General features: G+C 36.0%; 1 protein-coding gene and 4 pseudogenes across 1 annotated transcript; all 5 read right to left on the reverse strand.

Moving 5' to 3' along the window:
* Nucleotides 1-26,477: 26,477 nt before the first annotated feature.
* On the reverse strand, nt 26,478-31,074 carry LOC125869799 (DNA (cytosine-5)-methyltransferase CMT3-like; annotated as a pseudogene).
* A 581-nt stretch (nt 31,075-31,655) lies between these two features.
* LOC125869800 (putative DNA (cytosine-5)-methyltransferase CMT1) lies at nt 31,656-34,824 on the reverse strand (annotated as a pseudogene).
* A 749-nt stretch (nt 34,825-35,573) lies between these two features.
* LOC125869801 (DNA (cytosine-5)-methyltransferase CMT3-like) lies at nt 35,574-41,351 on the reverse strand (annotated as a pseudogene).
* Nucleotides 41,352-41,780: 429 nt separating this feature from the next.
* On the reverse strand, nt 41,781-45,895 carry LOC125869802 (DNA (cytosine-5)-methyltransferase CMT3-like; annotated as a pseudogene).
* A 1,588-nt stretch (nt 45,896-47,483) lies between these two features.
* On the reverse strand, nt 47,484-48,053 carry LOC125869803 (uncharacterized). Its single transcript, XM_049550233.1, has one exon. The coding sequence runs from the start codon at nt 48,051-48,053 to the stop codon at nt 47,484-47,486; it is 570 nt and encodes a 189-aa protein (XP_049406190.1).
* Nucleotides 48,054-72,089: the final 24,036 nt, after the last annotated feature.

Below are 72,089 nucleotides of genomic sequence, written 5' to 3' on the forward strand. Positions count from 1 at the left end.
TTCACCAAATCCTTGAGCAAGATAAGTGTCATTTAGAAGTCTACAAAAGTTCAGCACTATATAAGGAGATAGTTAAATGGTGGCATGATACAAAGATACTACGTCCCTATGAGTTTGTGGTGGGTGAGTTAGTCCTATTATTCAATTCACGGTTAAAAATCTTCCTAGGAAAACTCAAGTACAAATGTATTGGTCTTCACACTATCTCAAATGTTTATGGAAATTGAGCGATTGAAATTGATTATGCTAAAGGGGTGTGACTCACATTTAATGATCAGAGATTAAAAGCATAGTTTGGAGAAAGTCAGGATGTGCGGGTTGTTGAAGTAGTGTATTTGGATGATGTTTAAAGAAGACGTCCATGATGTGTTGCGACATTTATTTAGGCGCTTCTTGGGAGGCAACCCAAGTGTTAGTTGTTTTCAATAACATTGGTGTTCACATGTTCAAAATATTAGGCAATAGGGGATGAAATAAGCAACTCGGTGATTCGCCAAACACCATAGGTGAAGTTCTAATGAGCCCACCTTCTTGGAGGCTTAACTGTAGGTGCTTACAATCTAATTTGGTGATACTCATCATCTTTTCAGTGATATGCCGACATCATTGGGTGAACCTGCTGTAGTCCACCTAATCACGCATGAAAAAATGGACATAAAATTGGTACTTCTGGTGGTGCTCATACACGAATGGTGGTCCATTTGGCCGATCGTTCTGTAGCCTGCTGAAGTGAGTGAAATATTGGCCTCACTTACAGCCATACTATGTGATTTAGGTTTACTTGGCGACTTGCCGATCCCAATTGGCAACCATTACCAATGTTTACTCAGGGAGTATTTCTACCTATATCCCTTTATTTCAATTGTCATGCATTGAAGACACTGCATACTCTTTTTGAAGGGGTGAGGGCCTTCTTGTTATTATTCACATTTTGCTTGTATTCATTATTTATGTTAGAATGTTCTTTTAGGAATAGTGTTTCTTTACTTCTATAGAGTTTTCCATTGACGTTGCAATGTTGTAACCCCTATGAGTTCATATTGTGAAATGCTTGACATTTTCATTAACAACAATTTGGGAATTGATTTTGTTCAATATCAGTGTATTGGGTAGTACTCATGATGACCATAATGCATAGTGTTGGTGGTGCGAGAAAGATATCAATGTAGTTACACCTTTAAACGATCTCTTTGATTTTTTTTTGTTTACTAGCTATATTTTGAAGTGAGTCTTGCAATGAACATCGCACGTACAATTTTGATCTTTTCGGGATGTGCTAAATGAGTTTATATTGAAGTGCCACGTGTGGGGAGGTTTTTTTTGAAAGCATGCATGTGGATTCCTATAATTTTGTTTTTTAGTTCAATTGTGTGAATCTTGGTGAATATGGGACATTCTCTTGAGTGAAATTCAATGAGAGAACCAAATCGTACATAAAGCCTTTTGTGACTGCCTTCTGAGGGTGTGAACCCATTTGGTACCAACTGAGCCCAAATTATTTGATGACAACCAAAAGAAGCCTCTTGAGAAAAATTATCCCTACCTTATTACAAAAAATCCTTTTCGAAACATTATGATGTTTGAATAGCCAAATTAGTCCAAAAGCCTAAGTTGGGGGTGTGGAAAGGAAGGATAAATGAAAATAGTGAAGGGTAAAAGGGAAAAAAAAAATAAGACTCAAATCTGAAAGTTTTGCAAAAAGAAGGAACCCCTCCTTAAAATTAAAAAATATATGTGTTGTATCATCATTGTGATGGAGATATCTTGGAGAACATAAAATGAAAAAGAGAAATAAAGGAAATAAAAGGGGAGTTCCAAATAAATTGAGTGACAAGTCAAGATTTGAGTTGTCAAAAAAAAGAAGAAAAAGAACGTCAGAAGAGGTGATGATGATTACAACAATGCTTTGAAAAGGGTTATGTCACTAAACCAAATTGACCATTCCCTAGCTCTCAACCCCATTACAATCCAAAAATACCCTTGAGATCTTACATGAACTAGGTTATATGATAATTGAAAAATATAGGCAAACCTATGGGACAAAGCTTGCATGTATTTCTCTTCTGAGAGAGTGAGAGCTGCATTGATTCCTATTACCTTTGTTGATTTTCATTATGAGAGAATGGAATCAATCATGATGTGAGGGCACTTGAATGCATTTGTTGAAACATGTTCTTGCATTAGACAAGACCCTAAAGTGAGCTTGAGCTTGTGTTGAGACTAGTTAATCATCATTTCAAGCTTTTTTATCATAATTTAGGGTTACATACTATTGAGAGTAGTCTTTTCATGGCTCTTGCATTTTAGCTCTCATCGAGTATTGTTGTAGACACCCTTATTAAGCTTATCAAGTTCTTGATTTACTTGAGTACAAGCAAATGTTTAAGTGTGGGGTGTTGATGAGTGCTGGATTTGCACTATTTAAGGACCATTTAGATTAATATTTAGTGTCCTCAATGCCTAACTTTGTCCTTTTCTAATCAAATATTTATGATTTGAAGCTATGCTGGCAATTTTTCAAGGCAAGGACTAATTTTTAAAAGAATGACCAAAAATATAAAAAGAAGTGCAAAGTGAACGTTGTTGATTGCCTAACATGAAAGGTGGATGGCCAAAGTAATCTGAGAATGCCCAAAAAGATAGAACACCGAGTCAACTCCCAAGGTCAATTGGCAAAGATAGACAAAAAAAGTGATCTACCGAATAACATAAGGCGAGGTAAGTCGGTATCGCTCAAATTGACAGTGTTGGGAAATAAAATGATGGATCAAGAGATGTAATGTCGCCGAAAGGAGAACTTGAGGAGAATAGGCTATTGACCAAATGGATTTGGCGAACTGATGTAATGTCACCGAAAGGGACACAAAACTTTCTTTTGGGCAAAATTTTGGGAAAATATAAATAGCACGGAAGAGAGAGAAAGAGTGGGAACAAAATACAGATAGAGAAACAACTATCATTAAATAAGAGCACTTTGAATCTAGAAAAATTCAATTTTTTAAACTTGAATTTGAAAAAATGAAGTAAAATCAAAAGTGGGTTTACTCTTCATTGCTTGATTTCAAGTTACCCATGGTTGCTATCATGGAATTTATACTTTCTTTACATTTTATGATGGGTACCTAAATCCCCAATCTCTTAGGGTTTGATTATGGGGTTGGGTGTTTATTTAATATCGAGGTACCGGAGCTCTTTGGCACAATTTTGTGATCAATACTGGTAATGGAAGTGAAGTCCTGCTCTGCCTTGCACGCATGAGTACCTCTGCAGCTATGATTGTACCCAGGTTTATCATGGTTTTATCTATGATGCAACCTAAGCAGGCTGATTTGGCTAGGCAAAGAACCGACTCATTTTGGGACGGTATGATTGTACTATTGATAAAATCAAACCAAAACCTGGCAGCTATGTTTAGTTCTTTCTTTTCGATTGGAGCTCCCTCTGCTAACCACTTTCGAGTGTCATCAGAAATTATTGGGGCTAACCATTGATTCAACTCATCTAGCTTGTTTGTTTCTATCAAGTGTTGGCAGTGATCCCTGATTTTCGTATACATGCCTAAGACTGAGTTGATTGCCTCACTATCACACTTTACCCTCCTTCCTCTGACAACCACATAGTTAACTTCTTTGAAGTTTGCTACTAGCTGCGTTTTCTGGGGTATTAGTGCACTATATGCACTGTAGAACTCTCTTACCTAGCTTGGAATATAAGGGCCACAGACTTTGTGAAGATTTGGAATTTGTGGTACTTCAGGCAGTCCATTATTTCTAGGTGCCTGTCGATCACTCCGTGTATCGACAAACACTTTTCTTCCAGGATCGTTCTCAGCCTTTACCCTGTTTGTCGACTTAAGTGTTGGTCCGTGTATTGCCTGCTCAGGGATTTAAGGTGCAATGTTGGTAGGTTGGGACGTCCTGACCCTGGATGGATCATTCAGCCTCTTAGTCCGACGTTTAGCCCTCTGTGCTATCGCTAGATCATCCTCGTCGTAATCCACCCCTTCACTTTCAGCTTTGTTGGGGTCATTTCTGTAAAAGTAATCATTGTCAGTGCTTGCATATGATAGTTCAGGGGTCTTGTCTTTGCCCTTGCCTTTTCCACCATTTGTGGAAAGTTTCGCAACCTTGATTTTGGATTAAGCTTCATTCTCGTTGATTGTAATCCCTTTTGCTTTCTCTTGGGGTGGTCTTGCCATATCTGTAAAGAATTGGAAGGAAGTTAACACAACATAATCAAATTTACAAGGTCATAAATGCAGTTAAACTTGCCGATCAGTTCGGCGAATCGCCAAGTTGCTTTGGCGAGCTGGGCCGAGCTCGCTGAAAGAGTTAGATGGTAAATTTTATTAGATCGACATAGGAGAGTCTGTTCGGCGAGTCACCGACCTCTTTTGGCGAACAAACTTTTATCCGCTGAAAGTTACAATGTAATAGAGGTTTAGGGATGCAAGTAAAAGGCGTTCAAGGAAAATTTTAGCTAGTCACTGAATGTATTCGTCGAACAGAAGGCTTCCCGCCGAAAGTTACAGAGCTCCAGTCACAAATATTAAGAAATGAAATGCGAGATGAAGATATTAGGCGAACCGCTGAGTGACTTGGCGAGCTTAACTCAGCTAGATGAATGGCCCGACGTGCCAAATCTCAATCCATCTTCCAGAATTTAACCTCTCAATCCTCGAAAAACAAAATTAAACTATGCACTAGTGAAATTAAAGTCAGACCCATAACATGTAATCATGAAAAATTCCAAGCATGCGCAACCCCAAACAATTAACTCCGTTTTTAGGACGATAAAAATAGGACTTCAAATAATTAAGAAAACATAAGCAAGGTTTACAAATCGAACTAGGCATTTCAACAATCTATATCTACCAGAGAGGTATATCACACATTAATTTGACAAGCTCCATTCAGTAAGAGAACAAAGTATTCAAAGTAATTTTTGAATTTGGGAAGCCGAACCTGTTAATGCCGATTTAAGAGTTTGAAAATCTAGGATGCAAAGTAATTCTTAAGTTCGAGCACCAATCGTTGACTAAAATACCAGCAACTCAAAGAAAATGTAAATACTCACTTCGATGTAAATTTTTTAGAGTTGAAATTTAAGAGAGACTGAAAACTTGTTGTACTTTGAAACCATTGGCCTTTTAAAGACATCTAGTTTTCGCCCTTTTGGCGATATTAGTAAGATCGTTGAACTATTCGGCGTTCCACCGAGTAGTCACCTTTCTTGCCGAAGATTTTAGAATTTCTACTTGATGTGGAAGTTCAGACGGCGGTATGTCGGGATCGCCAACCAGGTCAGCGATTTGCCAATAAATTTTTGCAGCCACCAAGTTTTACAGAGTTCAAAATGAATTTGTCTTTGAGTCTAACGACGGTCTGGTTCGGGCTTAACGAACTCCTTCGGCGAATCACGAATTGGACTAATGTCTTTCCACGTTACACCTTTCGATCCCTATCTGCATCTCAACCGGCAAAATCAATGCACCATTATTTATATAATCACACAAAGAATTTAATGACCTTGGGTTGCCTCCCAAAAAGCGTCTTATTTAAAGTCATGGCACGACACAAAGCGATGCTTAAATTCTAGTGGAGGGAGTTGCCTCATTTCCATGAGGCCACCCCTCTATCGGCTCTGGATGCAGAGACGATAACACCTGGTCCATTTGAGACCCTAGTAGATTAATGAGCATGGCATGAGAAGTTGTCAGTTGGTTCAACATCATCACATTCTCTCTTATATCTTCCAATACCCTGTCGTGATTTTTGACTTTGTGTAGGATGAGTAAGAGAACCTATTCAACTTTCTCTCCCCCTTTCTTCTTCATCTTGCCTCGCTCATGAGGGGGAATGTACTTATCCTTTCCTCTGGATAGTACTTCCAGGTCATTGACCTTTAGAGCCAAATTATGGAGTTGTTCCAATAAGCTGGTCATTTCTTGATTTGTCTTATTCTTCTCAACGTACTTTGCCATGTGATCAAGGAGATGAGTTGTTGTTGTATGGGGTAATTGAACAAACTCGCCTGGAGAAAATTGGTCAATCACCATGCTATTCTCATGGCCAATAGCTCTGTAGAAAGACATCAGTAGCACATGTTCTGGAATGTCATGAGCTGGGCACTGATGCACAAAAGCTTTGAATCATCGCCACAACTCATTAACTGACTCCCCGTCCTTTTTCTGGACTCTGAAAATGTCATTCCTGAGCATCAGATTTTTCCTTAGATAGAAGTAATCCAGCTGATTAGCAGCCCTCTTATTTACACTCATGTCCTTATTTTCGTCAAACAACACCTAAACAAAACACAACTAAAAATAAAGTTAGTAAACTACAATTATCTAAAGCAAAATTCGACTTAAGCCAAAAACTTTCACGTAAAACCACTCCTCGGCAGCGGCGCCATTTTTATGTTTGTTTAATAAAAACACGTCTAATAGTTCGGGTGTCTACGATCGTACAATAGTTTGGTAACCCAACCAAGGGTTGGGGTCGAGTCCCAAGGGAGTGGGTGTGAAAATTAGTGGTTAAGTGCGAAAGTGCTAAAGCTAACCGTAGCTAAAGACTTTGGCGAATGAAAACATAACAAGTTAAAAGAGGTGACACAAGCGTCAAGTATCAAATAGGGGTTTTAGACAAGAAACAGTTAAAATAAGGAAAAATGCAAGTATGGAGAAGGGATTATTGGTATGTGATTAGGAATACGGGATAGACTAGGTTATTGGGTACATGTTTTTGATAGAAAACTTATAGAGTAATTGTGACTAGCCTACACTTTAAGGGGGATAAGCTCTCTCTCAAGCAACTTACCCCATTTTAAATGGGCTCCTCTCGGACACCCTCTCGAGCTGAGTGTGTAGATATGGGACTAGGGTTAACTTTCTTGAGTTGAACCTCATGTCGACCCACTCACACTGACCATCAATTTAGTAGTCTTAGTTTTACGACCTCTCTCTCGAGCAAGTCGAAAACACATAAATAAACTTGTATTTGCAACTACAAATTCCTTAGATTCATCCACAACTACTAAACGAAATCACAATTAAACTATCAGCAAGCAAAACCCAACAACTAATCTAACCCATATTCACAAAATCACACCCCAAGAATTGGGGTTTTAGCTACAAATGTAAAAGAGATAAAGAAGTATACCAAAATCAGTTTCCATCAATGGGTATGCTAGATTTAGTCATGACACAAGTCAAGAAATAAAATTAGCATGACCCAAGTCCAAAACCTTAAAGATGAAACCCTTGTGAATCTTCTTCTTCAAAACCCTTTTCTCCAAAACATAGAGAGAAAAATGTCTAAAAACTGAATACTCAATAATATGTTCTCCACAAATTAATTATCTGATAGTAAAAATAAAAAGTGAACTAGTATAAATAGTTTTTCAGAAGTGTGCTGCGAAGAGACGTTCGGCGAAGTTAGTCGGGATCGCCGATGTACTCGGCGGTCCACCCTTTGGTCTACTTCATCGCCTTTCAGCTTTTGCCTTCAGCATCCTAGTGTCCTGGAACATTGGGTGATATAAACCTGCTTAGCGGATCTGCTCGGCGATACGTCGACTGCTCCTTTTCACCACCGACTTGATCCTTTAATTCAAGGCTCAGTACACTGGAACTAAAGGCGAATATGTGATCTATTGGCTATTCACCAAATGGGTTCGGCGATTTGCTGATATTCATTTCTTCACTCTTTTGGCCTCTTTTGCTCCTTTTTGCTCGATAGTGTCCATGCTTTCCTTCAAATTTCGAATACCTGAAACTCAAAGATTTTCATCAGATATTGAAACAAAATATGCATTTAAGGACACTAATTCTCTCAAAATATAGCCCTAAATGAGTCCAAATTGTGGACTCATCACTCGTGACACCTGGGCGTGATCACTTAGTGAAGGTTAGTTTAGTGTTTTCCTATTTTATTTTAGTCCAAGTACAGTGAGGTCATTTTAGGTATTTTATGGTCCTATATAAGTTGTTTTAAGTCAAAATTCATCCAAACCAAGTCATTATACTCAAACACCCAAATAAAACTAAAACTTCAAATTCATCACAATATTTCTCTCTCTAAAACTTAAAGAAGAAGAAAGGTGGAATTGGAGCTAGGGTATGGAGAATTCAAGGTTTCTTCCACAAATTTCTTGGAGATTCTTAATCAAGGTATGTTGGCTTTTCATCTGAGTAGATTTCACCCATAGAGTCCCTTCAAAACTTAATTATAAGCTTCCAATTTCCCAAAAAAAACTAGGGTTTCAATCTAAGTCATGGGTTGTCTTTCAAAACATTTTCAATTATTGGGTATGGTTTATGGTGGATTATAGTTTAATTGTTGATTTATGATGAAATACCCCCAAGAACTCAGGAATCCCCCATATTACTAAATTGTGAGTTTATGTTGTGGGTTGATTAATTATAGCAGCATGTCAATTGATTATGTTCACATTGATTGAGTTATTGAATCATTATATTCCCCCTATCTAATGTAGTAATTCTAGATGTTTGGGTTGAGTTTGATTCATAGCCTTGAAGGGAAAATTATGAGGGCTTGTACATGTTGATAAGGTTTGTGTATGAGCTTATGATTCACTTAGAAAGTGAAGATCCTACAAATCATTACCCAATAATCTTAGTTCTAAAACCTCTCTCTCGAGCAAGTTAAGAACACAAAATTAGAACTGCATTTGCAACTACAATTCATAAATTGAACCACAATTACTGATTAAACCCACGTGAAATTAGCATTTAAACTAGCAATTAAAAATACCCATGCACTAATTCAAGCCATAACAACATGATCACACCCAAAGAGTTAGGGTTTTAGCCAAACATCATAAAAGAGTAAAAACATTATTACCAAATCAATTAGCCATCAACTGGGTAAGAGAAATTTAGTCTTTACAATGCTTCAATTTGTATAAAATTCAAAACACACTTCCAAAATCTCCAAACTGAATCTCCAAAATTCTTCAAGTCTTCTGAGAACCTCTAGAAAACTCAAGAGAAAAGTCTTCTAAACTAATTCAGTTTAAGTTATCATATAAAAATAATTGTTCAAAATCTAATTTATAGTCGCCAAAAATAAGCCACGAAGGGTCGTTTGGCGAAGTAAGTCGGGTTCGCCGAACCACTCTGCGAATCACCCATATATCTTTTTGATCGCCTTTTTGCCTTGGCACTCACCATCCATAAGTTCTGTAACTTTGAGTTATCTCTCTTTGCATCACAAAACCGTTCGGTGATTTGCCGACTGCCCCTTTTTGTCACTGACTTGGTTTCTTCCCTCAAGGCTGGCACACTGGAACTTTAGGAGGTCAAGCTAGCCACTCAGTGTATCGCCAACTGCTCTTGGCGATCACCAGGTTGCCTTTCTTCATTTTTTCAGTTTGTTTTTTTCCTTTTTGCATGTTAGTGTCTTTGTTTTGTTCCTCAATCCATATACTTGAAAATCAAGTCTTTAACATAAGTTTATGGATCAAATTAAGCATTCGAGGACACTAAATCTATATAAACAAAGCCCAAATAAGTCCAAATCTCAGACTCATCAATACCTCCAACTTAAATTTTTGCTTGTCCTCAGGTACAACTCAAGACCAGCAATTTAAAAAGGATGTCTCAAATAGTGTTGCATAAGACTTAACATGAATGCACAAAAAACGGCTCAACTTACTCATTCAATGATCAATTGTGCACTCAAAGATTCAAATTGTGACTCACCATTATCAAGGATGCTCAAGTTCACAATACTTGCTTCAAATGCAAGTTCAAGCTCAACAATGGTACTCAAGTACCCTCACAACAAAGATAATTCCATATTCACAAAAAGTTCTTCAACAATTTATAGTTCCAAAATCACATACGACTCTCACACTCACAAGGATGAATGCATTCATGTCTTCACCCATAGGTTTGCTCTTATTTTTCAATCAACATTCGTTTAAGCTCACTCAAGAGTACAAAGGTCTTTTAAAGGCTTGTAATGGCGTTTAGTGTAAAGGTATGGTGATTCAGGCTTAGAGGCTTCTACCTTCATGAAGTGTGGTCTGAACATCACTTTCTTCCTTTTCTTTAAAATTTTGATCATTCTCATAATCCATTCCATTATTCAACTTGAGATGGATTACCGGATACCCCATTTCTTTTGCACTTTCCTCTACTTTATTTGACATTTTTTTCGTTCTTTTTCTTTTGCTTTCTTCATTTCCTTCTTTTTTTTAAATGGAGGGGTTCCATTTTTTAAAAAACCATTGTTCAAAGGGGGATTCTCACACTTCTTGATCTTCCTTTTGTTTTCACCACACCGCTAACTTAAGCTTTTGGCCTAATTTGGCTATTCAGTCAAACAACACTTCATGAAATTTATGGGTGAGTGGATAAAGACGGATCACAATTGTTCAAGTTTCTTCCAAGAAAATGATAAGGCTCAAGAGGGTTCAAGCAAGGTTCACACATCTCACAAGAGTGGCCACAAAAGAGGTATATTGTCAAATTGTTTCACTCTTCAAAAATGTGATCACTTAGTCAACCTGACCAACGTGGGAAATTCTTGGTGTCCTCACACACAATGTTCAAAGTAAACTCATCACATACCACATTGGCACCAATATCAAACAAGACTCCACACTTTATAGCTAGTGTGCAATGTTCATAACAAGAGACTAATTCGATAACCGACTAGTCAAAATGAGATGCTAAAAGTTCACACATTGTCTATGCAACTTCATTAGCCTCATCGTAGCTGCACATTCATTTCGTTCAATTAAGAGAACTATTTAATTCATCGATATTGATCATAACTAATACTCAAATTTGTACAAGAACAACCACAAACACACACGATAGAGGTGGCAAAATTTTTTTAAAAGTAGGTTCAAAATCATTTCCATTCAGAACAAGGGACCTCAAGCTCAAATATCTGTAAGATTAAGATCCAAACACATATATATAGATATCACAAAACCCAATATTCACAAACAAAATATAATCACAAGAGGTAGATATGGAAATACCTCACCCCACCCACAAAAGAAAAGTAGGTGTCCTTAAATGCAACTAAAATAAAGACGATCAATAAAAGAACAGAGAGGGAGGTTAAAATAATCGTGTCTACCCAGTCACTCCGTCTGTTGGGGAATCATTGCCTGTCGGGCTGTCTCTAACATGGCACCCTTTAGGTCGGCCAGATCCTCATAAACAGCCTTATTTCACTACTCAAGATATTCTTCATCTGTCTTAGCCTCAGATTCTGCGGCAACAAAATACTCTATTATATCATCTCCGGTGGTAGCCGGAGGCATATCAGAACAGGCAAGAAGAGCTGCACCTGGGGCACCAAGGACCTCTGCCGACTCAAATAGTTCAGTGAAGTTTGTGGACTTCAAATTGTCCATATCCTTCCTCAGTTCAGAAACATCAGCTTTCAAAGTCGTAACCTTAGTTGTGACCCCTTGACCTCCATCGTAAATCTTTACTCTCACTGTGAAAGAATCAATAGAACCTTGGAGAGGTGGCAGCGCAGCTGTAATGGCTCTATCTATCATCCAAGGCACCTCGGCCTTTAGCCGGGAAGCCCACACAATGGCAGAATAGGCTAGGTGCCCCATCTTGAGGAGCATGGTCTGAATGATCGGAGTCCTCGAGGTAGTGGTACCAGCAGCAGCTCTAGGGGCCAGGGGAGTAGCAGAATAACTTGGGGCTTGGGATGGAGTGGAAAAAGATGTACCTGAAGGCCCAGAGGCCGGAGTAGGCAAGGCTGTAGGTAAAAAATATATATCAACCTCCGGGTATGTATCCACTGAAGAAGCTCTCCTCCTATCAGCCTCGTTCCGTGTGTACTCGGCCTTTATGCATCGGATGTTGGTGGAAGATGTAGGTGTAACCTCAACATCCCTCTTCTCACCACGAGAAACTCCAGCTCGATGGCATAACTCTGTAATGAGTACTAGAAAGGGAAGGGAAGATTGGTGTTGTTTGTCCCTCATGGTCATCTCCTCCTCAATGATTAGCCTCAAGTTGAGGTTCTTTCTTGCTATGATCGATCTGAGACCGATAGCCTTTGGGAGGCAGAGAATAGTCTCATTTTGTGACGGCATGATAGAGCTGCTGATGAACCTGAACCAGTACTAAGCTTCTATGTTCAAGTCTTTTTTCTCAATAGGGGGTTCGACTTGAATTCACCGTGGGATGGCATTAGAAATAAGGAGAGTTAGATATCCCTTTAGGTCATTAAGAGTCGTCGTGGTAGCCAAACTCGAGTAGTCAAAATTTGAACCTCTATCAAATACAATGTTGATATAATCGTTGCTGCATCTCACTATCCTCCCTCGGCCCATCTCATACTCTATCGGTCTGTAGGTACTTCGCTTCTTCTTTCCCTTGGGTTCCAAGTCGCTCTAAGCAGCATAAAACTCCCTGACCTATGTGGAAATGTATGAGCCATGGGGACTGGTAAAGATCTCAGACTTGTGGTATCGAAGAGTGTCCCACACATTAGGGTACATGTCAACTACACTATTTGTGGACATTCACTTTTCTTCTAGAATGGTCCTCAATCCCTCATCTTTTAACCAGTTGAGTAACCGAGGAGGGGGACCCTAAACTGGTAGTGTAGGAACCGCCATTGTTGCCAGAGTTGGCACTAAATCCGCAGCAAGAGGGGTCGACTCCAGAATCCTAGACGGATCTTGCCGAGCTTTTGCACGAATCTTCGCTCGCCGGGTCTGTAGCAACTGATCATTCTCAGGCTCAAAGAATGAAGCTTGAGAATCAAAGGACTCCCCATCACTACTGAAGTTGTGCTCTAGTCTTTCAACTATGGGCACCTTGCTCTTGCCTTTGCCTCCCTTCGGAGGTGCTTTCTTGCCCTTTGTGGTGGAAGAGGTTGCTCTCTCATTTAACACAATACCCCGTGCTCTTTTTTGGGGTGGCATACCACTCTCATCCAAAATGGTTCTAGCCTTATCTGCAAAATACATCGAAAAGTGTTAGATATAATTCGAGAATATTGTAGAAATTAAGTTGCAGAAAGACTCACCGAACCAGTCGGCGAGTCCCCGAGTTGCTTAGGCGGGCTAGATCAGGCTCGCCGAAAGTATCAACTTGAAAAGTTTCTAGAAATAAGGCAAGTCGGCGATGCTAAGGGCCATTTGGATAATCACTGACACAAATCATTGAGCTTAGACTAGCCCACAGAATATTACAGTGCATTTTAGGGGCTAGGAGCACAGAAAGGGCGATCAAAGGAACTTTTCAGCGAGTCACCCAGTGAATTTGGCGAGTTCAAGCTTCCCGCCAAAAGTTGCAGACTCATCTTACTCAAATCAAGAAATTAAGGGGGTCAAAAGAGGATTTTGGCGAACCGCCGAACCGTTCAGCAAGCTCGACCCTTCTCGCCAAACGGCCCAAAGTGCCAATTTTCAACCCGTTTCCCAAAATAAAGCCGACAGCCCCTGAATTCAAAATCAAATAGATACACTATGAAATTCATACAAGACCCATATGACCCATGTCTTTGGGGTACTTAGACTTCCCACGATTTGGCCAAAATTGGCCATTTGATTATTTTTTCCCTTAAGAATGATGTCAAACGCTCAATCACTGGGCAAATTACGTCATTTGCCACGATTTGGGGTTACTCAAACTTCACCCAACTAGACCTAATACAAAATAACTGCAACCCAAAAATTTAGAATCAATTTTAACACAAAAAACACGGGAAATCATCTTTTTAAGCATTTAGGCATAAGTTCGAACACAATACGAGGAATCCAACACATAAAACAAATTATAAGAAATTACCCAACACATATCAACACACATTTACCGATCGCATTTGAGTTCAACCACTAAACTAAAGTGTGGGGTTCGGAAAACCAACTAGTATGCCGAATTGAGAATTGAAAAGCTAGGCGGCAAAGTATTCCAACTCTAAGCACACGATCACGCACAAAAATCAAGTAAAATAACAAAATATGGAAGATCTAATGTGCGGGTAAGAGTATACGGGGTAAGAAATGAGAGAATATGAAAGATTTTGAAATTTTAAACCATTTGGCCCTTTAAAAATTTTCAGTTCGCAGCCCTTTCGGTGGTGTAAGTCGACAACCACTCGGTGATGCGCCGAGTGGTAATTCACCACGCCGAGTTTTGTAGGACCTTAAGTCAATTTGGCGATCCAAATGGCGGATAAAATCGTGATCGCCGACTTGTTTGGTGAGTCGCTGATAAGCAATTGGCCATTGAGTTTTAAGAACTTTCACTTCAGGTTTTGTGGGTCCAACGGCGGTCCAAGTCGGGCTCGCCAACCTCTTTGATTAGTCACCGACTAGACTTTTAGCTCGCCAAACCTCCTATTTTCCAAAACACTTTTCTTTTCAACCTGCACAATCAATACTCGTTATTTAAAATCAAACTTAAAGCATTAAAACTTGGGTTGTTTCCCAAGAAACGCTTTAGTTAAAGCTGTGGCACGACAAAAGTACCCATTCAAGCTTAATTTTTGGGGATTTGCATTGTGTCACTAGGCAACCCCGCTTGTTGTCTTTGATTCAAATGTGAATTAATCTGAACCGTTTAGGTTTCCAGCTGCTTAATAGACACAGAATGAGAGGTGACAGTATGATTAAGTGTAGAGACATCCTACTTCATATCTTTTAACACTTTATCCGATCTATCAACTTTTTTCAGAATACGTGAGAGCATGTCTTCCTTACGGACACCTTGAGATTCCTTGTGCTTTTGACCCTCACGGGGAGGAACAAACCTATCCTTCTCCCCCTTTCTTTCCTTCCAAGTGGTGTTGCGATCACGACAATCTCTCATGGTCTCTCCAGCCCTCATCTCTATTCCAACTTTGATTTTCACCCAGTCTTGGGTAGTTTGCACGATAACCTCCTCATTGGTTGGCTAGGAAGTTCGGTTCTTCATTGTACAGTGCTTCTAATTGTGCCTCATCGATGTTTACTCCAATAACAACCACAGTATTAAAACTCTTTGTAACAACACCCTTGACAATCTTAGCCAAGATATCCAATTGAGTTATCATTTTTTCCATATTTTGGTCTCTCTCTTTATCCTTTTCGATATGCTCTTTTATCATTCTAAAATTTAGAGGAGAGATTTGGTCTTCACGAGTGTACCATGCCCTATTGGTCTTGGTCATTCAATCAAGAAGTTGAGATGCTACTTCATAGAGTTGCTGCATTATACCACCGGGAACGAGTTGATCAACAATTCTTTTGTTCACCGAATCAAGGCTCCTATAGAAGTATTGCAGCAACACATTATTTGGAAGTCCATGAGTTGGGCATTGCAGTACCAACTTCTTAAACCTCAGCCACGTCTCATGTATGGGCTAACCTTCCAAGAATTTCAATCCTTGGATGCTATCCATAAGAGTCATCATATTCGATGAGGGAAAGAAATACACTTTGAATGATGTAGTAAGCTCGTCCCAAGAAGTAATGAAATCTCTTGGCAACTCAGCCAACCACTTACTAGCCTCGCCCATCAGAGAAAATAGGAAAAATCTGAGACGGACTGATTCTTGCGATATACTCTTGAATGATAATGGAACACAACCATCCAAAAACTTTTTAAATGCTCATGGTGATCTTCATGAGCCAGCCCCCCAAACAAACCCTTCAGTTGCAGGAGCTAAACCATTGTACTAGTGATGTGAAAAACAATGTTTTCTACGGTTGGAGGTAGACGTATTGCCCCCTCACCACCCAATTGAATTGGGTCATTGATGTTAGCGTCATTTACATCATTGAGGTTTCCAATATCATCTTTGTGGCCCACATGGCTACCATTGCTTCCGTTAATGCTCACCTCCTCCTCTGTTTAACACAAGCAACACAAAAACCAAAACTAAAATAAGTCTATTCAACTATAACTAAAAGGATCACTATTCAACTTCACGAAAAGAATTTTAAACAACACCACTCCCCGGTAGAGTCAGCATTTTTTATTAACGTTTCAAACACACCTCATCCAATTCTAGGTGCAACCGATCGTTAGTCAGTATAAATGTAACAACCCAGAAACCTAGTAAGAGAAGCTAGAGCCTAATGGAATCTAATAGGTGAAACTAGAACCTCACATGTGAGTTTAAAGTTGGAAACTTGGTTATATGTTGTTAAATGGTTTCACAAGTGAAGGTTGTGGAATTTAGGAGTTGAATGTCAAGATACAACTAGAACGCCCGGAAACTAGTGAATTGAGCGAGTGTGTTGTAGAGCCTTGTAGTGGAGTTTTGGAGTGTTGTATGAGGGTTAAAACTCATAGGAGTTACCCCCATACTTAGAATGACATGTTTAGGGGTTAAACGTCCGGGTACGACTCCCCAAGGGGTCCTTGAGGAGGACCCCAACATCTGCCCAAAAGCTGTCAAAACAGCTTGACTCACGAGACCAACCTACGCCACTTAGACTAATCCACGCCCGGTAGGTCATGGGCAGGGGTTATGACTTAGTCTAGGGAGGCTTGGACTTCACTTTTGAGCAACAGCCCCAAACCCCGAAGGCCATTCACGGCCAGTAGACCCATCCACGGTCCGTGGATGGGAAAACGTAGTTGCTGCCAATTTCCAGCCTTTTAGTTTTAAGTTAGTGATTAGGAATTTAGTTAGTTATTTATTAAGGGATTATGGGGTTGGTTAGTTATTTAATTAATCACCTTTATAAGCCAACAGGACCCTGCCTGGACAGCATGGTCTATTTCTTTTGGTGGTGATCTGCGGATGCAAACCACGCCCCATAGACCATTCCACGGTACGTGGATGGACCTCATGAGTCCTTACTTAGTTTCTCCTTCGGCCTGCAACATTTAGAGCTACAGTCTAAAACCACGGAAGCCAACCACGGCCAGTAGATTTGTCTACGGTCCGTGGAAGGTTGTCCGTAGGTTGGGCTGTGTGTTGGAAGTTTTGTTTCGAGTTAGGGGTTAGTTAATTGATTAGTTAATTAAGTGGGGGTTAAGGGAGATCAGTTGGGTGGTTAATTAATTACCTATATAAACTTATAAGTCCCTAAACTAATCCATTAATTCACCACAAGTCAAGACCCCAAATCAAAACTCAAATTCCCATTCCCTCCTAAATTCTTCTCTCCAAGAACACCGTGTAAGACCAATGAAGAAACCAACCTAGCGGATTGAATATGGAGGTTTTCTCTTAGTATTTTCGTGGGTTTATACACCTAAGTATGTGAGTTTTCATCCTTGGGAAGTTATCACCCAATGAGCCCTTTCAAAACCTTTTAACTCATATCTAGAAAACCTAATTAGCTAGGGCTTCAACTCAACCCCATGGATTGACTTCAAAGTTGTTATTAAAGGTTGAATTGTGTTTGTTATTGATGATACTATTGATTTTAGATGATTATAACTTGAACTTCAAAGAATCCATGAGTTTTCCCCAACCCTAGCTATGACTCTTCTCAACATTATGAGTGTTGATAGAAGTTGATTCAATTGGTTGAATATGAGTTGATTATTGTGCAGTTACATTATTTAAGTATCACTCTACCTGTATTCATGATTAACCTAATATTCTAGGGTAAAATCGATGTAGTCTAGGGTTGTGCCGTGAAAGAGGCCAATTGAGGGTTTGAATGTGATCTTCCTAGAATGATGAATTGCTTAATGTAATGTCTTCGTTTAGATCACCTAGACTTGAATTGGTTTAGGGTAGTGCTTCTAAACCTTAATTGACTTGATCATGATACTTTATGCTTGATTGACTAATGCTTGAAGTATAATGAGCAAATCATGGTGTGATCATTGTACTTATGAGTTGTTGGATCATGGTATTCCCTTATATAATGTGCTATTGCAATATTCTTTGGATGAGTTGGTCCATAGCCCTTGAAAGGGTAAGTAATGACCTAATTACATGTTGAAGTATAATTATGCTTGAGCTATTGATCCACTTGAAGGGTGGAAGTGTTTACTTACTTTGTGTATTGATCTATTTGAAAGGTGGGGGTGTTTACTTATTATGTACATTGTGATTATAGCCCTTGAAGGGCATATTGTGAAGATTTGTGCATGTTGCCAATATTGTGTGAGAACTCATGATTTACTTAGAAGTTGACGGTCCTATTACTATTGTGTATAGTGTGGTATTATTGAAAGGTCATTCTTCCCTTACCCCTACACTTGATATTATATGAATGGTCTAGGATGATTATAATGATGTTGTTGTGTCATTGCTAGGAAAATTACACACACACACTGTGCATAGAACATGATCATGATGTATCAATGGTGTTAAATGAAAGTATAGTTCTCATATGCACCTTTACATATTATTATGCATGAAATGTACGTGATGATGATGATCCTATTGTGTTGATTGAAATTTTAGTTCTCATGAGAGCACATGATCTTGGTGTGTAATTTATACTCACATACTAATTATGATTCTAGGGTTGAAAGTTATTTCTCACCTAAATGAATCTAGGAGCTAGATTAAGAGTTGTGTTGAACGAAGGGCAAAAATACTCCTTCAAACATGTAAATAAAATTCAAGACGAACAATGTCTGATTTGGGAAATAATGCTTAGCACCGAGTGGATATGGACAATGAGGTAAATAACCCCCCACCCATTAATGCAATAGGTAGGGTCATCTTAATGAACTCATGAGATGGGAACTCCTCCGATAATGCAAGAGGTAGAGTTTCTAGAAGCAATATCCCTATCCCATTAACTATGTGCCCACATAGGTCTTTAGCTAGTGGATCCACCTTATGGATATGTATGTCTAGTTCTACCTTAGGCAAGTAGGACACCTTCTTTCGGTGTGGAGTTATATGACATCGGATTCAATGTTGCTCACATGGTCTATGTCGGTTAATGTGATCTTCCCTATATAATAAATATAATGAATGAAACATGAATTATACTTTGACTTTTTAATGAGTCTTACTTAGTAGGAGTAGGGGTATGGGACTTCATTGGTACATTGCACAAGTAGACTTAGTAAGATGTCATAGGATGGTTCATTTGCATTATGATGAGATTTGAATGCATGCATGTATATTGAAGGGATATTGTTATGAATGAATTGTCCTTACATTAAAATGGTATACATGACTAGTTCTCTACTTCTGACTATTGATTATAATGAGGTCTAAAAGATAAAGTGCATGACTAAGGTAGCTCTAAAGGAGTGCTTAGTTGGTTAGTATTATGGGATGCTAACCATACATTGCACAAAGTGCTCCCTAGGGGTTACTAAGGTAGTGTATTTACTATTAAATAGGTATGAATGTTGTATTGTCTCATGTTGTACATTGTAGATGCATGTTAGTTGTCATACATTGCACAAGTGCTTCATATGAGTTGTTTATGTGATGATTTCTAAATGATGAGATTATCTTGTTGTTGGATTTTGTATTATTATGTGATTGGAGGCTATGTATTGTGAAGATTGGGATGTGTGTTATATTGATGTTGGAGACTATACTTGTTATTGTGATGATATCTCTCATGTTATGATGAAATGTATGATAATTGCCTTATTGGTTGCATTCTCCAACTATTTCAAAGATTATGTTCAAAAATGGCATATGGCATGATTTCAAATGAAATGTCCCTTTTCATGCATGTTTTAATGGTTTTGCGCATGTCTTCCATACTTAGTACGTTTTCATGCTAACCCCTTCTTCTACATTTTCTATAAGTGTAGGCTTCGGAGATATCAGATTCAATCCTCATGGCTAGGTTCATTGGAGATCAAGAAGAAGAAGCTTGGTAAGTCCTCATTGTATTCGAGGGCTCAACCACATGTCCCTTATTGTCTTTACTTTTATGTTTTTTAGACTTTTGTAAGGGTCGTGTCCCTAAGTTTTGTATTAAAGAGTTTTATTCCAAGTTTAATAGATGGTTTGAGACATAGTGTCATAAATACTCTTTCATTGTATGAAGAGACTTTGATTGTAAGAAAAGTTTTAATTCCGCACTATTGTTATCACCTATGCAATAAATGAATGCTATGAGGCTTGTATAAGACCCCTTCGGGGTCGAGTACACTGTTTTATGACTAGGAGGTGCTCTCAGGTCGTGACAATAAAACCTAACAATTGAGTTGGGGTTGAATCCCACAAGAGCGGTACGTGTTCAAATTCAATTAGGAAGTGCAAATGTGGTCTAATCAACCATAGGAATAGAAATTATTGAAAAGGATATGAATCAAATTAAAAGGGGTGACACTAATGTCAGATGGGGGTTTTGATTTACAATTATCAACTACAACGCAGTCACAAACAATTTGAAATAGCAATAAAGAGAGGAATTCTCTGGATGTTATCGATTATAGGCAAATTTCAATATATGGGTAATTGAAACTACTAGTAAGCAACTAAAAATTAGTGAGTAGGCTAGACTATAAGGGAGATAGATTTCGCTCGAACAACTTTCCCAAATCAGGTGATTTCTTTTGAACATCAACAAGCTTAACAATGAAGAACAACCCACAGCTTAATTCATCCACTCTCTCGAGCTAGACGGGTAGGATTGGGCTTCGGATTCACTCTCTCGAGCTGAACTCAGCTCAACCCAATACCTACAAATCATTACCTAATAATCTTAGTTCTAAAACCTCTCTCTCGAGCAAGACAAGAACACAAAATAAGAACTGCATTTCCAACTACAATTCATAAATTGAACCACAATTACTGATTAAACCCACTTCAAATTAGCATATAAACTAGCAGTTAACAATACCCATACACTAATACAACCCATAATCATATGATCACACCCCAAGAATTGGGGTTTTAGCCGAACATCATAAAAGAGTAAAAATAGTTATTGAATCGATTAGTCATCAACTGGGTAAGAGAAATTTAGTCTTTACAATGCTTCAATTTATAGAAAATTTGAAACCCACTTCAAAAATCTCTGAAAATAATCTCCAAAATTATTCAAGTCTACTAAGAAACTCTCATAAACTCAAGAGAAAATTCTTCTAAACTAATTCAATCTAAGTTAGCATAATAAAATAATTGTTCAAAGTATAATTTATAGTCACCAAAAATAAGCCACAAAGGGTCATTTGGCAAAGTAAGTCGGGTTCGCCGAACCACTCGGCGAACCGCCCATTGATCTCTTCCATCACCTTTTTGCCTTGGCACTCAACATCCTAAAGTTCTGTAACTTTGGACAATCTCTCTTTGAATGCAAAACTGCTCGTCGATTCCCTGACTGCCCCTTTTTGTCGCCGACTTGGTTTCTTCCCTCAGGGCTGACATACTGGATTTTTAGGCGGTCAAGCTAGCCACTCGGCTTATCGGCAAGTGCTCTTGGCTATCACCAAACTTGCCTTTCTTCATTTCTTCAGTTTGTTTTGTTCCTTTTTTCGTGTTAGTATCCTTGCTTTGTTCCTCAATCCATATACCTGAAAATCAAAGCTTTAACATCAGTTTATGGCCCAAATTAAGCATTTCAGGACACTAAATCTATATAAACAAAATCCCTAAATGACTCCAAGTCTCGAACTCATCAATAATCTACACCATCATCATCATATTCCACATCCTCGTCTCCTACTTTCAACAAAGGGTGTGCTCGGGTATTTCTTTTCTACAAGGAGTAGGATGCACAAAGCTAATGTCACGACCGAGAGCACCCCTTAGTTGTAACATGGTGTAATTGACCCCGAAGGGGTCGCATACAAGCCATTATCACATTCTTAACATTAGATAATAGAAATACGGGAAAATTTGAAAATTTACAATCGAAGTCTTATCTCATAAAAATAATAAGCGGAAGTCTTTCTATACTCTTTGTCTCAAACCATCTATTTAAAACTCAAGAATAAAAGTCATTGGGACGCAGCCCATACAAAGTCTAAAACATCAAAATAAAGACAGAAAGGAAATGTGGTTGTTGTCCTCGAAGCTATAAGGACTCACCAATTCTTCAACTCTTCTAACTCCTTGAAACTCTAGCTTCCAATAGCAACTCAAAGCTCCAACCCTACATTTGGTTAGAATGTAGGCAATATGCGTTAGTACAAAAGGTACTATGTATGAAAGCTAGCACAACATCATAAAAGCATCTCCAAATGGTTAGTCAACATAAGACATAAGCATAAGAGACAATAATATAAACATAAGAATAAATCTCCAACATAAGCATCATATAATACAAGTCAACCTAAGACATTGTAAATGAGGATAGGAGAACATCACATTCATGACAAGGTCTTTACTTAGACCTACAAGGTTACACATCTCAACCCTAAGTCTTTCATATTACAAGAGAAGTACTTCACAAGACACCACCAAGTATACTTGTGTAATGCAAGGATAGCATCCCCTATTACCATCCAATCTAGGTACCTCTCTTTGGTCATTCTTGGGCATAGTGCACATTCATATTCAAGCCCTATGTTTTCATGTCATCTTAACATAGTCTATATAAATGGTCAACTCTTAAGCTTCTCTATGCCATAAAGGTATCATACTTCCAAGTAACATCAAGACACACTTGTGCAAAGAATGAAAGGCATCCCTTACTACCCTTCACACTAAGCATAGCCTTGAAGTTATCCTTAGTCATATCCACCCTACTTTGGCCTCCTTAATAAATTCCCTCTCTTAACTAAGGAATCTCTCACCTATAGTCAACTATAACTAGGAAAGGCAACTCTAGTCCAATCCTATCTCAAGGTTTCTCTTTAATGACCTTAAGTCATACTTTGTGCAATGCACTCTTAGCATCCCATAATACTAATCGTGGTAAGTATTACTTTTAGGTCCTATTACTATTTCTTCTTGGTTTGGAACCCAGTTCCCCCTCTTTATCTTTAGAACCCTATGAGGTACTCTCTCTCAAGCACATCTTAGTTCATTATTAGGTTGAACCCTAGGAGATACTTCTTTTAGTATGTCTAAGTTCATTCTTCACATGGACCATATGAGATACTATCTTAAGCATGTGTAAGTCCATCTATACTCTTGAACACTCTGAATTACTTCTTTAAGTAAGTCTAAGTTCATCCACACTCTTGAAAACTATGAGTTACTTCATTACGTAAGTCGTAGTTCATTATGCTTTGAACACTATGAGATTCTTCTTAAGCATGTCTTAGTTCATAGTATATGGATATCTCTACTAGGAACATTAACTCAAGTATGTGAAGGATCCCATCTCATGAGACCTAACTTTGGGAAGATCCACACTCTACTACATAAGAGTTTCCCCCTTTTTCTTGGATAGTCCTCACATCAACTAGGTGTGGCTCTCTTTTCTTCTTGTAGTCCGGACCCTATCTTGTGTGACACTCCATCTCATTATCAATATCCACTTGAAGCCAAGCATACACCCCAAAGTTTACTTGTTAAGCCTTACTTAACACTCATCTCCCATGAAAGGATGTCCTTGACAACCCATCCATGCTCAAGTGATTCTGTCACTTTCATCTATCAAACATTTATAAGGTACGTTAGGTGAGCATAGGCCTTTCACCACAATTCAACCTATTAGACTTCTATTGTCTTTTAGACTTTACTCTCAAAGCCTTAACATAACTAGGTAATTACATTAGCATCATCCTAAAGCCCTAACTATCATGATCACAAACCCTACTCTCAAGGTTTCTTTCTTCATCTCTTCTTTATACATAGATTTCAAGGTAATTTGATCATATCTTTCATTACTAGGTGATTCTAGTCTTAATTGATCCTAAAGGTTAAATTCTAACTTTACAAGTCAAGATCAACCATATACAATAGAATATAGTTCAATTCATGATTAGATGATCCTAACTTTGATCAATTACAACACACAACTTGAATTAGGAAGATCACATATTAACCTTCAACTTTGCCTCTAATGGCATAAACCCACAAAGATCACATTCATCAATTTAGATTAGGGTTCATCATAAAAATCACATGAAATCATCACATTATCATCGAACAAAGCGAAATCAATCAATAGTGGGTGATATCCACTAGATTGGAATTACACCCAAGCCCTACCCACAATGCAATCTTGAGTTCACAATTGAGGGATTTCTAAGGGGGCTCCATGGGTGGAAGAACCCATGGATGAATAAGCTTCACTTACCTTTAATAAATGCCCTAAGCAAAGCTTGAATCAATGGATGAAATCTCCCTAAGTCACTTCCCTTTCTCTTCTCTTCTTCCTCTTCTCCTTCAATTCTAGAGAGATGATTTTTGGAGAGGATTTTAGTGGTCTTTAGATTAATGGGTAAACGTGATTAGTTTAGGGTCAATTAACTATTTATAGGAGGTAAATTAACTAACTAATCACCCCTCCTAACCCATCAACCAATTACTAAAATAACCCCTAAACACTAACTTAAAAACTAAAAGCTGAAAACTGGGCAGACGTTTGAGACTCCACCTACGGACCGTAGGTGGAGTGACGGGACGTTCTGTGCCTTTGTTGTTTGGGTCTGGGACTTGGTCATAGGAGCTAAGGCTCCCTAGACTAAGTCCTGTCCAATGGAGCAGACTTACGGGGCATCGTTTGACTTAAGAGGCCTCACTTGCCTCCGTAAGTCAAGCTGATTTTGACAGCTTTTGGCCAATGTTGGGGTCCTCCTCAAGGACCTCTAGGGTGGTCCTTGGGGGGTCGTACCCGGACGTTTAACCCCTATTTATGTCCATCTAAGTATAGGAGACATTTATGTTCATTTTAACCCTCATACAACACTCCAAAAGTCCACTATAAGACCTACAACACACTAGTTCATCTCTCTTGTTCAACTTACTAGTTTTCGGGTGTTATGATAGTTTCTTGACGTTTGACCTCAAAACTCACCAAACTAACTTCAAAAGCCAGTATTCATCATTTAGAAAATTTTACAATTATAAACTGACATGTGAGGCTCTAGCTCAACCTATTATATTTAGTCAAGCCTTAGCTAGGTCTTACTATATTTTACGGGGTGTTACATTATCCCTCACTTGGGAACATTTGTCCTTCAATGACACTTTAGACACTATATATAGTCATTAATCTCAGCTAACACCCCATCATGCATGCACTAACTCTAAATGCACACAACATCAAGGAAGAAAACTTCAATTCCAAGAACTAGAGCATACTCATAATTTATTCATGAAACTTAGATGCAATTTCTACTATAGTGCACCACAACATGAGGAAACAATGCACAAAAGTCATTTCAACAAGACCTAGACAATTCTATGAACATGCATATAAGGAAATCATGGCAGCACATAAGGCACCAAAATAACCCACTAGATAGGCACACTATCCCCCACTTGGGAGCAAGCCTATTCAAACTTTTCTAAACATCATGCGTACTAACATAACTTCAAAATCCAAAAAAAAACATGTCATAAAAGACAAGAAATCTGACAATTTTCTAAAACATGAAAGAAACACATACCGGAAAGGACCTGAGGAGATCACTCTTGATCTCCTCTAGATTGGAGAGCATAAAATCTATTCTTCTTTTGAGGCTCTTTATTCACACCACTAGAGTCAACTTTCTTACCTTCTCTCCCCTTTGCCTTAAGAACCGGGCAATCTCTCACCTTGTGCCCTTCCTTACCACATCCATAGCAACCATCCATGCCGGCTAGGCATTTATCAAAATGATTTCTCCCACACTTGGTGCAATTAGGATTAGGAGAATTAGAGAAACTTTGGCAGGAATACTTTTGTTGATTCTTAGAACGACCATGTCCATCGGACCCATCATAAAAGGACTTATCACCATCCACCGTAGACCTCTTCTTCTCCCTAGCCCTTTCCTTCTTTAGTTTTGACTCTTCAATTTGTTGGGCAAATACCATCAACCTTGAAATATCCATGTCATCAACAAGCATGGCTATATGGCATTCTACTTCTACTAAGTCGGACACCCCCGTCATAAATCTATTCATCGAATCCCTAGGATTGGCTACCAAGCTTGGAGCATATTTACACAAAAGGGTGAATTTCAAAGAGTACTCCTTAACAATCATATTACCGTGCTTTAGGTTGATGAATTCTCCCAATTTAGCTTCCCTCAACTCCCGGGGAAAGAAACTATCTAGAAATTCTGACTTAAAAGCTTCCCACTCTATAGGGCCCGCTCCTACCGGCCTACTATCTTTCCATTGTTCATACCAAATTTGGGCAACATCTTTCAATTGGTAGGCGGCTACTTTTGCTTTCTCACTAGAAGTCAGCCCCATGATTGCTAGCACCTTGTACACCTCATCTATAAAACCTTGAGGATCTTCCTCCACTTTGGAGCCATAGAACTCCGGAGGGTTCATCTTCAAAAACTCACTCACCCTAAAAGAAGCCATCCCCTTTATTGGGTTTGCCGGAGCCACTACCTCTCTATTAGCTTGCTATGTCAAGGCTTGAGCCAATAGTTGCATAGAAGCCCTAAATTCTTCAAGAGTAGCATTCCCCATTGGGGGGTCATTTGGAACTTGAGGTGGAGCTTGGTCTTGAACTTATGGAGGAATCTATTGATCTCCATTGTCATCTCCTTCTTTCCTAGCATTAACCCTTGTATTAGCCATACCCTGAAAAACAACGACACAGATTAGAAGAAGGGCCTATTAAAGCCAAACTCTAGGACACGACTAAGAGAATGAAGAAGTGAGACTTTTCCTAAGCATCCAATATCATCCTATTCATAAATGTGTCACAACTCACACCCATGAATAAAACTCTACTTAGACGTCGTTTGAGATATCCTAAAATTTATCCCAAAACCTTATGCTCTGATACCAAGTTTGACACGACTCGAGAGCATCCCCTAGTCGTAACATAGTGTAATTAACCCCGAAGGGGTCGCATACAATCCATTAGCACATTCTTAATATAAGATAATAGAAAATACGAGAAACTTTGAAACATTAATTTTGAAGTCTTATCTCATAAAAACAATAAGCGGAAGTCTTTCTATACTCTTTGTCTCAAACCATATATTTAAAACTCAAGAATAAATGTCATTAAGACGCAGCCCATACAAAGTATAAAACATGAAAATAAAGACATAAAGGAAATGTGGTTGTTGTCCTTGAAGCTATGAGGACTCACCAATTTTTCAACTCTTCTAACTCCTTGAAACTCTAGCCTCCAATAGCAACTCAAAGCTCCAACCCTACATTTGGTTAGAATGTAGGCAATATGTGTTAGTCGTCACATCAACTAGGTATGATTCTCCTTTCTTCTTGGAGTCCAGACCCTATATTGTGTGACACTCCATCTCATTGTCAATATCCACTTGGAGCCAAGCATACACCCCAAGGTTTACTTGTTAAGCCTTTCTTAACACTCATCTCACATAAAAGGATGTCCTTGACAACCCACCCATGCTCAAGTGATTCTATCACTTTCATCTATCAAACATTCATAAGGTAGGTTAGGTGAGTATAGGACTTTCACTACAATTCAACCTATTAGACTTCTATTGTCATTTATACTTTACTCTCAAAGCCTTAACATCACTAGGTAATTACATTAGTCTCACCCTAAAGTCCTAACTATCATGATCACAAACCCTACTCTCAAGGTATCTTTCTTCATCTCTTCTTTAAACCAAGATTTCAAGGTAATTTGATTACATCTTTCATTACTAGGTGATTCTAGTCTTAATTAATCCTAAGGGTTCATTTATAACTTTACAAGTCAAGATCAACCATATACAATAGAATCTACTTCAATTCATGATTAGATGATCCTAAATTTGATCAATTATAACACACAATATTGAATTAGGAAGATCACATATGAACCTTCAACTTTTCCTCTAATGACATAAACCCACAAAGATCACATTCATCAATTTAGATTAGGCTCATCATAAAAATCACATGAAATCATCACATTATGATCAAACAAACCTAAATCAATCAATATTGGGTGATATCCACTAGATTGGAATCACACCCAAGCCCTACCCACAATGCAATCATAACCCTAGCTAGAATTGGGTTTTTGAGTTCACGATTGAAGGATTTCTAAGGGGGCTCCATGGGTGGAAGAACCCATAGATGACTAAGATTCACATACATTCAATCAATTCCCTAAACAAAGCTTGAATTAATGGATGAAATCGCCCTAAGACACTGCCCTTTCTCTCTTATTCTTCCTCTTCTTCTTCAATTCTAGAGAGATGATTTTGGGAGAGGATTTTAGGGGTCTTTAGATGAATGGGTAAACATTATTAGTTTAGGGTCTATTAACTATTATAGGAGGTAAATTAACTAACTAATCGCCCCACCTAACCCCTAAACTAATTACTAAACTAACCCCTAAACACTAACTTAAAAACTAAAAGCTGAAAACTGGGCACACCTACGAGACCTCCACCTACGGACCGTAGGTGGAGTGACGGGCCATTTTGTGCCTTCCTTGTTTTGGTCTGGGACTTGTTCATGGATGATAAGGCTCCCTAGACTAAGTCCTCACCTACAGAGCAGACTTACGGGGCATCGTTTGACTTAAGGGATGTCATTTTGCCCCCGTAAATCAAGTTGTTTTTGATAGCTTTTGGCCAATGTTGGGGTCCTCCTCAAGGACCCCTAGGGTGGTCCTTGGGGGGTTGTACCCAGACCTTTAACCCCTATTTATGTCCATATAAGTATAGGGGATATTTATCTTCATTTTAACCCTCACACAACACTCCAAAAGTCCACTACAAGACCCTACAACATACTAGTTCATCTCACTTGTTCAACTTACTAGTTTTCGAGTGTTATGATCGTTTCTTGACGTTTGACCTCTAAAATCACCAAACTAACTTCAAAAGCCATTATTCATCATTTAGATAAGTTTCCAACTATAAACAAACATGTGAGGCTCTATTTCAACCTATTAGATTTCGTCAAACCTTAGCAAGGTCTTATTATATTTTACGGGGTGTTACACCTACTGACAATCTTCAGCAGATTAATTCTTTATCTCAGTTTGTGGATGGTTGACTTTTAATCTATCCCAAGCATATCAATTTAGGTCAATAGTCCATTTATTTGTAAGTTTAACACCACAAACATCGCTACCCAAGCACAACCTAGTGGACATTCTATAATAACTGGAATAGAGATCCAAGAGCTTCTTTTCTTGGTTCTGTTCATTGTCCTCCACAAAATCATTGTTGCTTGATATTGTGGAATCTGATTCACTATCAGTACTTGAAACATCTAATAGTAAGATAATAATGACGAGAATAGGAACATGTACTTCATCTCATAGTGATAGTCATGTTTTGATCTCAAACTTTCCTTGAACTTTAAGCTTACACTTGAGGGTATTGGAACAATCTTGATTTTCTTTACAAGGCAATAAAGAAGATTGTCATCCTTAATTTTATATTAGAGCACACAGTTGTTATTGATAAATTGTTCATGAGCTTTAATTATAGTATCCTCGGCTCTGTAAATCCATTGTGCAGTAAAAAATACTTCATATCATCGACACCTTAAAAAAACTCAACAATTTTGGTTATATAATCATATTTACCATCTGCAACTTTTACATAAGCATTATCCTAAAGTTATGAATATATTGTATTTATGTTGTGGTGACAGAAATGCCATCAATACAAAATAATAGTTAATATCACAATTTATTGAACTAAGACATAGAAAAAAAAAACAACTATTATCAACAAAAAGTCAAAGAGACAAGTTATTATTGATAGAATTTAATTAAATTCCCAGCAAAGTCGTAATTTCTGTTTTCATAAGTTAAAAAAATAAATAAAGACCTAAATTATAAATAATCGATAAAACTTAACCTTTAAAGAAAAACTAATTTTATATATGTGTCGCCACTTAAATTTTAAGAAAAATTCAAGAAAATTTTTAGTTTTCAAAAGACTTAAACATAGAAATCATTTGACCAAATGGTGTGTTGGGGTATTACTTTTCAAACTTCTAATATTAACATAACAAACTTCTTAAATCTCTTCCGCTTTACAAATTTCTCTTTCATCATTGTTACAAGATCTCCCATCATAATCTACACCATCATCATCATCTTCAACATCCTCATCTCCTACTTTCAACAAAGGTTGTGCTCGGGTATTGCTTTTCAACAAGGAGTAGGATGCACAAAGCTCCTCTCACTCTTTCAAAAGCAATAAGAAATCTTCAGGAGATTCATTCCTTATCTTAGTTTGTGGGTGGTTGAATTTTAATCTATCAAAAGTATATCAATTTAGGTCAGCAATCCATTTAGTTGCAAGTTTAACACCACAAACATCGCTACACAGGCACAACCTAGTGGAAATTCTACAACAACTGAAATAGAGATTCAAGAGCGTCTTTTCTTTGAATTGTTCATTGGCCTCCACAACATCACTGTTGCTTGATATGGAGGAATCTGATTCACTATCAGTACTTGAAACATCTTATTGTAAGATAATAATGATGAGAATAGGAAAATGTTCTTCATGTCATAGTGATAGTCTTATTTTGATCTGAAACATTCCTCGAATGGTAAGCTTACATTTGAGGGTATTGGAACAATCTTGATTTTCTTTACTTGGCAATCAATATGGTGTCATCCTTAATTTTATATTAGAGCACACAATTGTTGTTGATAAACTGTTCATGAGCTTTAATTATAGTATCATTAGCTCTGTAAAACCATTGAGCAGTAAAAAAATTTGTGTATCATCGACACCTTGAAAAAACTCTATAATCTTGCTTATATAATCATATTGACCATCTGCAACTTTTACATGAGCATTATCCTAAAGTTATGAATGAGATTTTCAACCAATGGTTGGGTAATATAGCACATGGCCTAGATTAGTTTTTTGGAATCATCTTTGAAATTTAGGCTTATAGGTGCAACCTTTGCTTTACCTTGTCCTTTATAATGTATCGATGAGTCCATTTCTCCATAGCTTCATTACCACAACCCTTTTGCCGTAAAGACACACTCTTGCTCCATATTCACCTGTACAGGAACTTTTATCACCTTTTTTTTATCAGACGATTCATTGTTCAAACTGTCACATACAATATCCTCATCTTCAACAAACTAATCATTATCACAACACTCAACCGTAAAACTTTTCGTTACTTCATGTGCAATAGGATTCATGTTTTCAACTACTACTGCATGTCATTTAGAGACTACGATAACTTCGTTGGAGAATCTTTTCAATAACTTAGGATTACTGAATGGGCCCATTAGAAATAAGATGGGCTTCTAATGGGCCTAACATACCTTGGGTTTTGGGTCATATTAGTTTAAATGCGGGATGGATTTTTTTTCACCTTACGCTAGTTGACTAACAGTTGATTTTCAAAGATGACCGGTTACGGGTTCGCAAAACTGTTCATTAATATACTGTACTTTTGTTGTGGTGAAAAAAATGCCATCAATGCAAAATAATAATTAATATCACAATTTAATCACATAAGGCATAGTAAAAGCAAAAAAAAAAACTATTATCAACAAATAGTCAAAGAGGCAAGTTATTACTATTAGAACTTAATTAAATTCCCAATAGAGTCTGTATTTCTGTTTTCATAAGTTTAAAAAATAAATAAAAACCTAAATTATAAATAATCGATTTAACTTAACCTTTAAAGAAAAAATAATTTTATATAAGTGTCCCCACTTAATTTTTAAGAAACATCAAGAAATTTTTTAGTTTTCAAAAGACTTAAACATAAAAATCATTTGAGCAAATGGTGTGCTGGGGTATTGCTTTTCAAACTTCTAATATCAGCATAACAAACTTCTTAAATCTCTTCCACTTTGGAATTTTCTCTTTCATCATTATCACAAGATCGCGCATCATAATCTACACCATCAACATCATCAACAACATCCTTATCTCCTACTTTCAACAAAGGGTGTGCTCGTGTATTGTTTTTCAACAAGGAGTAGGATGCACAAAGTTGCTCCCTCTCCTTCAAAAGCAATAAGAAATCTTCAAGAGATTCATTCCTTGTCTTAGTTTAAGGTGGTTGAATTTTGATATATCACAGGCATATCAATTTAGGTCAACAATCCATTTAGTTAAAAGTTTAACACCATAGACATCGCTACACAGGCACAGCCTACTAAACATTCTACACCAACTGAAATAGAGATCCAAGAGCGTCTTTTCTTTGAATAGTTCATTGGCCTCCTCAATATCACTGTTGCTAGATATGGTGGAATCTGATTCACTATCAAGACTTGAAACATCTTATTGTAAGATAATAATGATGAGAATAGGAACATGTACTTCACGTCATAGTGATAGTCATATTTTTATCTCAAACTTTCCTCGAACGGTAAGCTTACATTTGAGGGTATTGGAACAATCTTGATTTTCTTTACAAGGCAATAAAGATGGTTGTCATCCTTATTTTAATATTAGAGCACACAATTGTTGTTGATAAATTGTTCATGAGTTTTAATTATAGTATCCTTGGCTCTGTAAAATCATTGAGCAGTAAATAATATTTTTTATCATTGACACATTGAAAAAACTAAATAATCTTGCTTATATAATCATATTTACCATCTGCATCTTTTACATGAGCATTATCCTAAAGTTTATGAATGAGATTTTAAACGAATGTCTGGTTAATATTGCACGTGGCCTAGATTAATATTTTGGAATCATCTTTGAAATTTAGGCTTATAGGTTCAACATTTACTTTAACCTTATCCTTAATAATGTATCGATGAGTCCATTTCTCAATAGCTTCATTACCACTACTCTTTTGCCTTAAAATACACACTTCTACTCCCTATTCACCTGCACAGGAACTTTTATTACCTTCTTTGATTAGACGATTCATCGTTCAAACTGTCACATACAATATCCTCATCTTCAACAAACTAATCATTATCACAACACTTAATCGTAAAAATTTTCATTACTTCATCTGCAACTGGATTCACGTTTTCCACTACTACTGCATGTCGTTTAGAGACTACGATAACTTTGTCGGAGAATCTTTCCAATAACTCAGGATTGTTGAATAGGCCCAATAGAAATAAGATGGGTTTCTAATGGGCCGAACATACCTTGGGTTTTGGGTCATCTTAGTTCAAATGCACTAAATCGATGAATATATTTTCACTTTACACTAGTTGACTAAGAGTGTATTTTCAAAGAAGACTGGTTGCGGGTTCGCAAAACTGATGAAGTATAAAAGGACTGGTTGCGGGTTCGCAAAACTGATTAAGTATACCATTGAACACACAATAAACTTATTTATTGCTGGTCATTCCAAAAATGATTAAGTATAAAAAGACCGGTTGTGGGTTCGCAAAATTGTTCTTTAATATATTGTATTTATGTTGTGGTGACAGAAATGCCATCAATGCAAAATAATAGTTAATAACACAATTTAATCAAATAAGGCAAAGAAAAAGCAAAACAAAAACAACAATTATCAACAAATAGTCAAAGAAACAACTTATTACTGTTAGAACTCCATTAAATTATCAACAGAGATGCCATTTCTGTTTTCATAGGTTTAAAAAATAAATAATGACCTAAATTATAAATAATCAATTTAATTTCACCTTTAAAAAAAATCTAATTTTATATATGTGTCGCCACTTAAATTTTAAGAAAAATCAAGAAAATGTTTTGTTTTCAAAAGACTTTTAACATAAAAATCATTTGAGCAAATGGTGTGCTGGGTATTGCATTTCAAACTTCTAATATCAACATAACAAACTTCTTAAATCTCTTCCACTTTACAAATTTCTCTTTCAACATTGTCACAATATCTCCCATCATAATCTACACCATCATCATCATCTTCAACATCCTCATCTCCTACTTTCAACAAAGGCTGTGCTCGGGTATTGCTTTTCAACAAGGAGTAGGATGCACAAAGCTCCTCTCACTCTTTCAAAAGCAATAAGAAATCTTCAGGAGATTCATTCCTTATCTTAGTTTGTGGGTGGTTGAATTTTAATCTATCAAAAGTATATCAATTTAGGTCAGCAATCCATTTAGTTGCAAGTTTAACACCACAAACATCGCTACACAGGCACAACCTAGTGGACATTCTACAATAACTGAAATAGAGATTCAAGAGCGTCTTTTCTTTGAATTGTTCATTGGCCTCCACAACATCACTGTTGCTTGATATGGAGGAATCTGATTCACTATCAGTACTTGAAACATCTTATTGTAAGATAATAATGATGAGAATAGGAAAATGTTCTTCATGTCATAGTGATAGTCTTATTTTGATCTGAAACATTCCTCGAACGATAAGCTTACATTTGAGGGTATTGGAACAATCTTGCTTTTCTTTACATGGCAATCAAGATGGTTGTTATCCTTAATTTTATATTAGAGCACACAATTGTTGTTGATAAACTGTTCATGAGCTTTAGTTATAGTATCCTTAGCTCTGTAAAACAATTGGGCAGTAAAAAATATTTTGTATCATCGACACCGTGAAAAATCTAAAAAATCATGCGTATATAACCATATTTACCATCTGCAGCTTTTACATGCACATCATCCTAAAGTTTATAAATGAGATTTTCAACTAATATCTAGGTAATATAGCACTTGGCCTAGATTAATTTCTTCGAATCATCTTTGAAATTTAGGCTTATAGTTGCACTATTTGCTTTAACATTATCTTTTATGATGTATCGATGAATACATTTCTCCATAGCTTCATTACCGCTACACTTTTGCTGTAAAACACACACTCTTGGTCCATATTCACCTGCACAACATCTCTTATCACCTTCTCTGATCAAATGATCATCGTTCAAATTATCACATGCAATATCATCATCTTCAACAACCTCATAATAATCAAAACACTTAACCGTAAAGTCTTTCGCTTCTTCATCCATAACTGGATTCATGTTTTCCACTACTACTGCATGTCGTTTAGAAGACTATGATAACTTTGTCGGAGAATTTTTCCAATAGCTTGGCATCGCTTAATGGGCCCATTAAACATATGGTGGGTATCTAATGGGACCAACATAACTTGGGATTTCGGTAATCTTAGTTCAAATGCGCTAACTTAAGAGATGTTTTTCACTTTACGCTAGTCGACTAAGAGTGGATTTTCCAAGACCAGGACTCAAGCGGATAGCATATGTTGGAACTACTTCAACCATTGAATGCATGATCAACCAAATAATTGCCGATAATTCAGAAAATGGCTAAGTATAAAAAAGAACTACGGATAAGCAAAATTGTTGTTTAATATACTGTATTTATATAGTGATGATAGAAATGACATCAATGCAAAATGACAACTAATATCACAATTTCAACAAATTAGGCATAGAAAGGGTTAAAAAAATCAACAATTATCAACAAATAGTCAAACAATCAAGTTATTATGGTTAGCACTTAATTAAATCTCCAACAGAGTATTCATTTCTGTTTTCATAAGTGTAAAAAAGAAATAAAGACTTAAATTATAAATAATCGATTTAACTTAACATTTAAAGACAAAACATTTGAGCAAAGCGTGCGTTGGGGTATTGCTTTCCAAACATGTAATATCACCAAAACAATATTCTTAAATCTCTTCCACTCTAAAAAATAATCCTTCATCATTGTCATAAAATCTCCTATAATCATCTACTCCATCATCATCTCATACTTTCAACAAAGGGTGTGCTCGGATGTTGATTTTCAACAAGGAGTGGGATGTAGAAAGTTGTTCCCACTCCTTCAAAAGCAATAAGAAATCTTTAGCAGATTCATTCCTTATCTCAGTCTGTGGGTGGTTGAATGTTAATCTATCACAAACTTATCGATTTAGGTCAACCATCCATTTAGTTAAAAGTTTAACACCACAAACATCGTTGTCGAGGCACAACCTAGTTGACATTCTACAACAATTGGAATAGAGACCCAATAGCTTCTTTTCTGGGTTCTGTTCATTGGCCTCCACAACATCATTGTTGCTTGATATGGTGGAATCTGATTCACTATCAAGACTTTAAAAATCTAATAGTAAGATAATAATGACGAGAATAGGAACATGTATTTCATGTCATAGTGATAGTGATATTTTGATCTCAAACTTTTGTAACGACCCTCAAAATGAAGTAGGATAAAGTAGAGCCTCACATGGGTTTTATGCATTAATAACTTGTTAAAATAATGTAGAAAATCTTTTTTAGTCAGTTTTAAAGAGTTTGGAAATCAAACGTTAAGGGACGACCAAGACGTTCGAAAACTAGTCTTTTGCGTGTTGGTGTGTTCTAGTATGTTGTTCATGTTTTTATGTGTTGTTTAGAGTCTAAAATCAGTGGAGGTGACTCTAGTGTCTTAATAAATGTTTTTAGGGTCAAATTGTCCGGGTAAGATTCCCCGAGACCACCCTAAGGGTCCCCGAGGAGGACCCCAACCCTTGGCCAAACATGCTGCCAAGGCAGCTTGAAGTTGTGCATGGAGGGAATGGCTACGCGTCGCGGACTTGCTCCACCAATGGCCAAAATGTAGCTCCGCGTCGCGGAGACACCGCAGACTCTACTGTCTCAGAATTTAATTTCTAGAAACTTGTGGGAACACCTCCACGTCGCGAACTTGATCCCCAACGAAATCTGCAAAAATAAAACTCAAGTTTGACTTGTTTAAAAGGTCCAACTAAGTGAGGGGTAGTTTGGGTACTTTGGGGAATTATTATAAACGGTTATTCTACCTAGTTGATTAAAACCCCAAAACCTAAAATTAGACCCCATTCTTCAAATTGACCTTTCCCTCTCTAAAATAGTTTTTCTCAAAAACTCCATTGAAGACCTTGATGAAGCTCAAGCTAGAAAATGGGTTTTCAAATGATTTCTTCTTCAATTTCATGGATCTTCAATAATTAAGGTATGGTAACTCTTGATTCTTGAATAACCTCTCATTCAATGAGTTCTATCAAAGATTTTCAAAAGTGATTCAAAGACCAAAATTCCCATTTTCAATCTAAACATGGGTTCTTTGTCAAACGATTCTATTGATTATGTTATTGAATTAGTAGAATCATTCTATTGATGAATTAATGTAGAATTAAGGTTTTTTAAATAATTTTCAAAGGAATTCTAAAAGAACCCAGGATCCCCAAATTCTCAAAAATTGGCCTATGATGAGGGTCTTTGTGAATATGATCTCTATGGGTGAAATTATATTTAGATTAGATTGTATTGATGTTTCCTATGATTATCTATACTTATTCATGTTGAATTTTTGGTATATTGATGAGTTGGGAATTATGGCCTTATGGACAAAGTTATGGGTTGATCCCTTTGTTTATAGAATTGTACTTAGATTATGTTTATGTTATTGAATTACATTGTTGATTCCTATTGCTATCTATGTCAATTGATTATAAATTGTTGATCCATGGTGATCATGGCTTGGAGAATTGGTAAGTTGACCTAACTTCTAGTCTATAGTATTAGAATTGATGTTGTGTGGTTTTATCCACTTATGGTGGAGGTGTTTACTTCTTGTCTATCTATGCATGTTTATATCATTGCCTTGAAGGCAATAGATGTGAAGTGAATTGATGATTATGATGCATATGTTTATGGAGTTGTGCTATAAAGGTTATGTATGAAATCCTCAATGCTAGCATGATGTTTAATGTGTGTTGATGATGAGGAGTATAATGTGAATGATAATGTTAGGGATAAGGTGTGGTCTACATGATTGATTATGTTAAGTACTATTGTGGAATGACCCCTACCTATATGACCCCTATATGAATGTGTGATCATATACATGTTAGGAGTACCTATTCAATGTTGAATGTGTCCTTGTCTCCTATGATGAAGTGTGGGTGTGTGTTCTAGAATCCCTAAAGGCTTTATATGTGAATTGCTCATGATGTGGGGACATTATGACTGTGTTGTGATCCCTTGAAGGGTACTGCACTCAATATCAATGTTCTTTCTATTATGTCACTATGAGGACTAATATACACACACACACTCTACATGTATAGCTATGAATATGATGTGTTATGGTGACTATTGAAAGGTTAACTCTTATATGCACCCTTACATCTTATTATGCATGCAAAGTGTATGATTAGCAAGGTATGAATATGTGTTGCATAAAGGTGTTTATGTGAAATGCTTTCTCACATATGTACACACATATGAATGAATGAATAAGGTTTATGATAATCTAGTGAAATTGAGTCTCTTGAAAGGTTTCCTCAATTGTACTCTAAACTAGACTATGTTATGAATATGGTATGACTATGTGAAAGGTCATTATCACATAATGTAGGTTCTATGATGAAAGGTCATTCTCATCTTAGAAACCTTTGAGCTATATGATATGAGGGATTAAGTCCCTAAAGCCTATTTTATGAACTAATGTTAAATAACGGCTTAAAGATGTTTAAAAAGGGAGTTGGAGCTTAGCACTGAGTGAACATGAAAAATGAGAGTGGGGGCTTCACATCTAGCAAGTTCGGCTTCCCACAAGAAAACCTTCACGTTTAGCAAGTCCGGGTTCCCCACATAGATGTTGTCTCATGAGATGGAAACCTCCACGCCTAGCAAGTCAAGATTTCTAGTAGCAATCTCCTTGTTCCATAACTATGTTTTCCCATAGGTCTTAGCTTAATGGATCTACTAGATAGCTATTATGTATGTAGGTCCTACCTTGGCAAGTAGCACCCTCTCTTTTCGGTGTGGGAGTAGAACACCGGATTCCATGTAGCTCACATGGTCTATGTCGGTTATGGCAATATCTCCCAAAAGTTAAGAAATGAACTAAGCTAAGAATATGAACTCTAGTCATGATTTCTTGAAGAGTTACTTGTGTAGGTAGGACTATGGACCCTGCTTATGCATTGCACAAGTGGACTCTAAGCGAGGTTATGATTAGGCTCTATATCTAATGAAGACTATGGTCTATGTATGTTAATATGAAAGCATGTTAAGGTTGACTTTACTTATGTCAAGACATGAAGTATGATTATGCATGTGAATTACACTTATGACTTCTTAATGGGTTTGCTTAGTATATGTGGGGGTATGGGACTCCATGTGTACATTGCACAAGTGAACTTATGAAGGGGTTGTGAGGGTGGTTTACCTATGATATGAACTAAATGGGTTATGACTAGTGATGTAGTAAATGAATGAGTCCTTATATGATGTTATGAAGTATGTTGGTCTTATGTCTAATGTTAAATGAAGATGTTATGACTTGTTGAATATGATGCCTAGTCTATGGTGGCTTCCTAGGAACAGTTGGTGTGAGTAGTATTATAGGATGGTACTTGCACATTGCACTAGTGTGACTTGGAGGTTGTCTTAGGTAATGGTTCCTATGTGAAGACTATGTCTTATGGTGTGCTTTTGACTCTATGAATATATGTGGTTGGATTGATGAAGGCTATATGTAAGTTCACCCTTGGTAACCTTAAGGTGATACATTGCAAAAAGTATTCCTTAAGGGTTTCTTGAGGAAAGAAGTTAAAACAAAGAGGAAGGTAATGTATTGTATGCATTGAATGTGCCTAAAATGTTATAAGTGGCTCTATGTGCTATTATGAATGGTTTCCATGGGTATGATGATGTATGTGGTTTATATTGGTCCTATTGTACTAAATGTTCTTGAAGTTTCTCTAAAAAGGCATGATGCATGGTCTCCAACTAAATGTCCCTTTTAACGCATGTTTTTGCATGGTTATCATACTTAGTGCATTCTTATACTAACACCATTCTTCTTCAGCTTTTTACACCAAGTGTAGGTGATAGTGGCTAAAGGGCCTTTCCTAGAAGTGATGAGCTTGGTTTACTATTTCCAAGTTCGGGTGTGTCCTTAAAGATTCAAGGACCTTTATGTTAAAGAGTTTCCTTAAGTTCAATGTACTAGATAGTAGTTTCTTTTGTATTGTAAGGGTTGTGTCCCTCTTCTGTTGTAGTCGTGTTTTAAGATGGCTACCTTGAGTCGTAGTACTCCGATTTTGTATTAAAGGTTTAAATGAGGTGACTTTTAAGTCTTGTGTTATATTATAAAATGTTTTAAATTTTCCGCTATTTTTCTATGATTAACATCATCATCTCAAACTTTCAACAAAGGGTGTGCTCGGATATTGATTTTCAACAAGGAGCGGGATGTACAAAGTTGTTCCCACTCCTTCAAATCAATAAGAAATCTTCAGCATATTCATTCCTTATCTCAGTTTGTGGGTGGTTGAATTTTAATCTATCACAAACATATCGATTTAGGCCAACAATCCATTTAGTTACAAGTTTAACACCACAAACATCGCTACCTAGCCACAACCTAGTTGACATTCTACAACAATTGGAATAGAGATCCAATAGCTTCTTTTTTGGGTTCTATTCATTGGCGTCCACAACATCATTGTTGCTTGATATGGTGGAATCTGATTCACTACCAAGACTTTAAACATGTGATAGTAAGATAATAATGACGAGAATAGTAACATGTACTTCATGTCATAGTGATAATCAAATTTTGATCTAAATCTTTCCTTGAACTATAAGCTTACATTTCATGGTATTGGAACAATCTTGATTTTCTTTACAAGGCAATTAAGAAGGTTGTCATCCTTAATTTTATATTAGAGCACACATTTGTTGGTGATAAACTGTTCATGAGATTTAATTATAGTATCCTTGGATCTGTAAAACCATTGAGTAGTAAAAAATACATCTTATAATCGACAACTTGAAAAAACTCAACAATCTTGCTTATATAATCATTTTTACCATCTGCAACTTTTACATGAGCATCATCCAAATATTTATAACTGAGATTTTCAACCAATGTCTGGTAAAATAACACTTGGCCTAGATTAATTTCTTGGAATCATCTTGAAAATTTAGGCTTATAGGTGCACCATTTGCTTTAACCTTATCCCTTATAATGTATCAGTGAATCCATTTCTCCATAGCTTCGTTACCACTACACTTTTGTCGTAAAAGACAAACTCTTGCTCCCTATTCTCCTAGACAACAACTCTTATCACCTTCTCTTATCAGACAATTCATCATTCAAACTATCACATACAATATCCTCATCTTTAACAAATTGATCATCATCACAACACTCAACCGTAAAACCTTTTGCTACTTCATCCACAGTTGAATTCACGTTTTCCACTATTATGACTTGTCATTTAGAAGACTAGGATAACTTTGTCAGAGAATCTTTCCAATAGCTTGGCATTGCTGAATGGTCCCATTAGAAAAAGATGGCCTTTTAATGGGCCCATCATACCTTTGGTTTTGGGTCATCTTAGTTCAAACACGCTAAATTGAAGGATGTTTTTTCACTTTACGCTAGTTGACTAAAAACGTCTTTTCAAAAACCACAACCCAAGTGGAGAATTTAGCTTGGAACTACGACAACCGTTGAATGCACGATGAACCAAATAATCGCCGGCCATTTTGAAAATGGTTAAGTATAAAAAAATTGGATGCAGATTCACAAAACTGTTCTTTAATATACCATATTTATGTTGTGGTGACAGAAATGCCATCAATGCAAAATGACCCTTAATATCACAATTTAAACAAATACGACATAGTAAAGGCAAAAAAATCAATAGTTATCAACAAATAGTCAAACAATGAAGTTGTTATGGTTAGAACTTAATTAAATCCCTAGTAAAGTCCTCATTTCTGTTTTCATAAGTTTAAAAAAGAAATAAAATCATAAATTCTATATAATCAATTTAACATAACTTTCATAAAAAACCAATTTTATATAACTGTCGCCACTTAATATTTAAATCAAAATAAAGAAAAAATTTACTTTTCAAAAAACTTAAACAGAAAAATTATTTGAGCAAAGGGTGTGATGGGATACTACTTTTCTAACTTCTATTATCACTATAAATAACTTCTGAAATCTCTTCAACTTTAAAAATTTCTCATTCATCATTGTCATAAGATCCCCCTTCATAATATGCACAATCTTCATTATCTTCCACATCCTCATCTCCTACTTTCAACAAAGGGTGTTCTCAGGTATTTCTTTTCAACAAGGAGTAGGATGCACAAAGGTACTCCCACTCCTTCAAAAGCAATAAGAAATCTTCAGTAGGTTAATTCACTATCTCAATTTGTGGGTAATTGAATTTTAATCTACCACAAGCATATAGATTTAGGTCAACAGTCTATTTAGTTACAATTTTAACACAACAAACATCGCTACACATGCACAACCTAGTGGACACTCAACAACAACTGGAATAGAGATCCAAGATCTTCTTTTCTTGGTTCTATTCATTGGCCTCCACAAAATCACTTTTGCTTGATATAGTGGAATCAGATTCACTATCAGGACTTGAAACATCTGATAGTAAGATAATAATGACGAGAATAGGAACATGTACTTCATGTCATAGTGATAGTCATATTTTGATCTCAAACTTTCCTTGAACTGTAAGCTTAAATTTGAGGGTATTGGAACAATCATGATTTTATTTACAAGGAAATCAAGAGAGTTGCATCCTTAATTTTATATTAGAGCACACATATGTTGTTGATAAACTATTCATGAGCTTTAATTATAATATCATTGTCTCTGTAAAACCATTAAGAAGTAAAAAATACTTCGTATTATCAACGCCTTGAAAAAACTAAACAATTTTGCTTCTATAATCATCTTACCATCTTCAGCTTTTACATGAGCATCATCCCCAAGTTTATATATGAGATCGTCAACAAATGCCCGGGTAAAATAACACTTGGTCTAGATTAATTTCTTGGAATCATCTTTAAAATTTAGGCTTATAGGTGCACCATTTGCTTTAACTTTATCCTTTATAATGTATCGATGAGTCCATTCTCTATAGCTCCATTACCACTACACTTTTTCCATAAAACACACACTCTTTCTTCCTATTCACCTACACAACAACTCTTATCACCTTCTCTGATCAGATAATTCATCATTCAAGCTAGCACATTCAATATCCTCATCTTCAACTAACTCATCATCACAACACTCAATCATAAAACCTTCCGTTAATTCATCCACAGCTGGATTCACGTTTTCCTTTACTAATGTATGTCGTTTAGAAGACTACGATAATTTTTTTGAAGAATCTTTCCAATAACTCGGCATTTTTGAATCAGCCCATTAGACATAAGGTGGTCTTCTAATGGGCTCAACATACCTTTGGTTTTTGGTCATCTTAGTTCAAATGCATTAAATCGACATATTTTTGTCACTCTACGCTAGATGACTAAGTGTGTCTTTTCAAAGTCAAGGACCCAAACGAACAATTTAGGTTGGAAATACGAAAACCATTAAACGCACGATGAACCAAATAATTGCCAATCATTCCAAAAATGGTTAACTATAAAAAAGACCACATGCGGGTTCATAAAATAGTTCTTTAATATACAGTATTTATGTTATGGTGACGGAAATGCCATCAATGCAAAATGACAGTTTATATCACAATTTAGACAAATCAGGCATAGAATAGGCAAAACAATTCAACAATTATCAACAAATAGTCAAACAATCAAGTTATTATGGTTAGAACATTATTAAATCCATAGTAGAGTCGACATTTCTGTTTTCATAAGTGTAAAAAAGAAATAACGATTTAAATTATACAGGCACAACCCAGTAGAGATTCTACAACAACTGGAATAGAGATTCAAGAGCTTCTTTTCTTGGTTCTGTTCATTTTCCTCCACAACATAACTATTGCTTCATATGGTGGAATTTGATTCACTATCAGGACTTGAAACTATCACGACCCAGGGGTAACCCTTAGATGTGACAAGGTGTATAAGATCCCGATAGGCCTTACAAGCCCCTTAGCATATCATAACATAAGATAATAGAAATGACCAGAAATTTAAAGCATTTTTCATAACATCAAGGTTTAATAAAATGAAGCAGAAGTCTATTACACTTGTCTCAAACCATCTAAACCATGAATATCTTTTGGGACACAGCCCATACAATAGTTCTAACATAAAATAAAGACATAAAAGGAAATGTTAATCAAGTCCTCGATTTTATGAGGACTCGCCAAATCTTCACTCCTTGCTCAAATATGAACCTAGCCACGGGGATGGAAGTCAATATCGCCAGACCCTACATTTGATAAGAATGTAGGCAATAATATGTGTTAGTAAAATAATGTACTAAATATGATGGCTAGCTTAAATCATCAACATAAGCATAATGTAGGCATTAGTCAACATAAGACATATATCATAATCATAAGAGACATCAACATAAGGCAAATGCTCTAGGCATAAGAGACAATAATAGAGTCATAGGCATAATCAATGCATCTAAATCAACATAATATAAGAGAAGCACTTCATAAGTAACCTCAAAACATGTTTGTGCAATGCATGGATAAGACCCTATAAATCTTACCCATGCTAAGCAAACCACTTTAGGCCCTCATTAATATTCATCATCTTTTGATCTCATCATTAGCTTATTTCTCATAGGCAAGGGAACATTCACCTTTAGTCAAACATATCACGGAAGGCAACTATAGCAACAATCCAAGCTAAGCATACATCATACAAGTAATTCACATCACTCTTGCTTTATTTTCAAGACATGGGGACTTACCTCTCTATGTCTATTATAAAGGAAAATGTGTATTCACCTCTTGTCTTACTTGTATAGTCATAGGTATTCGCCTCCATGACCATTTTAGGGAATCATAGGTATTTACCTCCTTGTCCAACTTGATATGATATAGGTATTCACCTCCAAATCAACTTATAAGGATCATAGGTAATCACTTGCTTGATCAACAATAAAGGCAAATGGGTAATCACCTTTTGCCTTGCTTTAGGAGTTATAGATTATGGGTAGTCACCTCACACTCCTCATCACATAACATGGGTAATCACCTCATGTTTATCATCTCATGTTTACTTACTTAGGAATATGGGAACTCACCTCACATTCTTCTCATATGAAAATCTTGGGCAATCACGTCAAGCCTCATGTAATTTTATAGTCCTTTTAGTTACTGATGAAAGGGTGCCTTTGGCCTACCGATTCAAAGTACATCATTACTTTAGTTTATTATATCATGTGTGAGCACTCATCACCATCCATGATCACTTTTACTCTTAGATTCATTTTTGGTTAGCCAGCCTTTCAACCTAGAATCTTCATTATGTGTTCCTGAGAATATCCTTTAAATCAACATAACAACATTAGCATAATCATTGACACCTCACTCTCAAAGTGTTCTCAAAGCATTTACATAGATTCTTTAACAACATGCATATATTCCTAATATAGGTCATGTGGGTAAACCTTCAACAACAATACCATATACAAATAAATATTCATCATATAGCTTCCCTCTCAAAGCCTTACTAGTTTTAACTCATCATGTTAGTTTTACTCTCAAGCCCTACTACTCATAATTCAACATATAATCTTTATTCTAAAAGTCCTAAGAATAATCTTTCATTATCCATACCATAGTTTCAAGACAATCCTAATCTCAAGCCTTACAATTCATAATTCATCATACATACTTGATATTAGTCAATTCATGTCTATAAGATTTACTCTTAGGAAATTCATGTCTATGTGCTTCCATCTCAAGCAATCTATAATGTAATTCATCAATCCTAGAAGATCACATCTAAGCCCTTAATTTCCCCTTTCATGGCATAAACCCAACTATATCAAGTTCACTTTAGAATCATAGGTTAAGCATGAATACATGTATAATCATACTAAAAACATGCAATTCCATCATAGACAATAATAAACAACCATATTCCACTTTATTGGATCATAACTCATAACATTAGAAGAAACCCTGGTTTGACTTGGGGAATTCTTCTTCTAAATTAGGGAAAACATGGGAGCTTCATGGATTAAAGGAATCCATGAATGAAATAGCCATCATACCTTGATTACAAAGCCCTGACAAAGCTTTGAAGATGGATCCTTGACTTGAACTAGCTTGACCATCTTGTTCTTCTTCTTCTTCACATTCTAGAGAGAGAATATTTGTAGAGGATGAACTTTGGGATTTTTTTTGGGGTTTAGATATAATGACTTGAATGAATTAATTTAGGGGTCTCTATAGCCTTTATTTAGGTGGTCTAGATTAGGGTAAAATTACACTACTTATTCCTAATTAAAGCCAGATAGTTCCATTAAGTCCTTAACTAACTGCCTCACTACCTAATCCACGAGACCCCGACCACGGGGCGTAGGTGGACCTACAAACCATACTGGTTGGGCATGGTTTGGGGTTCAGAGACACTGGATGTTGGGAATGGATTTATGACCCTCTACCACGGGGTGTCGATCCCCCTGCCCGTGGTCACTGCCTTAGGCAGATTCTCTAGGGTGCTCACCCACGAGGCTTCCCACAGAGCATGGGTCCAACCTTAGGGCGTGGATAGCCATCGTGGGTGACCCCTGGAAGTTTTAAAAATTGTTAAGTCTCTCTCTTTCGTATACGATGTGTTACAATATCTCCCCCTTGGGAACATTCGTCCTCGAATGGCATTCTAGGCAATTTTTAAAAGAGACAAATCAAGACTAGCAACCCATCATGCATGCAACACATCAATATGCAAATAATCAAAGAGAAATCATCAACTCTAAGCTAAACATTCTCCATACAATCTCATGCAGCCTACATGCAATCTATACTCATAACATACATCCAAGGAGGAATCTCTCAACTCCAAGATAAGACATTTCATCAATTTATCTAATGTAGTCAATAGGCAACTTATACTAAATGAACTACAACATGAGGAAACAATCAATCATGCAAACTGATTTTCTTTCAAAGACACGCGCTCTTCATGAACATGCACAACATAAGGAAATCATAGTAACATCTAAAACACACATGACTTCACACAAAGAACAACCCATTAGGGACTCTTCATCTCAAGCTAAAAGAGGAATATGAGGAAAAAGGATGAGGATATTGGGACATCTCTTTGGCCTCGACCTCCCAAGTAGCACCCTCAACTTCAAACACTCACTAAAACATAACTCCATATCACTTTTCATGGAAACAACTTCCTTGTTCTTCTATTTCTTAACTTGTTGGTTTAAGATCTCATATGGGTTTACAAAACAGGGACTAAACTTTCCCAAACTCATTACACCTCTAAAGATGAGAATTTCTCGCGAACCCAAATCATGGACATCAAGGACACTCAACGACTTTGCTATCTAAGCACATCATCCCACTTGGAAGTAAGCCTTTACGGACTTTCTACGCACCGCTTCTTTCAATTATCTGGTTAGATCAAGTTATCTCTAAGCTTTCACATCCAACACACAAGATGATTCTAAACCATGGTGAATTGCACTACTACCCTTTAGAGGAGTCTACTCATTTAACACATCTAGGCATTACTTAAACACCCTATACATCAAATCTATCAACATACCCTAAAACTCATCATGACTAAGTCGGGTCCTACCATCAATAAAACATAACAATAATGCAGCCCATTCATACCAAATACAACATCAAAGTCTATCATATCAATTCTATCAAGTCAAAAAAGACAAGCAACACCGAAATCTAAACAAGCATAAAACACATATCGGGAGCAATATTCGGAGGACACTCTTGTTCACCTCTAGCTTGGAGAGCATAGAACCTATTTTTCTTTGGAGAATTCCCACCCGAACAAATTGGACTGGATGAAGGGTAGGGTTGATACCTACGACGACTATCCCCTTTATTTCTAGCAAATGTAGGGCAATGTCTGATCTTGTGGCCCAACTCACCACAACCGAAACAAACATTGGAACCCGCTAGGCATTCACCCACATATCTTCTATCACACTTACTACATCCTGGTAACAGAACCCCACTACTATCTCCTTGAGGCTTAAGGTTAGACACCATTTCTTGGTTGAACTTAGGAGTGTTTCGAGAACCTTGCCCGGGGAACTTTTGTCTATATTTAAGGCGACCATGGCCATCGGACCTTGCATGAGAGGGATCATCATCCTCTATTATAGACCTCTTTTTTTCCCTAGACTCTTCCTTGAGTTTCCCCTCCTCAATTTGTTGAGTGTACACCATAAGACATGAGATATCCATATCATGGAGGAGCATTTCCGTACTACATTCTTTTTCTACCATGTCGGACATCCCGACATAAAACTACTCATCTTAGCCCTTGAGTCTGCCACCATAGATAGACTATACTTGGAGAGCTAGGAGAACTTTAGAGAATATTCATTAACACTCGTACTTGATGAAGGTTAATGAACTCTTGCACTTTTGCTTCCCTCCACTCAAGGGGAAAGAACCTATCAAGAAACACTGATTTAAACAATTCCCACTCTACGAGACCCGCTCCTACCAGCCTATCTCCCTTCCATTGTCCATACCACACTTGAGCAACATCCCTCAATTGGTAAGCGGCTAACTTTGCCTTCTCCAACAGAGTCACCCCCATAATGGCAATTACCTTATAGACCCCGTCGATAAACCTTTGAGGATCTTCTACCACTTTGGAGCCATAAAATTCCAGAGGGTTCATCCTCATAAAATGCCTCACTCTTGATGCCGTCGTACCCACATTTGGGTTCACGGGGGCTACCACCTCTCTATTGGCTTGGGTTGTCATGGTTTGAGCCAACACTTTAAAAGCCGTCCTACGCTCCACATTTGTCACATTCTCACCTATAGGGTCAATTGGAGCTTGATGAGGAGCTTGAAGAGGAACTTATTGCTCCACATTGTCTTCCTCATTCCTTCAAGTACTAGCCCTCCTAGTAGTCATATCCTGAAAACCATCAGGCACGGATTAGGAGAAAGACCTAATAAAGTCAAACTCTATGGCACGACATAAAGAATGAAAAAGTGAATTTTCCTAAGAATCTAGTAGCCTCTAACTCATAAATGTGGTGCACTTCACATTTATGAACAAGACTCTACTTGACGTGGTTTTGAGACATCCTAAAATCAATCTGAACTTTGTCCTCTGATTACCATGATTGTCATGACCCAGGGGTACCTCCTAGATGTAACAAGGCCTACAAGACCTTGAGAGGCCTCATGCGATCCCCTTAACATATCATAACATAAGATAATAGAAATGAGCGGAAATTTAAAACATTTTTCATAACATCAAAGCTTAAATGAAAGGGAAGTCTATCACACTTGTCTCAAACCATCTAAATCATGTATATCTTTTGGGACACAACCTATACAATAGTTCTAACATAAAACAAATACATAAAAGGAAAGGGTGATCAAGTCCTCGGTGCTATGAGGACCCACCAAATATTCTCTCCTTGCTCTACTATAAACCTTGCCACGGGGATGAAAGTCAGTATCACCGGACCTTATATTTGATAAGAATGTAGGCAAGAGTATGCGTTAGTGCAATAATGTATTAAATATCATGGCTAGCATAAATCATCAACATAAGCATAAGGTAGGCATTAGTTAACATAAGACATATACCATAATCATAAGAGACATCAACATATAGCATAAGTTATAGGAATAAGAGACAATAACATAGTCATAGTCATAATCAATGCATCTAAATAAACATAATATAACAAAAACACTTCATAAGTAACCTCAACGCATGCTTGTGCAATGCATGGATAAGACCTTATAAATCTCACCTATGTTAAGCAAACCAATTTAGGCGTTAATTAATATTCAGCATCTCTTGATCTCATCATTAACTTATTTCTCATAGGCAAAAGAACATTCACGTTTAGTCAAATATATCAAGGAAGGCAACAATAGCAACAATTCAAGCTAAGCATACATCATTCAAGTAATTCACATCACTCTTGCTTTACTTTCAAGACATGGGGACTCACATCTCTATGTCTATTATAAGGGCTAATGGGTAGTCACCTCTTGCCTACCTTCTATAATCGTAGGTATTCGCCTCCATGACCATTTTAGGGAGTCATAGGTATTCACGTCCATGCCCGACCATTAAATGATATAGGTATTCACCTCCACATCCTTTTACAAGTATCATATGTATTCTCCTCCATGTCCAACTTGATATGATATAGGTATTCACCTCCTCATCAACTTATAAGGATCATAGGTGTTCGCCTCCATGATCAACAATAAAGGCTAATGGGTAATCACCTTTTGCCTTGCTTTAGGAGTTATAGATTAAGGGTAGTCACCTCACACTCCTCATCACATAACATGGGTAATCACCTCATGTTTCTCATCTCTTGTTTACTAACTTAGGAATATGGGAACACACCTCACATTCTTCTCATATGAAAATCTTTCTTATATAATCAGTCAGAAGTAAAACATACTTCGTATTATCGACACCATAAAAAAATTCAACAATCTTGCTTATATAATCATCTTTACCATATGCAGCTTTTATATGAGCATCATCCAAAGTTTATAAATGAGATTTTCAACCAGTGTCTGGGTAAAATAGCACTTGGCCTAGATTAATTTCTTCGAATCATTTTGATTTAACCTTATCCTTCATAATGTATTGATGAATCCATTTCTCCACAACTTCATTACCAATAGGCTTTTATCGTAAACCACACACTTTTGCTCCCTATTCACCTACACAACAACTGTTATCACCTTATCTAATCAGACAATTCATCGTTCAAACTATCACATAAAATATCCCCATCTTCAAAAAACTCATAATCATCACAACACTCAACTGTACAACCTTTCGCTACTTTATCCACAGCAGGATTCACATTTTTCTCTACTAATTATGTCATTTAGAAGATTATGATAACTTTGTCGGAGAATCTTTCCAATAGCTCTGCATTACTCAATGGGCCCATTAGACCTAAGGTGGGCTTCTAATGGGCCCAACATACCTTGGGTTTAGGGTCATCTTAGTTCAAATGCGCTAAATTGAGGGATGTTTTTTCACCCTACGCTAGTTAAGTAAGAGGTCCTCATCTTTCGATTTGGAACAATCAACTCAGGATTGAACGACCCTTTCCTTCCGAGCCATATACTTTTTCCTCTTGCCTTTGTCCGGGGTGGAAGATCATCAATTTTCCTCTTCGGAGGATTTGATCCTCCTTCATTGATTGTAATGCCTATAGTCTTTTTCTGTGGTTGCTTAGTGAAATTGGTGCGTACCATACCTACAAAGGATCGAGAGAAGATAAGAAAACAACTTAAACTCAAACATAGTTACTCTCTCTGCAGATAGACTCGCCGATCAAGTCGGCATTTCACCGAAACACTTCTGCAAACTAGATCGGGCTCGCCGATGGGTTGGCTAAACAATTTTAGGCAATTCGGTGAGAGAAAGGTTCCTTCGGCGAATCGCCGACTACCTTCGGCAAGCAAGGGCTTCGCTGCCGAAAGTTACAGTGCATAAAAGTCTCAGGGGTGTAAATAAAGAGCGATATCAAGCACATTCGGCGAGTCGCCGAGTGCCTTCGGCAATTTCAGGCATTTCACTGAAAGCTACAGGCTCAAACCACAACTTGACACGCAAATAAAAGGTGACAGACTGAAAATAGGTCAACCGCCGAGTGATTCGGCGAGCTCAACCCAGCTCGTCGAATAAGTCCCAAACTAAAATGCTAGAAAAATGCTAAATTGAAGAAGATACTACCTTAGTGTGAGTTTAGGAGATCTGAGAGCGAGGAAAAGTGAAGAAGTTCAAGTTTTGAATCTTTTGGCCATTATAAACTGTCCAGTTTGGGCCCATTCGGCGATGTTAGTCGCACTCGCCGATCCACTCGGTGATTCACCGAGTGGTCCCTTATCCCGCCGATTGCTAATGATTTGTCGAATTCTTGGGATCAAGATGGTGGTATAAGTCGAGGTCACCCCGAACTGCTTCTCAAGTTCACCGAGTTTACAAGCTCTAATTTAAACTTGAATTGCGCCAAACGGCGGGCCAAATCGGATACGCCAACCTTTTCAGCAATCCGCTAACTGACCATTTCCTCGCCAATCTGTATTTTTCACCACTTTCCTCATTCAAACCCGCACTACTAACACACCATTATTTATAAAAAGTAAATTAAAGCATTTAAAACCTTGGGTTACCTTCCAATAAGCTCCTTATGTAACGTCATGGCACGACGTGAGTCTTCACTCACTCTCCTTTGGTGGAGTTACTAGGTAACCCCATTAATTCATATGAGTGGAGAGGAGGCACCGCATAATTCAGGAGTGTCCTGGTCAGTTGGATCGATTTAGAGTGGGATCCAATCAGTTGACTCAACACTTCAATATTCTCCTTCATCTCTCCCAACATTTGATCTTGTTGGGTGATATTTTGGAGAATGATTTGGAGTGTGTCCTCGACACGATTGTTCTCCCTGTCTCTGGACTGCTTCCTTTTGTGAGGAGGCATGTACCTCCCTGGACTCTTGCACTGCTTTTCCACCTCTGTTATTCTGGTGGCCAACTCGTTCAGCTAGTTACCAGTCTCTACAAGAAAATGTACTTTAAGCTACAAAATACATTGTAGCTAAATATAAAATTTTCCGTAGCTAAACACTTTAGCTACATTATTTTGTTTCGTAGCATGTGTAGCAAGATGTAGCGTGGCTAATAGTTAGCTACAAACTTTACATGGTCCGTAACTAAGATTGTATACTTATAACTACAAAATAAAATTGTTTATAGCTGCAATGGATACAAACTTCTGCCACGAAAAATATACTTATAGCAAATTATTTTATTCTTGTGCCACGATAAATAAAATTTGTATCTATCTTTATAAAGTAGCCATAAGGGGTTGTATTGTAGCAAAAGATTCAATTTATTTGCCACGGATATTTAAACTTTGTTCTATAACTGATCTCGTGGCAATAATACTTATATTTAGTTATGAATCAAAAAATTCATAGCTATAACTCAATATATTTGCCACAATTTTTTTCATATTGTAACTAACAATTCATATATCTAGCCATGAAATATCAGCGTTGAAGCTTAAGAAAAACTATTTGCTATAAAAAGTATTTTTTTAGCCATGTTCTCTATACGTGGCAATTATAAGAGTATAGATATAGCTACAAATTTAAAATTTCATAACTAAAATTTCACACTTCATTGTCACAAGATATAAATTGTAGCTAAAAAATCTTCAATTTTTAACAAGACATTTTTGTGGAAATTATATATTCTTCACAAGATATTTTTGTGGAAATTATATATATAAAAAAAAATTAATAGCTACAAATTCATACAATGTAGTTTCTATTTAATATGAAATTTATATTAAAAATGTGCGAAATATATTGAATTGTATAATAAATACAATACATGGAGAAAAGACTTAACTAAAGATTCAACAATGTCATTCAAAATAGTGAAACATCATTTTATTGAAACATATAAATATTCTTTTACAAGACGTAATAGCTATTTTTGTCCCATCAATTTTGATGCTCTCATCACTTCTTAATAAGCTGCAAAAACAGTTAAATATTATATAAGAAAATAACATAATAAAATATTTAATTTAATTATTAATATGATTTTTAAAAATAACCATCATAATTATAGCTAATTTCTATATCATCCTGAGTGTCCATGCTTCCTACGAAATTATTAAACACGAGTTAGCTTTATATGATTTTGTAAATTTCTCTAATTGAAATAATAATAAAAATTTAATATTGCAGAAAGTTATATTACCCTGATAAACAAGTTCCTCAACATGTTGTTTGGGGAGATTTTCTTTGATCGACGTTGTTTTAGAACTCTTACGAAGTTCCACAAGTTTCACATCATCATTATCAATCAAGCAATTATTTTTTTTCCGAAGACCATTCCTGCCCATATCTTATTGCAAACAAGTATTTGTAAGATATAAAAATATATTCAATAATCAATTTTGAAAAAAATTATAAAAACAAAAAAAACATGTAACTCAAAATCAATACATGGATACATATTTAATAAAATAAAGAATTCATGTATAAACAATACAATCAACCAAGAGTAACTGTATTGCTAATGTATCGTTTCATTGATTAAAAAAATATATACATAAAATTAAAAAAGTGAAAAAGATAAATTCAAAAATTGACAGAAATTAAAAAAAAAAAAAAAAAAAAGGAGAAGAAGAAGAACGTAGCTGTGTCTAGCCGTTACTGCAAAATGTCACAACACTAAAAGATGAAATTGGAATGTGTATTAAAATAAAGAGAATTAGTGATGTTAGGGTGATTTTACTTCCTTTTGGGTGCTAGTTTTATTACGGTTTGTCTTATTAAAATAGGAAAAGAAAGAGCTAATTTAGGCATAAAATAATGAGAGGGAAAAAGATTGGAGGGAAATATTTTTACTTCTATTTTGATTTTTGTGTATTCGTGGATTTCCCTCCTAATAACTAGAATAATAATAAAAAGTTTCATCACTAATTTAATTAATGTTATTTAAAATCTAAAATTGATAAGTAGATTTTTTTAATTAGCTAGGACCTTATCATATCCAATGCTCTTTTTCTCTTAGAGAAGAGAACTTTGTTGTCAATTCAATGATAAATATGATTAATGAGATTTTTCTATTTAGTTACAATATTTGTTTGTCAATAAAATTTATATTTTTTAGTAGTGTTTAGTGTGAGTTTGATCATATTTTATTGTAAAATTTGAAAAAATCATAGGTTTTATTTTTAAAGTGAATAAATATTTTTGTGTTGGTCAAAGTGAATTTTTTCCTCTTTAGAACAGAATGACTCACCCAAAAATTGGCCGAAGAATGAAAAAAAAAAGTGAAAACACCTCTTTTGTTGTTTTTTTTTAAATTTCTAGAATTCAACTTCAAGTTAGATTCCAAAATTTTATGATCAGATATGTTTTTCAGAGTTCAACTACCAAAAAGTGAATAAATTGCATGGCCAATCGCTCTTACATATTGAGAATACAAAGATAAGAATTAACTATGTTATTAATGTAATAATATTTTATATTTGAAAGGGAAAAGGGTCTAAAAAATACTCCAACTTTGGCTGAATATGCTGTTACGAAATCAGACTTTGTGGAGTACATTTTACCCCTCTGCACTATTTAATAGTGTATTTTAAAGATATATATGTGCCCACGTGGATTTCCACGTGGACACATTATTATTTATAATTATGCACTATTTATGATTTCCACGTGGGCACATATATACCTTTAAAATACACTATTAAATAGTGCAGGAGGTTAAAAAGTCTTTTCCAAAGTTTGGTATTGTTACAGGAAATTCGGTCAAAGTTCAGATATTTCAGACCTTTTTCCCTAGTTGAAACTTACAAATATATTTATCTGTAAAACTGAATTAAATTGAACAATGAGCACCTATTATTACACCAAAATATGTTGTTTTGATACAATAAGTTCGAATCAAATAACAATTCGCAAAGCACTTGTCAAGATGAAGTTTATGGTGGAATTAGTGAAGTTGATAATATTTAAATTTGCTATAATTAATCGATCAAAATTAATTGAGCATAACTCCTATTTATTTTAAATATATTTAAAAATATATATATTAAGATCTTGTAAGATAGAATGTATAATATCTCTAATTAAATTAGTTATATAAATGTATTGTTCGATAGAAGAGGTTCGAAAAAAAACATGTAGCACCCCAAGATTTACATTTCACTCCGTATCAGATAAAATGTCTCACCTTAACTGTGCTCACACTTTTTAAATAGTCAATAATAAATAATATTGTAGTTATCTTTTTTGTCAATTGATAAATTATTTAATTAATTTGATAATTATGAAATTTGAACAAAAGAAAATTACATATATTATTTCCTTTGGTTTTTTTACCTATCCACTTTGGACGTTCCACGTTTATTAAAAAAATGATTGGTATGACTATTTTACAAAAATATCCATATTCATTGATCGATGTTTAGGTCTTGATTTTTTTTAGAAATAAGTAATTAATATTAAAGGTAAAACATGATTTTTTTTGTATATTTTTTTAAGTAAAAAATGTAAGAAAAAACAATATAAATATATATATACATATATATTGGGAACCAAAGTGTATGTCGTACAACTTTGACATATATATGTACATTTAATAGGTGAAAGAAAAATGTACATATAATAGTTTTAAATGTAAAATATTGTAAATAAGGCACAACTAAACCTACTTTATTTTGATAGAATATAGACCTTATTAGTTATTTCTTCTTTTTGGTATGAAAAAAAATCCCTAAATTTGAGAGACAAAGTTTACACTGCATCCCTCTCAAAATTCAAAGCACAAAGCTCAAGTGAACCTTCATCTCTTCGATTTGTCTTTCAAAGTTCAAATTCAACCTTATTCTCATCTCCTCCTGCATCATCACATCAAGGGTAAGTTTATTCCCTCTTCGTCTATCTAAAATTCTTTTACTGCAAATTTTACTTTAACTTGTTTTCTCATCATATTTTAAAATAGATTGTTTATTACTGGACCATAGAGGATATGTTAAGAATGAGAAGATCCTATATTTGATAGTTTATCTCAGCCAAATTCTTTGTTTGAATCGAAATTATACTCTTCTATCTACTATAATCGAATATAACGACTATCTTGTTGCTCCTTGAAAGGTATGTCAAGTCAATTATGGACAAGTAAAAATGTACGAAAGGACTATATAATAGGTGGAGCAACTTGTTTGATATCATGCTCTGGTCTCGTCCTTTGCAATGTTATTTCCAAATATTGATTTGGTCTTTTGTTTCACTGTTTGACTTATTTGTTTTTTTGCATAAATATGTTGCTAGTGGTTTTTGCCCGACTTTTTCATAATTGTTAATCCTATTCATTATATGAAAATGATATTCAATTATTAGATGCAAGGTTATTTTGCTATGAATATTTTTTTCCATTTACAAATCTCTGCATTGTTTTATGTATAATATGAACTGGTTGCCAGGAAACAGTAGGATAGTTATTGAAAAATGTAGAATGCTAGAGTCTAAAAGGATTGCCAGAAATAGGCACTCTCTTTTATGCAATACTAGATGTACTTGGCAAACTCTCAAGTAATGAAGAATAACATTTTCTGATGCATAAAAGGTTTACATATTAAGGGTTGTTTGACCTACTATGTAATTTACAAACAACTTGTTATAGTAGTTCATTTAGAATTATGAGAAAGTTACAAAGTTTAGTCTTTTCTAGGATCAAATGCTCAAGCTCATTTTAAGAACTGAACAGACAGCTTTTGTTGTTTACTTTTTATAATTAAGATGGCAAATCAAAATACAAAAGTGTAGCAATAGGAAATGAGCCTTTTAAATCTCTTTGCATTTTCAATATTCGCGTGTTTGTTTCCATCTGTCGGCCATTCTACTTCTCTGACTATGATTTTCATGTTGGGAAAGCTAGCTGAAGGGATAGGGTTCGAGTCAGGGGAGTAGTAAATGTATGCATTTAAAGAAACACTAACTTTATCTGTTTGTTTCTTTGTAGGAAATTTGAAAATCGATAAGACTTGGATGCGTTGTACTGACACATCGAGTGATGTTTATTTAAAAGGAGTTGATAATTTTCTTCAATTTGCCTTTCAAAACTCCAAAGTAGAAGGTGAAATTCTTGATTTTGCTAGATATCCGCGTAATGTTAGACTTGGATTAGCATCTGATGGGGTAAATCCTTTTGGGAACTTAAGTGTTTCTCGTAGCACCTGGCCAGTGATTATTACTGTATATAACTTATCCCCTTGGATGTGCATGAAACAACCCTATTGCTACTTGTCTTTGTTGATACCTGGTCCTAAAGCCCCTGGAAATAATAGTGGAAATGGAGTGAAAATAGATAAACATGATTATGTTAGTGTTAACACTAAGAGAAAAATAGCTACAAATGAACCATTTGTACTTGCATCTCAAGTAGAACAAATTTTTTATGTTAAGGATAATCTTCATCCCAATTGGTCAATTGTTTTGAATGGTCATTCTAGTTACTTTACTGGAGGTGCTATTGACGAAGAGACCTTTCAACAAGATGATTGTAATGACTTCTCGCATAGATTTGAGGATGATGAAGACTTCATAAATTGGAAAAGAAATGATCTGGATGTTATTAGTACCTATGTTACTGTAGCTGATGATATTACTGAAGACAATGAATCAGAATCAGAAGCTAATGATGAAGTTATTTACTTTTACTTACTTTTGAGAGTTGATCTTAATTTTATTAAGTTACTCCAACTATATGTGAATTAGTATTATTATTTTGTTGATAATATTAGTTGAATTGAGTTGAAATATTATTATTTACAGGTATACGTTGATGAAGTTTTCAGTTACATGAAAAAAAAATTGTTATCAATATACTAAATACTTTTTTCAAAACACTTTTTGGCCACTAGGCCATTAATATACTAAATATTAATAGTTTTTAAGGGGATTTTTTTTCTCAAACTATTGACATCCATTGTTTGATAAAAACTTGTTCCCTATCCTTTTTATGTTGGGATACTCTTCGTTCCTATATCATTTTGTCATGACAAATTATTATACTATTAAGTTAATTATTGCCACATTTTTTGGTACTCGAAACAAAACGTTAATTATGTTAAAAATTTTATCTTAAATTTATTTTTATGAGTAAATTTTACTATTGTTCCAACTAGTTTCAACACGATCATGAAAAAACTTAATCATTAACTATGAAATTTTATCATAGTAAATAATTTATGACTATATCTTTTAGTATGCCACAATTTTTTTAACATGAAAAATATTTATTTAGCTACGAGTTTTTCTTCCAATAATTATAGTGGCTAAAAAGTTATTATTAGTACGGAAAATTTATATTTATGGCGAAAAATCACAGTCTAATAAAATTTCATTTTGGCAAAAAATTTATTGCTATATCTTATAGTTATTGCCACAATTTTTTTTATAACTTAAAGAAAACTTATTTATTTAGCTACAAATGTTTCTTCAAATAATTTATTGTGGCTAAAAATTATTATTACTATGAATTTACGGCAAATAATATTGAATTGCTACGATATTATATTATAGCCAAAACTCTATGGCTATTTCATTTAACTATAGCTACAATAGTTTATAACTTGAAGTAAAAGTATTTATATAGCTACAATATTTTGTGTCAAATAACTTATTGTGGCTAAAGAGTTACTATTGCTACAATGACTTTTATCGCGTGACAATAACGTATAATTAGCTATAGAACTTTGTTGTAACAATAAAATTATAGCTATTTAGGTCATTATTGCCACAATTTTTAGTAATTATAGCAAAAGTAAAGATTTAGCTTTATCAATTTAATTGTCGTGGCTATGAAATTTGACGAATTTTTTGATAGCCACAAATTGTGAATTTTTGTGGCTATTACTAAGTAATAGCTACGATTTTCAAATTCATAGCTTAGATTTCGTAGCTATAAATACATTTTCTTGTAGTCAACCTAGTTGCCACCATATATAACTAGAAGTCTCTCTCGACTTCTTGGCTCGACTCAACCTAGTTGCCACCACATCCCTCAGCCATGCTCAGGGAACCTGCCTACATACACAAATTTAAAGAAAAACAAAACTAAAAATAAGGTTAGTAAACTACAATTATCTAAAGCAAAGTTCAACTTAAACCAAAAACTTTCACGTAACACCACTCCCCGGTAGAGGCACCATTTTGATGTTTGTGTAATCAAGACACCTCTTACAGTTCGGGTGTCTACGATCGTACAATAGTTTAGTAACCCAACCAAGGGTTGGGGTCGAGTCCCAAGGGAGTAGGCGTGAGAATTAGCGGTTAACTGTGAATATGCTAAAGCTAATCATAGCTAAAGACTTTGGCAAATAAAAACATGACAAGTTAAAAGGGGTGATGCAAACGTCAATTATCAAATGGGGGTTTAGACAAGAAACAACTAAAAACAGTAAGAATAAGGAAAAATGCAAGTTTGGAGACGGGATTCTTGGGATGTGATTAGGAATACGGGATAGACTATATTATTAGGTACATGCTTGTAATAGAGAACTTATAGAGTAATTGCAACTAGGCTAGACTTTAATGGGGTTAAGCTCTCTCTCGAGCAACTTACCCCGTTTCAAATGGGTTTCTCTCGGACACCCACTTGCCGCATGAAGATCAGCCTACACCTTAGCCCACTAACTCTCTCGAGCCGAGTGTGTGGATATCGGACTAGGGTTCACTCTCTCGAGCTAAACTTCATGTCGACTCACTCACACTGGCCATCAATTTAGTAGTCTTAGTTTTATGACCTCTCTCTCGAGCAAACCGAAAACACATAAATAAACTTGTATTTGCAACTACAAATTCATTATATTCATCCACAACTACTAAACGAAATCACAATCAAACTACAATTAAACTATCAGCAATCAAAACCCAACAACTAATCTAACTCATATTCACAAAATCACACCCGACGAATTGGGTTTTTTAGCCACACATGTAAAAGAGATAAATAAGTATACCAAAATCAGTGTCCATCAATGGGTATGCTATATTTAGTCTTAAAACACGTCAAGAAGGAAGAATGAACAAGACCCAAGTCCAAAAACTTGAAGATGAAACCCTTGTAAATCTTCTTCTTCAAAACCCTTTTCTTCAAAACTTAGAGAGAAAAATGTCTAAAAATTGAATACTCAATAATATTCGGTACCAATTAATTATCTAATGATAAAATTTTAAATTGAACTAGTATTATAGTTTTTCAGAAGTGTGTTGCGAAAGGACGTTCGGTGAAGTTAATCGTGATCGCCGATGTACTTGGCGATCCGCCATTTGGTCTACTTCATCGCCTTTCAGCTTTTGCCTTCAGCATCCTAGCGTCTTGGAACATTGGTCGATGTAAACCTCATTCGCATATTTTTTCGGTGATGCACCGACTGCTCTTTTTCACTGCCGATTTGATCCTTTACTTCAGGGCTCAGCACACTGGAACAAAAGGTGAATAAGTGATCTATTGGCGATTCGCCGAATGAGTTCGGCAATTCGCATATCTTCATTTCTTCACTCTTTTGGCTTCTTTTGCTCCTTTTTGCTCAATAGTGTCCAAGCTTTCCTTCAAACTTCGAATACCTGAAACTCAAAGGTTTTCATCAGATATCGAAGCTAAACATGCATTTAAGGACACTAATTCTATCAAAATATAGCCCTAAATGAGTCCAAATCGTGGACTCATCTGCAACTCCCAAAATATGGTTTGTTTGGTCCAATTATGTTCAACACCATATCCAAGAAGTCTAGAAGGTGAAGCTTATGTAACTTTAGGTAACTGAGAAACTCTCTCCCAAATTTGATGCCCTGTGAGTAATGGATGTGGGGGGTCACTTTCAACCTTATTTTTCCTAAATGCATTTTTCATCTTTATAAACCCATGGTCCATTGGCAAGAACTGGCGATGACAATGAAGCCGTGTATTTTTTTCTCCCATGCCTTAAAGTGAATGCCTTACTATTTTCCATGCAATACAGACTTTCCAGCTGTCATCCAACCAAACAACATCCCGTAAGAATGAAAATCATTAATAGTCCACATTAAAGAAGCACGTATAATGAAATTATTCTTAGTTGATATATCATATGTCAAAGCACCTTCAAACCACAATTGTGTGAGCTTATCTATTAATGGTTGTTGATAGACATCAATCAAACTTTTTAGACTACAGGGACCTGGAATAACACAACTTAGAAAGATGTTGGGACTGGTCATGCACATTTCAGGAGGAAGATTATACGGAGTAAGAAATATCGGCCAGTATGAAAAAGGCGAAGCAAAATTAGAGAATGGTGTGAAGCCATCTACACACAACCCCAATCTAAAATTTCTTGGTTCACTAGCAAAATCAGGATATTCATTATCAAAATGCTTTCTTGTTTCACCATCAGATAAATAAGACAAGACACCCGGCGGCCTTCTATATTCACCATGCCATCTCATATGTGGGGCAAACCTCATCAATGCATACAACCTCTTTAACCTAGGAATGAGAGGTAGATAATGCCTCACCTTAACTAGGACCATCTTTCCAGCCAGAGTCCTTCTATAACGAGCATATCCACAAAACTTACAATTTTCTAATTCACTATCAGTCTTGTAAAACAACATGCAACCATTAACACAACAATGAATTCTATCATACATCAATCCTAACTTGGAAACCAAACACTTTGCCTGATAGAAGTTCTTAGGTATGTTAAACTCCGAATTAACTAGGTCACCCAAAAGATCAACCATTGAGTCCATAGCCGCATTAGGAACATTCCAATCTGATATAATATTCATTCGGACTCCCTTAACATAGTGGACGACTAGACTCTTCTAATTGATCATAGAAGCATCTTGCTTTTTCATTAGGAGCTTCATCAAAATATTGTTCCGATTCCATCCCACCTTGAACCCCAAAAGCATCATTGATCAGTTCATGAACCATATCATGTTCAACTCTATCCTGTTCAACCCTAATTTGACCATGTGGTGCAGTCATATTATATTCATCCACATGCATCGAATTATAAAACATATCATTCAATCCATCTATTTCTCCATGATTCATCCATACAAAATATCTAGGCTTAAATCCATTATGGTACAAATGAATAATAATTGTATCTGGTTTATAAAATTTAAGCACTTACATGCACTACAAGGACACCTAACCAATCCATTATTCTTGAAAATGTCAAGTGTCATTGTATGTTCAATAAAATCTCTAACACCGTCAATAAACTCACGTTTCAAACCACGCTACAAGAAAATGGGTCTTTAGCGAAAGAAAATTAAGTCACTAAAAGTGTAAATCCCGACGTTATTAGTCACTTAAGACCGGAAAGAAATTGGCCGTCTCCCATCGTTAGTAGCTCTGACGGTAAAAGTAGACGACCAAATTCTAGTCCGGTCGTTAAGAAATCTATAGTGACGGCATAAAAATTGGTCGTTAGATCTCTTTTGGCAATAACATTTTCCCTTCGTTAATTTTTATTTTGGTCGTAGATTAATTCAGAAAGAGATATTTTAGGATCTTTCAGAAACCGGAATCCTTCGTTAATTTTTATTGATATTTTTTTAAAAATAAATATTATTAAATGATAATTAGTTACGTTTTGTCCTTTGTGATTGGCAATTAAAAATAATTATTTCATATGTAATTGTACAAAATTTCATAACATATAAAATAGAGTCAATAATATGTATAAATGATTGATAATATATATAAGCATGGTATGTATTTAATTACATAAACCAAAGAGGTTTTAAAAATCCTACAAAAAGAAAACTTAGAGTCTAGAATATATAAGTAGATATCGTAATTAGTATTTTTAAGCAAATAGCCTAGATAATAAGTAAAGTAGGTTTAATAAATTCCTGCACTTCAACTTGGTTCATCTGCTAACATCTTCAATTGTTTTTCAACTCACTCCAAACTTGAAAATCCTTCGCGACTTCAAATTCTTGATCATCTGTTGCAAGGATAAAAGCTTGCATTAGTTAATTAAATAGTTCAATTGGTATGTTGTTGAGACATAAATGATGATTGTATAATTATTTTCTCATAAAAAAATCAGCAAGTATATTTTGATAGTAAATACTTTTGACCGTATACCTTAATTCTTAATAATACAATACCCATTCTAAAAAGAGAAATAATTAATCGATGCAAGAACATTGAAAGAGGAAATGATGATTTGTATGGTAAAGAATTTTGATAATACTTTTCCAGTGTGCTAAATTGAGTGGGCTTACTTCTGCATAAATTCAAGTCTGGTAAATAAAAAAAATTTGGTGCATAAATGTAGAAGTTGTTTCCTGTAACTTCTCATAATGTACTTCTCTATTCGCTTTATTTTTGTATTCTTATCTGATGCATCTTTGTCCAGTGTGGAATGATTTGTAGTTTCTAGGGACTAGTTCATCTTCTTTAATTGGACTTTGATGAGTATTCGAACTTCGAAGGGACAAAGACAATGGGAAAAGTAGAAATAATGTTCAAGCAAGGCGAGTTTCCGAAGTGCAAGTACTTCAACATGTATTAGAAATGCTCCTCTATTAATAAATGTAAAACCTACTCTAATATGAAAAGTAAGGATGGTATGAAAACTAAGGAGTTTAGTAGTTATTGTGATCTACAATGGGAATGCTTTCGAAGCCATTCAAAACATTGTGAATTCTTTCTAATTGGTTGAAGAGTCCTAAAATCTAGAAATGTTGATGTCAATGTCATGCTGTCTATGTGCACTTTTCATGTAGATATACCTTTACGTGAGCATGCCCTTGAGATAGAGGAGGAAGAACAATGGACCCTTCTAATTCAACTGTATTGAAGTAAACCCTGTAGTTATCACGCAACCTCGGTGCTGGCGGGTTCTTCACCCTTTCTACATCTCTGATTAGATTACCACCATGAACCTTAGCATGCACATTAACAACCCCAGGAGGCTGCAATTCAACTCCATCACCTAGATTCTCTCCGATTGGATTGTTGTGAACCCCTTGTTTATTCATTTTTCTCAAAGTTTTACTCAACTTTGGATTGTAGGGGGTTAATGGTTTTCCTCGACTCAGTGCACTTGGCATACACTAGAGTAGAAACCTGTAGAAAACAAAAACAAAAGAAAAATGTAAAATTAGGAAATACTTGACTAACGTTCAATAATGTAGTTAAACTTCATCAAAAAGTTTTATTCCTCAGCAGCGGTGCCAAAATTTGATACGCTCAAATTACACCTCCCTAAAGAAGCATAAGCGATCGTTGTCAAATAAAGAACACAAGTTGTAGGTCGATCCCATGAGGAATATGGTTCAGACTTAAACTTAACTCACTATTATTTTGGTTTAGTCAAACTATTTTCGAGAAAACTAAACTGGGGGGTTTTGTATCTAAAATAACAGATTGTTGATTAAGTAACAAGTAAATAAGATTCAAACTTTGAGTTATCAATATGAGAGAGAAACTAGGGTATATGTGTTCCCCATAAGCTCTTAACGTAGTAATCGTAACAATAGTAATCCTTTCCTAGTTTTTTCATGCAAAGTTGGTAAGTTAAGTATCCCTAAGTAATTGGTCCTCCAAGTAGGGAATGTCACCACGCACCTTGGTCGGGCTACAAGTGTATGCTTTACTAACTCTTACCTTTACCTCAGATTAGTCATCATATCAACGTATGGCTTAGTTTTCACCCTCACTCTAATTGATACTCGACTATTAGATAACACCCACTAAATCTATGTTGTTTAATCCTTTTCTAATACATTACCTCCTTGGTCCAGTAAGTAGGAACGAGGCGAGTTCTAACTTTGTGCACCGTTAAAAAGACTACTAGATGAAAGGATTAACAATACATGTATAAACACTATTCAAGAATTAATTATTATTAATACTTTGTTAATTGCTCATGGTTCCCACAACCCTAGTTGTGGATTTAGCTACTCATGCTTGAGAGATCACAATTCATAATTGGGTAAAAAGAATTCAGAACTTACAAGAAGAATTGATGAAAACCCAGATCTTGAATTGAAATTCAAAGTAAAAATTGTATCAAACAAATTTCGGAAATCAAATTGCTAAGAGTTCGTAAATTAATTCCAAAGAACCAAAAACTAGAAGTTTACAATAATGTCTAACCCCCAAAAATGAGGTTTATAACTCCTATTTATAGAAAACAAATCCTAACTTAAATAGGAAATAAATTGTCAAGATGCGGTTTCGATCGACGCTTTAACCTACGGATCGTGGGTCAACCTAAGGTCCGTATGTCCTCTTAGTGCCTCAACACTTGGAAAAATTCATCAAGTACTGTAACCTTCAACTCTCAAATCACCATCGATGTTTGTGCAAGATGAGTCGTGGTTCAACTTACAGTCCATCATCTGCTTGTGGTTCCACAGTTGGTTAGACTTCCCTGATGTTCCACTTACGATGCATCACCTACAGTCCATGGACTGGACTATGGTCCATCCTGGCATTCCGTGGACTGGTAACTGAAATTTAACTCCCAGACCAGGACCTAGGACTGCCCATCCACGGCCCGTCGTTGCACCTACGATCCGTGGGTGGCTCCGTTGGAGGTCACTTCTGCACTTTTCAGCTTGCATCTTCATCAACTACATCCAAGTCTATTTCCTTCAAACATTATACACAAAACTTTAGTTCAAATACAAAATAGCCCAAGACGCACACGAACTCTAAGTGAAACGCATCAAAAATATTGTAAACTCACAGTATATCAATTGTTCAAACCTAGGGTTATTGAATCTTAGGGATTCATTGTAATTTCGCTGCTATAGTTTCTATGATATTAATCACATGTTTCTTGCAGAATTAGTATAGTCCCGTGTATAAAACTCAAAAACCCTAGCTTGTGTTAGTTAGCTATATTCATGAATTAAGCTTGCTAGGCAGATTAGTCAGACAATCATGCTTCAGAATTTCAATGCCATATCTTTCAATATATGTATGAGGCATTCATAGATAATAATCAGTATTTTGAGCCATCTAGTATTACAATGAATTTTAGCTTTATATTCAGTTGGGAGTAAGCTTAGCACTGAGCGGACAAAGGGATGATGTCTCATCTTTTAGCTTAGGCTGAGACCTTTAGTAGCAATCCCTGAGTCCCAAAACTACGACACCGATGTAGGTTTTGAAGGGGTCACTCATAAAATTAGGCTTGACACCCTTGTCGTGTGTGGAAATCAATTAGTGGATCCATGTCAGACTTGTTCGTACCCTTGGCAACGTATGAACACCCTTCCATCCAGGGTTACAAGTTGGCCCCATGGTTAGCTAAGTTTAGGGTATGTCAGTTAATAGTATCTCCCACAGGAAAATTCATGTTGCATTGACCATGTATTCAATATTTATTTCAATATTCAGTTCAACATGTTACATCGTCATGATTAGTACTTTCTCAATGCATCCAGTTAATTTTTCAGTTAAGCTTTACTATATCTAGTTCCATGTTCAATTCTATATTGTTCATCTTAGTACATATCCCTCATGCTTAGTACATTCAAAGTACTGACGCATACTTTTGTGCTACACCGTTGTATGATGTATGTTGAGGAACTCAGCATCCAGACCACACTTAGCTCCACTTCCATTTTGTACTCAATAGCTTCAGTGGTGAGTCCTCATATGTCAAGGACGATAGTAATTCTTTACTTTTTAGTACTTACTCTTCAGTTTTAGACTTGTTAGAGTTAGTTGGGTGCATATCCCAGCAACTCAGATCAGTTAGAAGCTTTCAAACATAGATTAGATTCAACTTGAGTTGTTAGTGTTGCTTTCAGTCATAACTATACTCTTCATATATTATATATATTCAAATATTTTTTGTTTTCCCTATTTCAGATATTGAAATGTTTTTAGCTTCTGCAGGGTGCATGTTTTAATCAAACTTGTATAGATATGTCATGTCATAGGTTAACTTGGGGTCATTTGTGACACTAAGCACTGTGCTGCGTCTAGGGGGTAGCCTTTGGGCATGACAGTCCCAACCACTCCTATGATGTTAGAGAGGCTATGTTGGACAAAGTTTAGATTTCCATATTTATATTTCAATGTTTTACTTATTTCATATTTTCTCTATATGATCTTGACATTATTTTGAGTCTTCATCAATTATGTTGTACTCTATAGTTTATCATATTTCTTTACATTATGCTTGTAACAGGTGGCTTGTTTAGGGTATTTTGGGATTCTCTTATTCATGTCACAGCTAGGGGAATTTTGTGTCGTGACAAGGCCTTTAGCAATTGAATTCGGGTAAGTAAGACTCGCGGTATCAAACTGGGCATAAATGAGTTAGTATAGAATGTCAAGGATAAAAGTTTTCTTTCGAAATACGGGATTTGGGGAAGATTAACAAGTCTTTGATTACGCGCTAGCCATTATAGATGGTGTCACACTTCTATAGCATGATGAATTATGTCGGTTCTATAGTGAGTGAGTCACGATGGTGACACTACTACAGTAGGGTTAGTCAAGTTTTAATACAGAAAAAGTGTAACACCCCGTAATCTAGTAGACTAGACTAGGGTTTAGTGTGAGAGCAACAAGTCAAGGAACAGGGCAAGAGCCAAGGGAAAAGGGCTAGGGCTGCCCAACTCTCCCTAAGCACTACCCACCTTCCCACTAGAGCCTTCACGGCCCGTGGTGGTTACCACGGCTCATGGGACCACTTGTGGTGGTGAGGCAGTGGCTCCCCAAGGCTGCCCCAAGTTGGCCTCCTCCACAGGAGCCACTTCACGGACCATGGTGGTTACCACGGCTCGTGGGAAGGCTCATGGTGGTGCCTTTGATTTTTAAGGTCCAAGGGAATGTGGCTTAGCCACTAGTTCAACACCACAAAGAGGATCACAGCTCGTGGTGCCTCTCATGAAGGGTGGACAGTGGGCTGCCAAGTGGGGGTAGATTGGGACTTTCCGGTTTTAGTTAAATTAAAGTGGGATCGTTTTGTCTAAGCCTAGAACACCAATATAAGTAATTTTAACCCTTTAAACTCACCATTCAAGACATTATTTCCAAAACCCCAAATGAATCCCAAAGTTCTTGTCAAATATTTTTCTCTCTAGAACTTGAAGAAGAAGAAACAGTTGGAGCTTGGGTCAAGATCAAGTCTCCAATCCTCAAGAAATTGTGGGCTTTGTTATCAAGGTATTATGGATTTTCATCCATGGATTCCTTTTATACATGGAGCCCCCATGATTTTCCCCAATTTAGAAGAAGAATTCCTTAATTCTAGTTAGGGTTTCTTCTAATGTTATGGGTTTTGATCCAAATGAGTGGATTATGAATATTTATGGTTGAATTTATGGAATTATATTTTATTAGGATTAACTTACATATACCCATGCCTAACCTATGTCTAGAAAGATGAAATTCATGAAAGTGGGATTTATGCCATGAAAGGGGAAATTGAGGATTTAGAGGTAATCTTCTAGGATTGATGAAATACAATGTAGATTGCTTTAGGGTAAAGAATATAGACATGAATTGATTAAGATTAAAGTATACATGATTTATCATGATTAGTAGTGCTTGAGATTGAAGCTTATATAATGAATTATAACATGTAGGCTTTGAGATTAGAGTTGTCTTAGGATTAACGCATGAATGATGAATGATAATTAGTAGAGCTTTTAGAGTAAAGCCTACATGATGAACTATGATTATTAGGGTTTTGAGAGTAAAGCTTATATTCTGAATGTTGATTTATAGATAGAATTATTGTGGAAGGATTTGCCCACATGACCTACTCTATGAATGTACGAATGTATAATTGTGAAAGGTTTTCTTACATAGAAGAATTCTAGGTTGAAAGGTTTCCTCACCTAAAATGAATCAAAGCATGTTTGACTATGATAGCTTGAAGTAGTGATATGAGATCCCTTCATGAATATCCTGACTTGGTAAGACAAGACCATGCATGGTAGCTTGAGTTAGTAGATCTCATGGATAGTCTTGGATTAAGTAATAATACCTTTTCAAAGGTTAGCTTGAAGTAGCATGATAGGATGCTTGCATGATATCATGACTTGGTGAGGCCAAACCATTTCATTGGTAGCTTGGATTGAGTAATAGTACCCTTCCTTGAGTAGCTTGGACTTGCATGAGAGGATGTCTTCCATGATAACTTGGTCTAGCATAATGATATGATTTTCCTTGATAGCCTTGAATTGGTAAATAGTAATCTTTCATGGGTAATAATTTGTCTTGGATTAGTAAATAAATACTCTTCCTTCAATAGTAGAAATAGCTAAAGAAGTACTAGTCCCTAACCAAAGTAGCATAGTTATGATGAAACAAGTTTACTCTATGTAGATGTATTGTAAGCCTTTTTTAGTATGACATTTACTTGTATGATGATAGGTTAGCTTGGATTGTTTCTTGAGTTGCCTTCCTTGATATGTTTTACTAGAGGTGGATTACCCAAGTCCTAGCTAAGGATATGTTGAGGTTACTTGAGGAGTGTTCCTTTTTCATTATGATGATCTATGTGCATTCATTATGCTTATGAATTATGTTGTTATCTATTATGATTATGGTATATGTCTTTTGTTGACTAATGCCTATGTTATGCTTATGTTGATGTTTATGCTAGCTATCATATTTAAAACATGTTTGTACTAATGCATACTCTTGCCTACATTCTTATCAAATGTAGGGTCCGGTGATATCGACTTTCATCCCCGTGGCTCAGATCATAGTAGAGCAAGACTTGAAGTTTTGGTTAATCCTCATAGCATTCGAGAATTTGACAACTATGTCCTTATGTCTTTCATATTATGTTTAGAACTATTGAATGGGATGTGTCCCAAAGATATATGTTTTAGATGGTTTGAGACAAGTGTAATAGACTTCTGCTCATTTTATAAAAGACTTTGATGTTATTGAAAATGTTTTAAATTTATGCTAAATTCTATTAGCTTATGTTATGAAAGCTAAGTGACTTGTATTAGGTCCTTCGGGGTCTTGTACGTCATGTTACATCTAGGGTATACCCCTGGGTCGTGATAAAAAGTTTCCAAAACCTCTTATTTTCTACATTTTGTTCTTTGGAAAAAAGGGAGGCGATTTAGGGTTGTTTCCATATTGTTTCCACCAATCTCTTTGATAGGTTAGTGAATTACTCAATTAACTTGTATAGAGTTTTACCCGTGGGGAGGGTTTTGACTTGAATTAATGTTGGGAAAAGTCGTGGTTTGGGTAGAGTGATCATGAATTGGTCTGAGGTTAGAATTTGTGTATTGCAGGTTTAATTAGGCCATTGTTCATTGATTGCTTGTATTTTATTATGTTTTAGAATAAGAACGATCAAAGGCATTATAAAGGGAAAAATGTCACGACCCAAGGGTACACCCTAGATGTAACATGGCATACTTGACCCTGAAGGGGTCTCATACAAGCCCTTAGCATATTATAACATAAGATAATAGAAAAGTACGAAAATTTTCAAACTTTATCCATACAATCGAAGTCTTTTATAAAGCAAGCGGAAGTCTTACTACACTTTGTATCAAACCATCTATAACCATGGAATAAACATTGGGACGAATCCCATACAAAAGTCTAAAACATAACATGAAAGACATAAAAGTAAATGGGGGCTTTATCCTCGATCCTATGAGGAATCACGAAGTCTTCAACTCCTTGCACTTCTAGAACTTATCCTCAAGAATGGAACTCAAAATCACCGGACCCTACATTTGATGAGAATATAGGCAAGAGTATGCGTTAGTACAAAAGTACTAAATATGGTAGCTAGCATAACATCATAATAGCATAACATAAGGGCTAGTCAACATAACACATAATCCATATGCATAAGAGATACTTCATGAAACATAAACTATAAGCATAAGAGATAATACCATAATCATAAGCAAAGTCTACAACATAGGCATCATATAAGCATTATTCAACTCCTAGTCATTCATACCATAAGAGAACTATTTCTCAAGTAACCTCAAGAATACTTGTGCAATGCATGGATGAGACCCCATAATCCCACCCACACTAAGTATCACTTTTAGGTCATCATAATCATACTTACCACCTTTGGATCTCATCCTTAAATTGTTTCTCATAGACAAGGGAATCTTCACTTTTAGTCAAACATATCAAGGAAAGAATTATAGCAACATTCCATGCTAAGCATATATCATATACGCAACTCTCATATTAGAACATGCTCACAATACTTCCTTGAAGTAATTTAGTTCCATCACATACATGCTACTTATATTAGGGACTTGTCTGTCATATTCAAATAGCCATGGAGGAGTACTTGTTTACTAGTCCAAGACAAGTCATTACTCATGAATGGTCATAATTAACCTATTCAAGGCTACCAAGGAAAAGTACTATTAGTCAATCCAAGCTAAGCATGCAACACCTAATTGACATACTTCATAAGTAGCTTTAAGTTATACTTGTGCAATGCATGAATAAGACCCCATAATCCTACCCATGTTAAGTACCACTTTAGGCTATCATACATCAATGATTACAATTTATCATTCTAGACTACCAAAGAATAGCACTCTATTAGGCTAGACCAAGCTACCAAAGGAATAGAATACTAACATGCAAGTCCAATCTAAACAAGAAAAGTCACCATATTGGGTTAGACCAAGCTATGATGAAAAAACATATGAATCATGCAAGTCCAAGCTATTCTAGGAAGGGTACAAGTGTTCCATCCTAGCTACCATGAAATAG

Source organism: Solanum stenotomum, chromosome 7 (genome assembly GCF_019186545.1).
Source record: "Solanum stenotomum isolate F172 chromosome 7, ASM1918654v1, whole genome shotgun sequence".
Lineage (NCBI taxonomy): Eukaryota > Viridiplantae > Streptophyta > Magnoliopsida > Solanales > Solanaceae > Solanum > Solanum stenotomum.

Excerpts from the sequence above, each read along its gene's own strand:
- LOC125869803 (XM_049550233.1), bottom strand. The coding sequence starts at position 48,053 with ATGGTAGAAAAAGAATGTAGTACGGAAATGCTCCTCCATGATATGGAT.